At 37.3% G+C, this 60,963-nt stretch overlaps 1 protein-coding gene across 2 annotated transcripts; it reads left to right on the top strand.

Moving 5' to 3' along the window:
* The first annotated feature begins 22,066 nt into the window (after window positions 1–22,066).
* LOC111877759 (MADS-box protein SVP) lies at window positions 22,067–42,892 on the top strand. Of its 2 annotated transcripts, none has more exons than XM_023874268.3 (8): window positions 22,067–22,220; window positions 22,340–22,541; window positions 36,906–36,987; window positions 41,284–41,345; window positions 41,455–41,554; window positions 41,628–41,669; window positions 42,475–42,522; window positions 42,609–42,892. In XM_023874268.3, the coding sequence occupies exons 2-8, from the start codon at window positions 22,354–22,356 to the stop codon at window positions 42,753–42,755; spliced, it is 669 nt and encodes a 222-aa protein (XP_023730036.1). In that variant the 5' UTR covers window positions 22,067–22,220; window positions 22,340–22,353; the 3' UTR covers window positions 42,756–42,892. The 2 variants fall into 2 exon arrangements, with proteins under 2 accessions (XP_023730036.1, XP_023730035.1); XM_023874267.3 differs by having other exon boundaries at window positions 22,098–22,220; window positions 22,302–22,541.
* The last annotated feature ends 18,071 nt before the right edge of the window (window positions 42,893–60,963 follow it).

Here is a 60,963-nt window from a genome sequence, read left to right as displayed (position 1 = left end):
ATCCTAAACCAAAACAAAATACTTCTTTTGTCTAATTAGTGATCATTTGTTCTCTGTTTTGGTGTAAATGAAAGTCCTATGTTGTCAATATAATAATGAAGTTCAATAATCTATAATAAGCAAGGTATGCATTTTGTGTTTTTAATTAAAACAATTGGTTTTTTTGTTGGTTAGTTCGCATATTGTGTTTTTAATCGTGAATAAAAGTAGCTCTTAGGTTTAAGAACTTTCTAACATCTATTTTAAAAATTGACACATGCAATATTTTATTGAGCATATAGGTATGAGCAATTATTTTTTGAAAGGCAAGGCTCTACACCATCCATTTCTTATAAGTTTATATTATTAGGGGTAAAATTGAATTGGTGAATGGAGCAATCAAGGGTGAGGATTTAACTTCGAGTTTTATGATTCTAACTCTGCTTGAAATGTGATATGCATAATTTGTTGAACTTATTTATAAACACTCTGAGATTTAATGAATATTTAAGTTAAAGATTATCTCACATTTTGAACAATATGCAAGTTTTTGTGTTGAAGTTCATATTGAGATGTAGAAATTCACTTTAATGAGCAGATGAGTTTATCGCTTTATGAGGAAATTTGTAGTTTTTAATGAGATGATGCATTGATGTTTTTAAAGATGATGCCAGAAACTTTACCTTTTACCGTTGTTAATTGTTGTAGGTTTGTTGTACAAGTTGTATCTCTTGGTTTTTAATTCTTTTGTTGTTATCCATTCACATGTTTCATATTCTTGAAAATGATCAATGCAATGATTTTCTTAAATCAACATTAACAGAGTAAGGAGTCAAACACATTAATTGCAATAAAATAATAATTGGACTTTTATGAAGAAACACATAGCTCGAACAAGCTACCTTCACAACTTAAATCTACAAAAAAATCTTAATATTTAATAATAGAAATGATAATAAATGTTGGAACTATAAAACAAACACCTAATAAGATATATTAATGTCAGGATTGTTAAAATGCGTATTTTTTTAGTTATTTACAAATCTTGGCTTTTATATTATAATAAATGTCATATTAATGCAAAATATTCATTTGAAAGTTACACAAACTCTTGATCTTTCAAGTAATTAACCAAAAATACTCGGTTTTTTTAACTTAATTAAATGTTTCACTTTAACCTCCTTAATTTGATTTATTTAATACATTAAAATCAATTGTTAGTCTAAGTTCAAACCAACTGTTTATTTTTCAACCAAATATATACATATAACTTATTGGTTAAAATAAAAATGGTTTTAAATCACAACCATAAATCAAAATATCATAAGATTATTTTTCTAATAGTTAAAAATTATGTATATCTTTAAATATAAAACCTAAACTAAAATGTATATTTAATTAAACGTCAATGTGAGACTAGCCCACTTAGTAGAAGTTTTTCTTTTAGATTGAAGGTCTTGCGTTTTAATCCGGACGTTGATGAATTTTATTAACTTGGTCATAGTAACTTCTAACAACTAAGCACTCGTGTCATAATATTAATAAGTAGTTGTATTAGAGTGACACTTGGCAAAAGAAGATTAAAACTATTTATTTATTATAATATATATATATATATATATATATATATATATATATATATATATATATATATATATATATATATATATATATATATAGAAGTAAGTTTAAATAAAAATAGTAAATAGTGTGAGAATGTAAAAACACTATATTTATGTTATTATTCTATAATGAATGGTGTATATGTGTATTGTTGAAGTATTTTTAATATGAATATTAACGTTTGATTATTCATATATTCATTAGAATGTAGTTATTCTATTATAAATTTATGTATGTGAATTTTTGTAGTAAATTCTAATTGTAGTATTAACATGTGATTATTCATTTATTTATTGTTGAATAAGAAAGCTGTGGATATAAAATTCATTATAGAATAATAACATAAAAATACTGTTTTTACGTTCTCACATTATTTACTGTTTTTATTTCAACTATATATATATATATATATATATATATATATATATATATATATATATATACATTAATTGCTTTCTTAAAATAACTAAAATGATTGGTCCATAATGAATCTTACATGTACACAATAGGTAGTAAAATCATTTGAACCTAACTCTCTCTCTCTCTCTCTCTATCTATATATATATATATATATATATATATATATATATATATATATATATAGAGAGAGAGAGAGAGAGAGAGAGAAAGAGAGACGGAGAGACTAGATCAAATGAGAATTTAAAAACTTAAGAAACCACATTTAAAATGAAACTGTTTTCTTCATAATATTTTTCAAAAAAATAAAACACACCAATATATTCCTCTTCTATTGATTAAGAGATTTTGGCCAAAACATTTTTTTTTTCATATGCGTATACTTTATATGCACATGTTATTACAGAAAAACCACACTTAAAATGAAACTTTTTTCTTCATAATATTTTTCAAAAAAATAAAACACACCAATATACTCCTCTTCTATTGATTAAGAGATTTTGGCGAAAACATTTTTTTTTCATATGCGTATACTTTATATGCACATGTTATTTTTTTAAATGAATTTCTTAGACGTAACTTATATGTATATTTGATTATGTATTTTTGGTGATATTATCTATTTGTGTGCGTATGTGTATTTGCTTTTGTGTATGCATATATAGGCATATGTAGTGGCGGACCTTAGTGGGGCATTTGGGGTCTCAGGCCACTGATTAATTTCCGGCATGCAGTCTAATTTTTTTTTTTTTTTGGTTTTTCTGTTAGGTGCAACCGTTTGAAGTACGAGGGACACCCCTACTAAAATAGTCTGCCTCCGCCACCGGGCATATGACCATATTTTTTTTTGCAAAACTCTTTCATCGCTTCTCTTAGACGTTGGAACAGTGTCTTGATGGCATATTCTTATTAAAAATTGTGTGTAGAAAATAAGTTCTCAATTTCTCACGGTATTTTGCTTCTAATTATAACTCAAGTCGCCGACAAAGGTTAGCAAAGTCGTCGTTAAAGGCAATAGTGATGACAAGTCGCCGATATTGCTCTGTCGCTATTGCTTAAAATGTCGCCGGTAATACCCTGCGTCACCGCTAATGCTCTTGTCGCTAGTAATAGCCTATGTCGCCACAAATATTCTTGTCACCGATAATTCCTTCTGTCGCACGTAATAACATTTTCCATTTTTTTAACCAACAATTTTGGGTGATAAAAAACCAATACATAACGAAATTAATGCAAAAAAAATACATAATAATATCTGATTAGGTACCAAATAGTGTGATAATTAATTTCATACAAAAATAAACAACCAAAGTTTTATAATTCCAACAAGTATCAAAGTGTAACGAGAAGTCTAACATACAAAACACAAACTAATTATCCGACGAACCATCGTCTTTGTTCCCGTCATTTCCTCCTTAATTGAAAAAACGCATAAAGTTCTTCCCTACACGTCGGGTCATTGAGCATTGCCTGAAGATTTTCTAACTACATATAAATAACAGCATATATAAACTTATAAGTTAAATTACCAAACATAACAAAAACTACCAAAGTACTTTTCAATTTCTTCTCACTTAAATTCATGAAATACCAAAAGTACATTGTTATTTCTTGGACTTGGGACAAAAACAAAATTGCCAAATCAACATGCATTTATTAATGCCAAAGTACAATGCTATTTTTAAAGTATGGACATAAAATCATTGAACATTGCTATTTCTTACATATAAAACATAAACACAATTACCAAATCAACATGCATTTATTGATCAGTATATAGATACATGAGACTTTGAAATTAAATAATCTATTTTTTGTGATGATGAACCTTAATTACAAGAAATACCAAAGTACATTGCTATTTCATGCACTTAGGAAAAAAACTCAATTACCAAATCAACATGCATTTATTGATGCCAAAGTACATTGCTATTTTTAAACTAAGACAAAAAAACCAAAGTACATTGCTATTTCTTGTACTTGGGACAAAAAACCAATTACCAAAGCTTTTAGCAAACAATTACTACAAACAAAATTTACCAAATCTACATGCATTTATTGAAATTAAATAATCTTGTTTTACCTGTGATGGTTGTGATGATTATAGTAGTGGCTGCGATGGTTGTGCAATCGTCGGTGGGATATCAGAAGCTTTTCGACTGATACCTCCGATATGGCCACGTCGTTCACCTAATATTCTCTTGAAAGTAGCTCTTTTTTCAGCATGTTTTAACTCTCTTTCACCTTCTGGCCCTTGCATTTGTTCTAGGAGCTCTTCTACTAACCAATTCGGTGTTTTTCAAATTTAATTAACAATTAAGTATATATAAACGCTTAATTATATGATAAATTATAATTAAATATTTACGTATTTCTGTTCCACCTCGACATTAACAAATACACCATTCTTATTGCTATGAGCCTTGCGAAATGTTTCCACTCTCTGTAGGTTCTATTTAACACTAAAAATTAGATTATATTTTAAATAAATAATTACACATATCGTACGTTACATTTTTATAGCAAGTACTATTATACAGGCTCGACCCCTATAGTTCACGGTCGCTTGCATTCCACAAACTTTTTTGTTCCTTTCCAATGCAGTTATGTATTCATCTGCTGGAAATACTCAACTACTTTCCTCCAATTATCAACATGCATATCATGTGTGTGTATGCGCGTGCGGGGGGGGGGGGGGGGGGGTGGGGGGGGTAATGCTCTCGGTATATCCTCATTCCCTCTGGCTTTCAAAAAATATTCTTTTGCATCAGCTTTATGCTCTTGATAACCTTTTAGCAAAGCCGCTTCAAAACTCTCTAACAACATAACAACGTCTTGACCCCGGGACAAACGATCCAAATCAAACTTTATATATAAAAAAAGTTAGCCAAGTAAAAACCAGGCACAACTAACCATATAAAATATTCTTATATAAATAATTTACCCCAAAATGTTGTTTTAATGTATCCTTTATAGCGAGAAAAACTTTTTTCCAAGTCCATTTATCAAAATGGACCATTCGACACATTATTTTCCCAACTTTACGTACAAACATGTCATTCAGCTCTCCTACGAGATCATATGTCATATCTCTATCATAGTCCATGTCAATTGGTTTGCCCTTGTTGTGTAAGAGCGCTCTTTCGAGCTTAATGTTTTTCGCTTTCCTTCTAACTCTCCTATGTGGCACACCTACAAATATAATTAACAATTATTAGAAACAATATTTTATAACAACTAAATAAATATAGTAAATAAAAATCCATAATAAGACTTACAATCCTGCTCATGATGACTATCACCTCTAGCTCCTGGAAAAGGTGGGTCCTCGACTCCATTACCCCCATTTCCAGGGACCATAAAAGCAGCCATGGTGTACAAAAACAAAAGTCATATCGATGCCATTTCCTAAAAAAATATAAGATATATAGATATACTTTCTATTATTTAAAACATTTTATTTATTTAATTTTTTTTCCAATTATAGCATTGTATTTTAAACAATTATATTATATTGTTTTCTATTGTAGTGGTCTACTTTATGTTTTTATTGCTAATAATAACATCCTATTTTATTTGTTTTTATTTTAAATCCACATTGTTCTTTTTTACAAAAAATAGCATCCTACTTTATTTGTTTATTTGATTGTTTTTTCAATAATAACATCCTACAGTAATAGCATCCTACTTTATTTGTTTTTTTTACAACACACATTGGTTTTTTATATACATACAATCCACATACGTATAAATTGCGTATAAATACAAATATACATACATAATGCCATGTTTTCATTCATACAAAATACACATTATACATACATACAATCCACATTTCATACATAGAAATACATATTATCCATAATTATACATACAAATACACATATACATACACTATACACACATACAATATTCCACATTCATGTTTTCATACATACAAATACACATTATACATACAATCACATACATATACCATAAAAATACATATAGATATATACCAAATATATACACATATGACAAATTTTACATTATATACACAAATAAACAAATTTTGCAAATAATCTCGAAATTAAAGGAGAAAGGAAACTTTGGTGGTCGGAAATGAACAATGTGGTGCAGTGGTGGTGGTGGTGGTAGTCGATCAAACAACTAAAAAAGTTGAACTTAATGATTTTTTTTTATTTAGTTTTGCAATTAGCTCAAAAATTATTTGAAAATCGACATTAAAAGAGAAAGAAAACGAGAAATGAGAAAACATTGCACCTTAATCGCTAGTATTGTGCCTTAGTCGCCGGATAAGACAACCTCGACGTACTAGCCATCGCCGGAAATACAATGGCCTTTGCCGGTTTTGTTAGTCGAAAATCGGAGGAAAACGAGAGAAAACCAAGAGAAATTGAAGTGTAAAGAGAAGGAAGTCAAGTTGTTGTGGTGTATCTGCGACATTTAATACTGGCGACGACAGATCAATAGCGCCGACAATTAGGAAATAGCGCCGACAATGAAAGAGGAAAAAAATTGCATTTTATTTTTCATCTATTAGTGGCGACACTTTAGTCGGTATTGGTGTCGCTGTTATTGATTAAACGAGACGGACGAACCAAACCCTTGAATCGTAGACAGATCGAACGGTCAGGGTTTGAAAGAACATCTTGACGTGGAAACTGGTTTTTCAGGTCATTACCGGTGATACTTTTACCGACGACAATGACTTTTAGGGTTTAGCTTAAGTCGCCGCTAAAAGTCATTGTCGCTGGTAAATGTGTCGCAGACAATGACTTGATTTCGTGTAGTGTGTGTGTGTGTGTGTGTGTGCGTATATATATATATATATATATATATATATATATATATATATGTATATATATATATATATATATATATATATATATATATATATATAATCAAGAACAAATAAGAATGAAATATCTTGTACGAAATGTAAGAAATACATCATTTGCGTATTTTCTAACAAAACAACAAAATAAAATCTTTGGATGATACAAAAATAACAATAGTTACAAAAAATAAATTCTGAAAAGACCAAAAATAAATTCTGAAAAAACGTCGATGATTCACTTTTTTACTGAATCAAGTGTGTGTGTGTATATATATATATATATATATATATATATATATATATATATATATATATATATATATATATATAGACTTAAGTTCAAATGTTTTCATTATCTATTGTGTGTATGTATGATTAATTCTGGACTAATCATTTTAATTATTTTAAGAAAGTAATTAATGCATATTAAGTGCTAAAGATGTAATTAATATCCATTATATCTTCAATATGTAATATTCATTAATAACTTTCTTAAAATAATTAAAATGATTGGTTAAGAATCAATCATAAATGCACACAATAGATAGTGAAAACAAAATAACCTAACCCTATATATATATATATATATATATATATATATATATATATATATATATATATATATATAAACTGTAAATAATTATGTTCACGTTATTTTATTAGAGGTGGGGGCATGTTATTTTATTATTGGTGAGTATGAGAAGAAATACATTGTCTTGAATGTGCATCATAACATAGAGGCGTACACCATGCTTTTGGTGCTATTAGTGGTGGGTGCATGGTGGTCCTGATAGCATCGATCTTCATGATAACAAAACACATACACCAATATCCGTTAAAAGGTAATCTTAAAAGAAAAATTAGCCAATGGTCTAAGTTTCTCAACCCTTCAATTTTGTTTAATATTAATAATTATCAAGTCACCTTTGTTCTTTCTTATTCATATCCCATGTACTTTTTATATATAAACACCACTTTTTCTATTTATAGTCATATTTTGGTGTAGTTCCTGATGCACGAGAAAGATTCGATGTATCTATGTTAATATTATATATAATAAACAAAGCAATACATAACAAAATAGGTTTATAATTTTATTAATTTAGTAACTTAATTATTTTAATAGTAATTAAGTTTACCAGAAGATTTCTAACACAATGGTTTCGTGTTGTCCTCTTTAATTATGATCGAGGCATTGGCGGAGCCAGAGTCAAAGTAAAGGGGTATCCCGAATCAATGGGTTCGGTTTCTTGGTTTTTCAGTTTTCCAAACTCGGTTTCGGGCTTAAACTCAAACTCATTAAAAGGTTTAACTTGTTGAGAATTGAGAAGTTTGTGTTGCTTATATAGCAGATGTATAGGGGCTATGTTTCATGTTATAGCCGATGTAAGACAATTTTAGAATTATAAGAAATAAGAAATAAGTTGAAAGGATATAGGATAGAAACTAATAAACAAAAAAATACACCTATTGTCAAGGCCATGATTCAAACTTCCGACCTCCAGAAAAACGGCATATCATCATAACCAACTAAACGAACTAGAACTTTTGTTATTTTTTCGCAAAAGACATTTATATTGAGGAACGCAACATAAATGAAATTTTTCGAAAAAAATTATACTACTGAAATATTTTTGAGGGGCATCCCGGGATATCCCGGGATCCAATGTAGATCTGCCAATGGATCGAGGGTTCAAATCTTTTTTTTAGAGCATAAATAAAACTAGAAATAATTTAAAAGTATATTGAATTCAGCATTCTAAAAAAATAATATTATATTTTATTATTTATTAGCCGACTTAGATAGCATAATAAAATCATTTATTATTTTATCTATTTGATTGTTTTATATACTTCAATGACTAATCAAATTAAAAATACATTGCACCTTTTTTGTAACTGGGAAATCTGAAGAAAAAAAAATAAAAAAATAAAAAAAAATACTTATATTTTGGTTCTATCGACAAAAATATCACTGTAATTTTATTATTATCATTTTTTTATTTTTTCTAACAACTAGAACCAATTATTAATTGCAATTTGACTTAATTTGTAGGTTACCGCAAACAATAATAGGTTTTGATGGATAAATTGTAAACAAAATATCAATGGTGGCTATTTTGTCAATAAGGTAAAATATAATTTATTTTTTTCGCATAATAGTTTTTAACATCAAGTCATATTTTAAGATTAGGAAGGTATTTGGGATTTCAAACTGAACATCAAAAAGATTTTAGGCAAATGAATTACTGACTTATGGTGGTGAAAAAAATGAGGTTTTAAAAAAGTGTTTAGATTAGATTTTGTGATGAGGAAAGTCACTAAGTTACTAAATTGTTTTTAAAAAAAAACGTTTTTCTTAAGTTATACATGTTTTAAGAAGTATTCGATTTTTACAACCAAAATAGTTATAAGGAGTTTTGAAAAGTAAGAAAATATAACTTATTGAAATCTTATTTATTTATTTATTATTATTATTTTGTTGAAACACCCTCTAAATTATAATATATTAATGTTGAAACAACTATTACAATTTATTTTACTTTTTAATATATGATAAATTGATAATAAATAAATTACACTTCTGTTTAAAAAAAATACAAAAACCAATTAAAATGTAAAAATATATTGTTATGAAATGTATCTGTCACCTTTTGATGATGAAACTAAATCAAAAATTGATACAAAATATATATCTACATACCAAGTACTCAGTTGAAAACAGTATATAAATTCATCCATAGATCGATTAAAAAGATGCAAAACAATAAGGTCTGCATGGCATAGAAGCTATATGTGATAACTAAAAATAAGTATTCTTAATTTCTATAGATTATAGATTACAATATAACACATTGATACAAATATGTCTATAATTTTAAAATTTTAAACAATAAACATCATATGGTCTTCTTTCTCTCTTGGATTTTTATAATGATTACAAATGTAAACAGTGGTTTCATAATTGTCAACAAACCTATTTATGCAACTGATAAAAAAAAATGTTCTACAGTTCATCTTCATTTTAATCGTGTTTTTTCATACACACAGTAACATCCGGGTTCCCAGGTATTATTTCTTATTCATTTATTTTTGGATTTTGAGAGGGGACTCGGCGATTTGGCGTATAAACTCACCAAGTATGGTCGCGGATGTCCACGCGGATTCGCGTCTGGACTCGGCGAGTCCAAGTGGTGGACTCGGCGAATCCACATTTTTTAATGAAACCCTAATTTCATGGGTTTGGGACCTATTTAAAGGCCCTTAGGGCCGTCATTTGCATCTATCAGTCCCTTGAGAGAAACCCTAGAGCACTTGAGCATTTTGAGAGAGAGAGGAGGCCATTGTTAACATTTGAAGCTTTGTTTAGCAAGGAAAAGGAGGTTTTAGCCAAGAGGAAGCAAGGGAGGTGGACATCCTGCGATTTTGGAGCTCAGAGCATCACTTTAGAGGTAATATCTCAGCTCCCCTTCTGTTGTTATGATGATGATGTGGATTTAGGGTTTCTTGGACCCTTTATTGACTAGTTTTGAGGCCAATCTGTCCCTATGTGCGATGAGGTATTAGATCTGGATCCATTGAGGTCTAGAGGGCTTTACTCTTCAAGCTTTATGAAGATCATTGGGGGTTTTGACCATGGGTTGTGATAAATGGGGCTAAAACATCATATAAGAGCAAATAAAGGTTGTTTGTGTGTCAAGATCCGAACTTTACGTGATTATCATGCTTGGAGAGGCTAGATCTATGATTTGATGGAGCAGATCTAACCTCAGAAGTCGTCTTTAATTTGTGCATGGCATGAACTCGCCGAGTTGTTCTTGGGACTCGGCGAGTAGTTTGAAGGTTTCCCGTTAATCAGTTAGTGAGTGGACTTGTCGAGTTGAGGGAATGACTCGGTGAGTCAGGGTGAGTCAGGTGTCTGAGTTCGAGTTGGAACTCGCCGAGTTGTTCTTGGGACTCGGCGAGTTGAGTCAGGGTGGCCCCGTGATTCTTGCCAGGTGGAACTCGTCGAGTCGGGGAAACACTCGACGTGCCAAGAGAAGGTTCAAGAGAGAGTCGGTGGACACGTATAGACTCGCCGAGTCGGGTCAAAGTTGACCGTTGACCTTGTGGACTTTTAGGGTTGAGTGTAGTTGTATTTATGGGAATATTTGCTTTATGTGATTAGGCGGAGGCTAGGTCACATTTCTACCGAGGCAGATACTTACCGAGATATCAAAGGTGAGTCTTCTCACTATACTGTACCTAGAAGGGTACCTATGTGTGACCGTAAGGTCTTGTATGCTATGAGTTGCATGTTTTGTATGCGCTATGTATACGATATGTATGCTATGTATGATATGGGCCAGAAGGCATTATGACATGGACCGGAAGGTCAGGGAGTCATGGACCGGAAGGTCAACACGAGTAGGACCGGAAGGTCTACTGGGACTGGAACGGAAGTCCCCTGAAACACATGGACCGGAAGGTCGTGTGGAGTATGGCCTGGAAAGGCGTATGTGTGTAAGGGTATTTTGGGGAACTCACTAAGCTTTTATGCTTACAGTTGTTGTGTTTTGTGTTTCAGGTACTAGCGATGACCGTGGGAAGGCGCGGACGTGATGCGTACACACTAGAGAGAGGATTTGATTTTTCTGATCTTGGGATACGATATGTTTTGATAACTATTACCGGATATTTTGTAAAACTTTTTATATGAAAATGGTTGTGTCAAAAAAGAAAATTTTGTTTTGAAATTTACGTTGTTACAAGTTGGTAGCAAAGCGTTGGTTTGAGGGATTCGGATGCATCTTCGGGCGCATCTGAACTCAAACTGAGGATTTGAGGAAAATTTTGATAATAAAATAAAATTTTTGAAAAAAAAAGTAAAGAGTTTTGAGAAAAACAGAGAAGAGTCGTGTGTACGATCAGCCAGCGCCCGAACGGTGACTCCCCAAAAGTACCCTTACATTATGTGTTATGAGATATGTTATGTTACATTATGCATGCTAGAGTAGGCTAGGTATACATATTAGGACTAGAGTGGCCTGATTTGTGATGCCTTAGCCTAGGAGATTTCTGCTGCTGAGATGCTTTGAGAACGAGTAGATAGCAGTTAGGAGATCATGAGAATAGAGTACTCGTAATCCAAGATCCAAGGAGGAGGACTTGGAGTGAATGCTGATGCGGTGTGGTCAGTAGTATTGGGCCCGTAATACTTAAGACACCGGATTAGTAGGCATTCCAAGTATGAATCTTTTGGACAACGGAGGCCGAGTAGGGTGGCGTCATCGAGTATGATTATGCTCGATCGAGCCTCTGATAAATTTTTTGTTGTATTTCAGAGAGGCATCATGTTTGGGACACGCCACAGACCTGAGACGAGCGGTGTGAGTGAAGAGAAGCTTCGTCAGATGATCCACGATGAGGTGGCTGCGGCGATTAGGGCCGAGATTCCGGAGATGTTTGGGTCTATCAAGACCACACTGTTGGAGACTTTTGATGAGCAGTACGCCGCGGTGACTGAGGCCGCAGCCGCTGCAGCTACAGCAGTTGTGGCTGCTGCCAGGCCTCAGGGAAGTGACTCGTTGTTGTTCCGGGAGTTTAGCAACACGAAGCCACCTAAGTTTGATGGGACGCAGGATCCGATTGATGCGATGAGATGGATTGCTGACATTGAGGGATGCTTCTATACGTGTTCATGTCCGGAGCATCTGAGGGTGCGGTTCGCTTTGAACCAGCTTCGCTTAGGAGTGAAGGATTGGTGGAAGTTTGTGACAGCGAACTTCACTCTTGCGGAGATTTCAGCGGTGACCTGGGAGAGGTTCACCATCATGTTCAGAGACGAGTACGTTCCCCCGGTGGAGAGGGAACGACTGGTTCAGGAGTTCTTGACCCTCAAGCAGGGTAATGATTCGGTTGTTGTGGTCACTCAGAAGTTTCATGAGAGGGCGATGTTCTGCCCTGAGCAGGTGTCTTCTGAGCAGGCTCGGATGAGCCGGTATTTGGGTATTCTGAGGAGGGACATTCGGGAGTTCGTGTCGAACTCAACGTACCGGAAATTTGCTGAGCTCCAGGCAAATGCCCGGAAGAGGGAGATTGAGTTGGAGACTCAGGCCAGGGAGGAGGCCGAGTCTCAGAGGATGGATCGGCGGCCGGCTCAGTCTCAGCCGGCAGCCAAGCGGACCAAGTCCGCCGATTCGAGGACTGGAGGCCAGAAGGGCCACACTTGCGGAAAGTGCGGCAAGGGTCATGAGGGGGCCTGTCGATCGGGTGCTTGCTACAAATGTGGCAAGGAGGGGCATATCGCCAGGGATTTCCCCAAGGGATTTACGGTTTGCTTCCATTGCAACCGGACCGGCCATCGGAAGGCCGAGTGCCCTCAGCTACACCAGGGATCAACGCAGGGATCTGGGCCTGCTTCTAGGGTTACCGAGGTTCGACCGGTGAAGGCCGAGGCTCCTAAGGCTCGTGGGAGAGCTTTTCAGTTGACCGCGGAGGAAGCTCGCGCGACGCCTGATGTTGTGGCTGGTATGTATTTTGTATTTTATCTTTTGCTTATGATGTTGTGCTTATATGATGATATGCGTAGGTACTTTTCTTGTGAGTTCTGTACCTGCTTTGGTGTTATTTGACTCGGGTGCGGGTCGGTCATTTGTTTCCTTGGCATTTAGTCAGCATATTAGTATCCGTCGAGAGATGTTGAGTCGACCTCTGCAAGTTTCCATAGCTGATGAGCGAGTAGTGTATGCATCGTAGGTGATTCGAGGGTGTATCCTTGAGATCTTCGGTGTGGAGTTCCCGATAGATCTGGTCCCGATTGCGATGAGGGATGTGTGTGTTATAGTGGGCATGGATTGGTTGAGCCGATTTGGAGCCGTTATAGATTGCGAGCGTCGGTTGGTGACGATACGAGACCCTAGTGGGGGAGTTCTTACGGTGTACGGCGAGGCTACACGTACGGGGTCAACATTTTGTTCGGCCGCCATAGCGAGACAGAGTCTACAACAGGGCTGTAGAGTATTTGTGGCATATGTGATGGATGCGAGGGTTGTTTCAGAGGGTTCGAAGTCGGTTGATGAGGTTCCGATAGTGCGTGAGTTCCCGGATGTGTTTCTAGAGGAATTGCCAGGTGTGCCTCTGGAGAGGCAGGTAGAGTTCAGTATTGAGTTGGTTCCGAGAGCTGCGCCTATCGCTAAGGCGCCTTATCGCCTTGCGCCTCTGGAGATGCAGGAGTTATCCTCGCAGCTTCAGGAGCTGCTGGGAAAGGGGTTTATCAGGCTGAGTAGCTCACCTTGGGGAGCGCCGGTCCTTTTTGTCAAGAAGAAGGATGGTTCACAGCGGATGTGTATTGATTACCGGGAGTTGAACAAGTTGACGGTCAAGAACCGTTACCCATTGCCGAGGATCGATAATTTGTTCGATCAGCTGCAGGGAGCATCTTGGTTCTCCAAGATTGATTTGAGGTCTGGGTATCATCAGGTGAGGGTGCAGGAGGAGGACGTCCCAAAGACATCATTCCGGACTCGTTATGGGCATTATATACGAGTTCATGGTGATGCCTTTTGGACTCACCAACGCACCGATGGTGTTCATGGATCTCATGAACAGGGTGTGCAGACCGATGTTGGATCGCTCGGTGATCGTGTTCATCGACGACATATTGGTGTATTCGTGATCCAGAGAGCAGCATGAGGAGCATTTGAGAGAGATCATTGGAGTCCTGAGATCGGAGAGGCTGTATGCCAAATTCTCCAAGTGTGAGTTCTGGTTGCGGGAGGTTCAGTTCTTGGGACACCTCGTCAACCAGAATGGGATATTGGTCGATCCGGCCAATATTGAGGCAGTCATGAGGTGGGAGGTGCCAAGGTCACCCACCGAGATCAGGAGCTTTCTAGGATTGGCCGGCTATTATCGGACATTTATTAAGGATTTCTCCAAGATCGCTGTGCCACTAACCAAGATGACCCGGAAGGGTGTTGCATTTTCATAGGGTCCGGAGCAGCAAACTTCATTTGAGATACTTCGCCAGAAGTTATGCGAGGCCCCAGTGTTAGCTCTTCCGGAAGGGATGGAGGATTTTGTGGTATATTGTGATGCATCGATATCCGGATTGGTAACGGTGCTTATGAAGATGGGGCATGTGATAGCGTATGCATCTAGGCAGCTTAAGCCTCATGAGTCGAGATATCCCACTCATGACATGGAGCTGGGAGTGGTAGTGTTCACTCTCAAGATCTAGCGACATTATTTGTACGACGTTCGGTGTATGATATACACGGATCACAAGAGCTTGAAGTATTTGATGGATCAGCCCAACCTGAATATGTGCCAGAGAAGGTGGTTGGACGTGGTCAAGGATTATGATTGTGAGATCCTGTACCACCCAGGCAAGGCTAATGTGGTAGCCGATGCATTGAGCCGTAGGGCGGAGGGTGCCCCAATTCGAGATGCTTGCTTGAGATTGACAGTGATAACCCCGGTGTTGGATGCTATCCGTGGGGCCCAGGCTGAGGCTGTGAGGTCAGAAAACCAAAAGAGAGAGTAAGTTGTCGGGCTGGTTCGGAATTCGTTGCCGATAGCCGGGGGCTTATGACCTTTCAGGGTCGGATATGGGTACCATCCGTGGGCGGAATGCATACCATCTTATTGGAAGAGGCTCATCGATCGAAATTCTCAATCCATCTCGGGGCCACTAAGATGTATTTGGACCTGAAGAAGGATTATTGGTGGCCCGGTATTAAGAGGGAGGTCGCATGGTTTGTAGAGAGATGCTTGACTTGCGGCAGGGTTAACGCCGAGCACCAGCGTCCACATGGTAAACTGCAACCATTAGAGATTCCCGAGTGGAAATGGGAACAGATTACCATGGATTTCATCACCAAATTGCCAAGGACCGCGAGGGGTGTCGATGCAATTTGGGTGATTGTGGACAGGTTGACGAAGAGCGCTCACTTTCTTGCTATCAGTGAGAGCTCTTCTGCTGAGAGGCTGGCAGAGTTGTATGTGAGGGAGGTGGTATCGCGGCATGGAGTTCCGATCTCGATTTTTTTCAGACCGAGATGTGTGATTTACTTCCAGATTTTAGAAGAAGTTTCGCGAGGAGTTAGGTACGAGGCTGCATTTCAGTACCGCATACCACCCACAGACGGACGGGCAGAGTGAGCGGACGATTCAGACGCTCGAGGATATGCTTTGGGCATGTGTATTGGATTCCAGAGGGAGTTGGGACACGTATTTGCCCTTGGCGGAGTTTTCTTATAACAACAACCATCATTCGAGCATTGGCATGCCGCTTTTTGAGTTGTTGTATGGGAGGAGGTGTCGAACCCCCATTTGTTGGGGAGAAGTAGGGCAGCATATGATGGGAAACACCGAGATTGTGCTTCAGACGACAAAGCAGATCCAGCAGGTCAGACAGAGGTTGTTGACCGCTCAGAGTCGGTAGAAGAGTTATGCGGACAAACGCCGGTCCGAGCTCGAGTTTCAGGTCGGCGACTTTTTGCTCCTGAAGGTCTCTCCTTGGAAAGGAGTGATCTGATTCAGGAAGAGGGGCAAGTTGGGGCCCCGATATATTGGTCCTTTCAGGGTGATCGCGAGGATAGGCAGGGTAGCCTATAGTTTGGAGTTGCCAGCAGAGTTGGGTCAGATTCATGACACTTTTCACGTGTCGCAGCTGCGGAAGTGTATAGTCGACGAGTCGACAGTAGTGCCATTAGAGGATATTCAGGTGGATGCGAGCTTGAATTATGCTGAGAGACCAGTGGCTATCAGGGATCGGAAGATCAAGGTTTTGAGGAACAAGGAAGTGCCTCTGGTGCAGGTCCAGTGGCAGCATCGGAAAGGGTCAGAGTTGACTTGGCAACCGGAGCGTGAGATGCGGCAGCAACATCCAGAGTTGTTTTCAGAGTGAGACTTCGAGGGCGAAGTCTGATTCTAGTGGGGGAGAATTGTAACATCCGGGTTCCCAGGTATTATTTCTTATTCAATTATTTTTTGATTTTGAGAGGGGACTCGGCGAGTTGGCGTATAAACTCGCCGAGTATGGTCGCGGATGTCCACGCGGATTCGCGTATGGACTCGGCGAGTCCAAGGGGTGGACTCGGCGAGTCCACACTATTTAATGAAACCCTAATTTCATGGGTTTTGGACCTATTTAAAGGCCCTTAGGGCCGTCATTTGCATTTATCAATCCCTTGAGAGAAACCCTAGAGCACTTGAGCGTTTTGGTAGAGAGAGGAGGCCATTGTTAACATTTGAAGCTTTGTTTAGCAAGGAAAAGGAGGTTTTAGCCAAGAGGAAGCAAGGGAGGTGGACAACCTGCGATTATGGAGCTCAGAGCATCACTTTAGATGTAATATCTCGGCTCCCCTTCTGTTGTTATGATGATGATGTGGATTTAGGGTTTCTTGGACCTTTTATTGACTAGTTTTGAGGCCAATCCATCCCTATGTGCGATGAGGCATTAGATCTGGATCCATTGAGGTCCAGAGGGCTTTACTCTTCAAGCTTTATGAAGATCATTGGGGGTTTTGACCATGGGTTGTGATAAATGGGGCTAAAACATCATATAAGAGCAAATAGAGGTTGTTTGTGTGTCAAGATCCAAACTTTACGTGATTATCATGCTTGGAGAGGCTAGATCTATGATTCGATGGAGCAGATCTAACCTCAGAAGTCGTCTTTAGTTTTTGCATGGCATGAACTCGCCGAGTTGTTCTTGGGACTCGGAGAGTACTTTGAAGGTTGTCCGTTAATCACTTAGTGAGTGGACTTGTCGAGTTGGGGGAATGACTCGGTGAGTCAGGGTGAGTCAGGTGTCTGAGTTCGAGTTGGAACTCGCCGAGTTGTTCTTGGGACTCGGCGAGTTGAGTCGGGGTGGCCCCGTGATTCTTGCCAGGTGGAACTTGTCGAGTCGGGGAAACACTCGACGTGCCAAGAGAGAGTCAGTGGACACATATAGACTCGCCGAGTCGCCCTAGTGCACTCGTCGAGTCGGATCAAAGTTGACCGTTGACCTTGTGGACTTTTAGGGTTGAGTGTAGTTGTATTTATGGGAATATTTTCTTTATGTGATTAGGCAGAGGCTAGGTCACATTTCTACCGAGGCAGAGACTTACCGAGATATCAGAGGTGAGTCTTCTCACTATACTGTACCTAGAAGGGTACCTATGTGTGACCGTAAGGTCTTGTATGCTATGAGTTGCATGTTTTGTATGCGTTATGTATATGATATGTATGCTATGTATGATATGGGCCGGAAGGCATTATGACATGGACCGGAAGGTCAACACGAGTAGGACCGGAAGGTCTACGGGGACTGGGACGGAAGTCCCCTGAAACACATGGACCGGAAGGTCGTGTGGAGTATGGCCTAGAAAGGCATATGTGTGTAAGGGTATTTTGGGGAACTCACTAAGCTTTTATGCTTACAGTTGTTGTGTTATGTGTTTCAGGTACTAGCGAGGACCGTGGGAAGGCGTCGGCGTGATGCGTACACACTAGAGAGAGGATTTGATTTTTGTGATCTTGGGATACGATATGTTTTGATAACTATTACCGGATATTTTGTAAAACTTTTTATATGAAAATGGTTGTGTCAAAAAAGAAAATTTTGTTTTGAAATTTACGTTGTTACACACACCAACCACATTAAGATTTTTCAACCAAGTACTTGATATGTGGATGTATTTCGTATCAAATTTTGATTTGGTTCCATCATACAAAACTGACGATATATTTCATAATTATGTATCTTTACATTTTAATCAGCTTTTATATTTTATTAAATAGAAGTATAATTGAAAATTGTATTTTATTTATTATCATATATTAAAAATCAAACAAATAGTAATGTTTGTTTCAACAAAAATAGATGATAATTTAATCTTTAAATAGATAAGACTTAGGTTAAAAATTATTTTGCATTGAAAAAAATTACTTATTATTTGGCCTATTGACAAAAAAAGCCACCATTGATATTTTATTTTATAATTTAACCATCGAAACCTGCTATTGTTTGCGGTAACCTACAACTTGAGCGAAATTGCAAGTGATATTCAGTTCTAATGGTTAAATTGCAAAAAAAAAAAAAAAAAAAAAAACGATGTTACTTTTTTATGAGTGGAATGAAAATGCAATGACATTATTTTTAATTTTTAACATTTTTTTTTGTAGATTTCCCTTTGTAATTTACCCACCTATAAACTAATTGTAGCATGACAAGTGGCATGGCCATGTGAATTTATTAGGAAAAGTCATAAAGTTATGGGTTATGTCTTTGAGACTACTACCAAAATCCTAAAATTTATGCCAACCAAAAAGGTTTCCAAAATACCTACGACATATGGAGTAAGAAGTTTCCTTCACAAGCATATTTAAAAGTTTAGGTTGTGAGGCTTATATTTGTATTGCAACTTAAGAAAAATTGAAACCCAAATCATAGAAGTATTATTTTGTTAGATATTTTATCGGATAATTTGGATATTACTTATATAAACTATTTTAGAACAAGTTTTAAGGGAGTTGATATCTAAAAAGGCTAGCGCGAGCTAGAGTGATCTTGAGGAAACTTAAAAGTCAGTCAACAATAAACATGACGTTGTAAATAACTCTGAAAAGAGATTGAAAATCCATTGAACATCGACAAAGAGTTACTAAGGAACCTAACCTAGAATCACCTCATATATGTAAGTTTAATACAATATGCCATGCACCAAAAAAATATGGATTACTCATTTCTAATGTTTATATGTACTCTATGGTAGATTATGATGAACCTACCACTTATCTGGAAGAAATATCCGACCATGAGTCTACTAACTGGAAGGAGGTTATGGAAAGCAAGATAAATTTCATGTATGATAATCAAGTATGAAACTTGGTTGATCATTCACCTAATTAAAAACTAGTTTGTTGCAAATAGATCTGTAAGAATAAAACTAACATGGATGACAAGTTACACACGTACAAAGCCAAACTATGGAAAAGGTTTACATGTAAACTCATGGTGTAGACTATGTTTAACTTTTTTTCACTAGTGGTTGTGTTAAAGCTATCATCATACCAATTTTCATCAAAACATTTCATGACCATGAAATATGACAAATTCTTAACTGGTAATCTTTCTATGTGTGTGCTTATGATACAACTTAATGGTGTTGTACATCATAAGCATTCAAATAGTGTATTTAATATTCAAAAGTCCATTTACGAACTAAAAAATCATCCCATAGTTGGAATTTTTGTTTCAATAAAAATATCAAAGAGTTTGTTTTGCTAGGAGTAAAGATGAACCATTTGTACATGTCAGGCTTACTGTGAATATTGTAGTCTACATTGCATTGTATGTTGATCACATACCTCTCATATGAAATGATGTCCCCATTTTTCGAAGTGCAAAATATTAGCTAGAAATTTTTTTCTCTAAAAGATGTAGAAGAGGTAGCATACATACTGGCATCAAAATCTATAAAGATAGATATAGATGCGTCATTGCGTTAGGCTATAATACATACATATATACGGTGTTCAAGAAATTCAATACATAGGATTCCAAGAAGAGGTCCATACATATGAAACATGGTTTGGGATTGACTAGAGCTTGATGTCCCAGTTCCACCGAAGAGGTTGATATAATAAGAGGATTCATATGTGCTTTAGTCGTGGGATCGATCATTTATACAATGATATGACGTGTGCTTTAAGCATGCCAAGTCAATATTAGGCTAATCTTGGCGAGGCCCATTATATATAGGACAATCAAGAGCTTTCTCAAATATTTGAGAAGAACAAACAACTTGTTTTTGATCTATGGTATTGAGGAATAACTCATAATAAAGGGTTATGTAGTAGACAAGCTTCCAAATTGATAGAGATGGATTCCATTCACAATAAAAATTCATGGTTTTACTAAACAAAGAATAATACTAGTAGAGTTGCATCAAACATGACTTGGTTTTAATATTGCATTTCATTTAGTTGTTCTGATGTGTTGGGAACTTATATATAAACGACTATATCTGATATAATGATTATCATGGTGAGAACTTAATATACGTCAAGAGCAGTTATATTAATGTTGGAAGGACACTAGAAATTGGCAAAATTGATCTCAATATACCTTTGATGATACGACTTGACATCGTTTTAAAAAAGTATCATTTAGGACTCACCATCAAATGTGAGGCGAAACAACAACCAAGCCAACAATAGAGTTGTTCCAAGCCATGTGCCAAGCAACTACTGTAAACGAAAAATGAGATTGCGACGAAAAAAACATTAGGGTTTTCTTCATTGTGTATGAACTTGTTATGACAAAAATTAGTGTTTATATATATATATATATATATATATATATATATATATATATATATATATATATTCTATGTTATTATGTTAAATTTACGTTATAAGAATTTGTTTTTGTGAATTTTCGTTTATTACCACGAGCATCTACAAATAATTTATTTTTTAAGATAATTATTTAAGAAAAGAAAAATTAAATATCATTTCCTATTTTGTTCTTACTCTTATAGAATACTGACATGTGGACACCACAAATTTTTTTTCTTAATCAGTTTTGCACGAAGCGTTTGAAAACGTCTAATTATTAACTTTTGACAAAACATTCTAGTTTGACAAGCGTTTAGCCTTTAGTTTAAATAAAATGTTTCAAATCTATAAACTACTTCATGTAGTGTTTAACAAAACACTATTTAGTTTTTTAAATCAATTTCCAAAACTGTCCTTATATATATATATATATATATATATATATATATATATATATATATATATATATATAAACACATATTAAAACAATTGTTTTTTTTTATGTAATTTTACGTATTTCAAAAACTTTCAGCTATTTTTACTAAACATGTATTTAACAAATAAAAGTTATAACTTCTATCTACCAACTATTTGCTACCCGCTACGAACTATTTTTGTTTAACACGTCCTTAATTATATCTTTTAATTTTGACATTTGTCTTAATCAAATAGGTAGAAAGAAAAACTAAGAAAATATTTGATTTCTCCAAAAGGATAACTTAGTCAAGCACACTATGACACATTTTTTCACGGGATTAATAACATTCAAAAGGAATATGGTTTTGTCGAAATATATAAGCATACTTTGTAGTCATGTTTAAGTGAATAACTCAAATAAATAATTTGAATGTCCACTAATACAAAAATGATAAGAGTACACTAGAGACCATTAGTACTCCACTTGTCAGGCAATGAATATATACCCTTTCTTTTCTTCTTTTAGTATTTTTTTTCTTCTTTTATCAAGGTGCATGCTTTCTGCTTTAGATAGTACTGTGTGCTTGCTAGGTTAATTTGCCACAATACCATTTTTTCAGTTCACTAGAGGGTTTCTTCTATACTCCGGCTTTCACTTTATTCTTGCTTTTTAATTTTATTTAAGAAGCTAATGATATTGTTTTCATTGTAGCTTATTTATATTTCTTGGTTAATTTTCTGATTCTGAAGGGTGTGATAACAAGATGAGGATGGTGAGACAGAAAACTCAGATCAAAAAGATAGAAAACTTAGCGGCAAGACAGGTGACCTTCTCAAAGAGAAGACGTGGGCTTTTTAAGAAGGCTCAAGAGTTGTGTACTCTTTGTGATGTCGATATCGCTCTCATCGTCTTTTCAGCCACTGGAAAGCTCTTTCACTACTCACCCTCAAGGTGTCTCTCTCTCTCTCTCTCTCTCCCTCTCTCTATATAACTATCCATCTCTTATATATAAACCATATGGATACCCCATTATTAGATGTTTTGGCAAATATGAAACCAGATCTATCAACTAATCTTATTAGGTTTGTAACATGTTTATCGTCCCTTTACAAGATTGTTAAATGGGGTATAATATTGATGTACTTCTACCCCATATGGTACCTCTAAGAAACTACGGGCACGAACTATGTAAACGAATACCATAAGCTCTTTCCCAAAGAGCAGATACAAATTTGAATCTAATTAATTAAAGTATGTAGATAAAAGGACAGATTGTGATATATATGTAACTTGTAAGTCATGGCATTATTATCAGTGATAACGCTAAAAAGCCTGATAGCTGGCAAAGTGTATTGGTTGTCACAGGTACACAGTTGCTACATAAAAGAGATCTCAATCTTTAGGTACATTTGTGTGTGTGCATATAAGTGACGTTTGAGAGGTTCAAGTGTACTATAAATCTATAATACATGAAGTCTCTTGGACAATGCTTCAATTCTCATGTTAAGCAGAAACGAGTCATCATTTTTTAATCTTTATCAGTTATCACTCGGATAGTGTATTTAATAGGGTTGCAGCTACTAATGGAGAAAGGTCTAGTTCTCTCTAAGCTAATTAGTTGTTTGAATGTATTATAGAGAAAGTGGTTCTAAATCGACACAACCTTCATAAAAAAATATTTGGCACCGAAATACACATTTAATTTTTATTTATTTATTTATTTTATCTTAGTATGGTCTGAGCATAAGTTAATCAAAATATATATAACTACATTTAATCACTAGGGTTGTATTTATTCAACAAAATAAATTAAGCACTTCAAACAAATGATAAACGAGCTTCGATAAAACTCATGGAATAAAATTTCTGAAAATAGAAATAATAAAACTAAACACGATATTTAAATGTGGTTCAACCAAAGTAACCTACGTCCACGCGGAGAGAGAGAGAGAGAGAGAGAGAGAGAGAGAGAGAGAGAGAGAGAGAGAGAGAGAGAGAGAGAGAGAGAGAGAGAGAGAGAGAGAGAGAGAGAGAGAGAGAGAGAGAGAGAGAGAGAGAGAGATTATTTTATTAACTTTCAAGAAAATTTAAATCACTCATAACATTACACCTCATTTGAGATCTAAAAAAAGAATACCCATTTATTGAAAAACATGAGAAACTGTAATTATGATGGGTGAAGCCCATCAATAAGTTGTGCATGAAAGTATGTGCTAACTATTAACTAACCACCAGATACCATGTAGCTGCTTTTAGAACCTTCAACCTTCAGGGATGTGCAATGTCACATGCCATGTACTCAAGGGCACACCAAACAAGCCTTGGCGCACCCATAAGGGCACACTTGGTTATAAGGTGGCACATTATGCTACAAGGGGTGCACCTTTCTTCCAAGGATGTGTATGTTACTCCAAGGGGGGCATTATGATGCATGGAACACATCTTGGTGCCTCCTATACATCCTCGTAACGCCCAGACACTTTAATCGGTTAGAGCATAATTTGATCACCTCGCTCACAAATAGCACATTTTCTCTCTTGGAGGACCTTAGCTTAAGTCTTCACATGCCAACAAACTCCCACTTGAAGGTTTGAACAACTTAGTCTATTGCTCTCTCTCTCTCTCTATATATATATATATATATATATATATATATATATATATATATATATATATATAGAGAGAGAGAGAGAGAGAGAGAGAGAGAGAAAGATGGTGATGATGATGATTCAAATGAGAACAGTAAAATAGATTGAGAACGTGAGCACACTACTTTTATATTATTATTTTGCTATTAATTTTATAAATACAACTTTATATCATTATTCATCAATGAATATATAAACAACAAATTAAAATTTACTAAATTACTAAACATATACATTTTATAGTAGAATAATAATAAAGAAAGTAAATATATGAATACTTATATGTTATTATTCATGTTGTAATTACTACAATACTTACACATGCTAAATCATAGCAGAATAATATTCTGATCACTTTATTTACTTTTATCATATATATATATATATATATATATATATATATATATATATATATATATATATATATATATATATATATATATATATATATATATATATATATATATATATATATATATATATATTAGGGAACACCCATTCCTCAAAATCTTGGAAGGGAAGTTGAACTCATGTCTAACTTCAATTTTTCAGCGGTAATTAAACACTTTAGTACATTCATCTGTTAATTTCACCTTATTAAGGAATTTCTTCACCTTATCGTCTACTGGGTTCATAATCTTGATCTTTTTGGCTAACCGCATCTTAAGCTCATTGATATTATGTATGTCAGAACCATCAATCAATGATCAACATTCAACATGATTCTGGTAAAAGAGTAACTAAACTTGTAACGAACCAAAAATCACGACTAAAAATTTCTTTTAAAAACATTACTAAAACCATAATTTAATAAACCATAACATATTTCATAACATAAATTCGAAGTATTAATTCAAAACACATTCTTATTATCAGAGTAAACATCCCAGGCTGACTAACTATGGTGTGTGCCATGCGATTATCCCGAGCTCTGCCCTCCGCTACCGGAAGTACCTGAAACCAAAACTGAAAACCATAAGCACGAAGCTTAATGAGCTCCCCAACCTACCACATACCATACATAATCACATACAGCAAGCATTGGGCCACGTCTGCTACTTTGGGCCTTGCCCGCTACAATAAGCCCCGCCTGGCTTCTAGCCCTGCTCAGTGTACAAATTTGTTTCTCTTTAGGCCCCACCTGTGTCTGGGCCCCGCCTGCTAACATCTACAAACATACAATCATATCATAACACATAAACTGAACATATACTACTGGATTCCTATTCTAAGGCCTCGCCTATCTTGGGCCCCGCCCCTGTCCTGCTACTGATGAGTCATGGAACCCCTTCCACGCTCCTACTGATACTGAGATACGGGCCCAACCCACACTCACTCCCTTCCTAGCTTGGGCCCGCCCTTGCTGTGCTGCTAATGAGATATGGAACACCGTCCACACTCTTCTATTGGTGAGATACGGGACCTCGCTCACACTCACCTCCCTACCAGGCACATACATCCATCTCACAGACAACAAGTATAAGCTATCATGTAAACCGTTCCGTGGGCACCCACCCACTAACATTGGACCTTGGTCCTGATTATCATACTAGCATACAGTGCCTAGAGCTAACCCCCGGGTCTTCCTACTCATAACTACATGTGCCGGCATTGTAGCCATAGACCCATCCATACAAAGGGAAAACTCACCTTGCACTGCTGTTGTCCTGCTAAAATCCCTCGGCTGCAGTCTCCCTCGGCTGCTGTCTGAAAAATACCCGACCTGCTGATCCTTCGGATCTCCGAGCTATCCATACCACAATACACTTAGTCAAATCCAATAATCCATCATAAGGTAGAATGACCATTCTACCCTTGGGACAACCTGGTCCATAGTTAAGGCCCAACACTAAACAAACTCCCCAAGTCCATTAGTGGCCCAATTTGCTACTTTGGGCCCAATCCCTTTATTGGGCCTTTTCCTAAGCCCAAACATATCCTTGGCCCAAAATAATCTGACTTCTGCTGACCAACTAAGGCCTAAAGTCACAAGCACAGCCCACACCGAGGCCCAAAATCACCATAAGCCCACTCTGATGAGTACACTGGGTGTACTCCCCATGTACGCTAAGCGTACAGGCCAAGTGACAAGTACGTTGGGCGTACCTTCACGTACGCTCGACGTAATTCCCTCTGTTAAGACACTTTTCCATTAAGTGCTTATTACATCGATTCAGAAGCTACAAACTCAGATCCAAATCTTATTCCATGTTTTAAGCCATAAAGTCACTGACTTGGTGACTTTATATGGCCCAAACCAACTCAAACTCCCAAAATAATCTTCTACTTGCATAAAGGGGACTAGATCTCATGCATGGACTTAATAGGACCATAAAGGTTAGAGCTTTACTGCTTATGGGACTCATATGACTCTAAGGGAGGCAACCTTGGTCTTAGAAACATGCTTAAGTCTCAAAGACCCAATCTTGGGACCAAAAAGTCCATAAACTTGAACTAAAGGAGATCTAAGATATTAATCATCAATCTTAAAGCTTTTTACCATGAAGAGGTCTGAAATGAAGCACTTAGCCCAGATCTACAAGCCCTAGCTTCCAAGGTTCTTCCTTGCCAACCTTCTTCTTTTCTCTTCCAAGCTTTAAACCACCAAAATGGGTTCTCCAAGGTCAAGATATCACAAATTGAGGGTAGGGACGTTCGAGGGTTTCTTCTGAGGTTGGGGAGGCTGAAATGGGGCTAGGGTTGAAGCTAACATGTCCTTTATTTAGTTCTCAACCCAAAATTAGGCTTTCTTGACTTTTAGCGTACGTTGGGCGTACCTCTACGTATGCTAGGCGTACGCCTTGAACATCCGCGACCAAATTGCCCCGTTACGCTGGGTGTACCCACACGTGTTCCAAACATGCATGCATTGTCTTCCATGCAAACGTTTCTCCATAAGGGCCATTATTGCTAAATCTTCAAAGTGTCATAACTCCTTCATTCTAAATCCATTTCTGATGAACTTTATATCCACGAAAAGGTGGCAAGAAGCCCTACGCTTCTAACAACACGCCCTAGCCCGAAACCTCCTTGAATAATACCTCAAAATTTCATTAAGGACTAAAATGCCCTTAGCCTTGACTTCTAGATCCATAAGTGAATGTTTTTCCGAACAGGGTGTTACAACTCTCCCCCTCTTAAACTAGACTTCGTCTTCGAAGTCTGCTATGGCCAACTGTTCTGCACTCTGCCCACCATATGCCTTCCTGATACATACACTTCCTACTGAATACGATCCTCGGAGGACTGCCTCCAATGGCCTCCTGTCCGGTCATTCCGGCTAAAACTAGCCCTTGAAGATAATAACATTGAGGGCACTTAATCACCAACAATCCTGAGAACACGGCTCTTACTTAACCGACAATGGCCTCCTGTCGTCGGGAACCCATGCTAGACATCCTAGGGGTTCACCCCCTTCTCCTTGCGCGATCACTGGCCTTCCCAAGGCATCTTTCTATAACCAACCACCTCCTCTATTGCCATGAAGGATATACCCCTCACGATATCCATTACTCCAGCCACTCCCAGTCCTAGTCACTACTGCCGGTACTCACTGAATACTTCATACCACTATACATAGTGCCGAACACCCATCCCGACGAATGGATCAAATAATCCTTCGAGTAAAAGATTCATACCTGCAACGGTTAGACTCATACGAGAGTTTCGCAACACGGTCAAATCCTTCCCTCTGAGATTATTCAACCCTGTTTTGAGAGGCATAGCACTCCTCGGTCAACTAGCTGCCTCATACTATACTCCTCTTATCATTACCACCACAAACTGAAAATTCTGTTGTCGCTTATCCGCCTTCCGGATGAACTGAGACCACCCTGGTCCCAACTAATCTATCCATATCTGGGTTACCGGACTCCCACCGGTTACTACACCCAACATAATCTCTTAGTCACTCCCAGCGACTTCCGAAGAAACTTAGGCTATCTAAGCTGCTCTATCTACTCTTCCACTCAGGCGCTACAATTCCTGGGATCCTCGATCCCCTATCTTGACCCTAAGGTCCTTACTAGATCCCACCTGCGCTGCTATAATCTCACGGGCCTTGCCCACGGGTCTCACCCGACTATATCCTAGAGCGGTCCTTCCCTCTAATCTCACCTGTATACCAACTATCGCACAGGCCTCGCCCACGGGTCTCACCCAAACCATACTACTGAGCAATCCTGCTCCCAGGTCTCACCTATACTGCTACTAACATACGGGCCTCGCCCATGGGTCTCACCCAACTACATCCGGGAGCGGCCTCACCTATCAAGGATATGCAGGCCAACTCCATATTAAACCTCAACAACTTAACCTTTCCTGGTCCCTATCTTGCTAACTAAGAGATACGGGCCTCCGCCCACACTCCGTGAACTAGGAGATACAGGCCTCCGCCCACACTCCGGTAACTACACTGCTAATGAATGCTACAGCTTACCCGCAGTCTTACATCACTTCCCTCACTAACTCGCTGTTGGGGAATGTTGCGGCTATCCTTCGGTCCTACTACACCCTCCATGTTGTCTCTACCACTGACTACTATTCCGTGGGCATCCTGACTCACTCGAGTCCTGCTAACGATCCTCTAAGCAGATTTCCAAAACCTGCCCTCAGTCATCAAATGCTACAACCACCTTGTAGTTTTTACATCCGGGCTTTACTCGCGCCCCGACGAGAAAATCTTCAACTTGGTTTCTCAAACCAATTGTCTACTGATCCCCAATACCTGCTCCCGATATTGGGAAGTTTCCCCAGATTCCCGACTCCTGTACTCTTGAACCCACTCAACTCCTCGGACTGCTTTTACTTCCTCCTCGGAGGTCACTAATCCTTCTAAGTTTAGCATGCTACTGACTCTGAATACTTGAAGGCTTCTCCCCCACTTTGATCCAGCTAATCCCTTACCACTCCCTGCTTGAAACAGATTTCTAATCCTTCCTATCATCTGATACGTCAACCAGCTGTTAGCCACGTGTACTCCTGCTAGTGTTCCATCTAACTTTTACCAAATCCAAACAAATCTTGCCAACTAATAGAGCACCTTCCCAATTCCAATAACACTTGTTACAATGACTGCATCCTAAAAACTTGACCTAATGGAAACATCTTCGGATTGCTACTCTATCATCCATGGCATGCAGATGGCATATAACTCACTCTTAGACAAGCAATATAATACTCTAAAATATCTACTCACTAACATCAATGCAATACCATAACAATATAAGCAAGAATAAAATTTATCAGGAGAGAAAAAGATACGCACCTACAACATCTGGTGCTACTCGCGGCTCCACTGTAGATAACTGAAAAGCCCTGCTTCCCAACGTAGGCTCCTCCGTGCGGCCCTGACGGCCGTCAATGATCCTCAAAGTCGCAGGGGCATGTGCCATCACTTGTCCTGCTGGAACCAAACTCGGACACTGAGCCTTCTTGTGGCCCCTCTGACTGCAATGGAAACATATCAGGGTTGATCCCTAGGTGGTGGTAGCAGTACAATCCTTGCTGAAATGACCAGTTCGGCCGCACTTGAAGCAGCCAGAATCACCACCACAACCACTCCTGGACGCACTCTCATGCGTCCTGCCACACCTGTCACAATGACTGTGGCCTTGAACATCCCCCGATCTCCCATCTAGCCCCTTGGGCCTCTTGTCGGAACGTGTGGCTACCTAAACCTCATCTGGCTTCCTCTTCCTCTCCATATCCAAATCGATCTCTCTCTCTTTCTCTCTCTCTCTCTCCCTGGCACGAGCAATCATATCCTCCAGTGTCTTGCAGTTGGATATGCTCAGAAACTGCCTAATGTCACTCCTCAGCATCTCATGATGTCGGGCCTTATTCATTTCCTCATCTGCCACATACTGCGGGACAAGAAGGTCCTTCTCCCTGAACATGGCGGTGATCTCCGCCACAGTCTCTGTCGTCTGCTAGAGGTCCTGGAACTCCCGTGCCAACTGCTGCACCTCAATGACCGGTGCAAACTCAGTCCTGAATCTGGCTGAGAAATCACTCCATGTCATCGCGTTCAACGCGACATCATCACCAATGGCATGTCCAACCTCCTCCCACCAATCCCGTGCTCAGTCCTTCAAAATACAGGAGGCAAGTCTGACCTTGTCCCCCTCGGGACACCGGCTCATACGAAAAGCGTTGGCAACATCGGCCAACCACTTGCTTCTAGCAATGGGTCCCCTAGCCCCATGATAATCTGGTGCTCCACAAGCTCTAAACTCTCGAAATGTCAAAGTACGTGCTCCCATCAGAGCCATCATCTCAGTGCGAAAGGCTCCCAACCTCTCATCCAAAATCTCTAGTATACCCTCCTTGACCGAACCAAAGATCACAGGAGTCTGGTCTAGGATATTGTGCGTAACCTCAGCTGATATCAACTCCCTCATCCGCTCCTCGAGCTGTTCGGCTCCTGAACCCGAGCCTGATCCCTCTCCAACGCCTAATCCGCCCACTGGTCTCTCACGCAATGTCACTATGTTGAAAACATAACACAATAACTATCAGAATACTCATCACTGTTGAGGGATCACATACACACACTACAAGTTTCCCGGTCTCATCTCGGACTTTCTCGAATCGAGTACGGATCCTCTGCTTTCAGTAGTACGGGCCCATACTACCTTCCACATCTATCCGTACTTTCCTCAAGAATTGCCTCAACTCCACCAAGTCCCTTGTACTACTACTATCACTGCTCCAAGCACTATCCTTATCCTAGGCTTGCCCTAGGGTATCCTTTTACTCACTCCGTCCTCAGCTGCTGATGACTTCCCAGTAATGTCAACTAGCTACCTCATGAATATAGACACATGTAACAGAGGTCAGATAATCTTTCGAGTAAAGGACTCATCCCTAAAACGGTTGGAATCAAACAAGAGCTGCGCAATAGGGTCAAATCTACCACTCTGAGTTTATCCAGTTTGTGCTACATCTGACTTAGCATATTCACTTAATAGTTAGCTCTCATCAGCAAGAGTCCCATAAAGCACAAAGCAAGCAGCATTCAGATAGTGGGAAAACTAACCACATAATCTAATCAAACTGTTCTTATCCTCTACCCAGGAATCTATACTAGCATGCAATTCATAAAGCTCATACACATATAACAGACACATAAGGCATCCTTCCTAGATCCTTAGTCCTAATCTAGCATGCTGTTCTACTAACTGATAATCATAAGATAAACTTGTATGAGTATTTTGGGGTACTTACTTGAGCTCGGATGATTGCATGCACCACACCCCTTTTTCTTTTCAAAGTTCCTTTCTTTCAAAAAAATTCTTTTCGCTCTTCTAAAACTCTTTTCTTTTGCAAAACTCCCTTTTTACAAAAACTAATTTTCCTTTTGAAAATTTCTATACCAATTCCTTAGTTTGAGTTCAAACACACCTGAAAGTTTATCGGAATCCCTCAAACCAAGGCTCTGATACCAACTAATAACGACCCAAAAATCACGAACACAAATTTCTTTTTAAAAACATTACTAAAACCATAATTTAATAAACCATAACATCTGTCATAACATAAATTCAAAGTATTAATTCAAAACACGTTCTTATTATCAGAGTAAACATCCCAGGCTGACTAACTATGATGTGTGCCATGCGATCATCCCTAGCTCTGCCCTCCGCTACCGGAAGTACCTGAAACCAAAACTGAAAATCGTAAGCACGAAGCTTAGTGAGCTCTTCAACCTACCACATACCATATATAATCACGTACTACAAGCATTGGGCCACGCCCGCTACTTCGGGCCTCGCCCGCTACAACAGGCCCCGCCTAGCTTCGAGCCCTGCTCAGTGTACATATATGTTTCTCTTTAGGCGTCGCCTGTCTTTGGGCCCCACCCACTAACATCTACTAACATACAATCATATCATAAAACATAAAGTGAACATATACAACTGGATTCTTGTTCTAAGGCCTCGCTTATCTTGGGCCCCGCCCCTGTCCTGCTACCGATGAGTCATGGAACCCCGTCCACGCTCCTACTGATACTGAGATACGGGCCCAGCCCACACTCACTCCCTTCCTAGCTTGGGCCTCGCCTTGCTCTGCTTCTAATGAGATATGAAACACCGTCCACACTCTTCTATTGGTGAGATACGTGACCTCGCCCACACTCACCTCCCTACCAGGCACATACATGCATCACACAGACAACAAGTATAAGCTATCATGTAAACCATTCCTTGGGCAACTGCCCACTAACATTGGACCTTGGTCCTGATTATCATACTAGCATACAATGCCTACGACTAACCTCCGGGTCTTCCTACTCATAACTACATGGGCCGGCATTATGGCCGTAGACCCATCCACACAAAGGGAAAACTCACCTTGCACTGTTGTTGTCCTGCTAAAAACCCTCGAATGATGTCTGACAAATCCCCGGCCTGCTGTTCCTTCGGCTCTCCGAGCTATCCATACCACAATACAGTTAGTCAAATCCAATAATTCATCATAGGATAGAATGACCATTCTACTCTTGGGCCAACCTGGTCCATAACTAAGGCCCAACACTAAACAAACTCCCCAAGTCCATTAGTGGTCCAATTTGCTACATTGGGCCCAATCCATTTACTGGGCCTTATCCTAAGCCCAAACATATCCTTAGCCCAAAATAATCTGAGTTCTGCTGAACCACTAAGGCCCAAAGGCCCAAAGTCCCAAGAACAGCCCACACCGAGGCCCAAAATCACCATAAGCCCACGTTGATGAGTATGTTGGGCGTACTCCCCATGTACGCTAAGTGTACAGGCCAAGTGACGACTACGCTGGGCGTACCTTCACGTATGCTCGGCGTAATTCCCTCTGTTAAGACACATTTCCATTAAGTGCTTATTACCTCGATTCAGAAGCTACAAACTCAGATCCAAACCTTATTCCATGTCTTAAGCCATAAAGTCACTGATTTTGGTGACTTTATATGGCCCAAACCAACTCAAACTCCCAAAATAATCTTCTACTTCCATAAATGAGACTAGATCTCATGCATGGACTTAATAGGACCATAAAGGTTGGAACTTTACTGCTTATGGGACTCATATGACTCTAACGTGCTTAAGTCTCAAAGACCCAATATTGGGACCAAAAAGTCCATAAACTTGAACTAAAGGAGATCTAAGAGATTAACCATCAAGCTCAAATCCTTTTACCTTGAAGAGGTCCAAAATGAAGTACTTAGCCTTGATCTACAAGCCCTAGCTTCCAAGGTTCCTCCTCGCTAACCTTCTTCTTTTCTCTTCCAAGCTTTAAACCACCAAAAATGGGTTTTACAAGGTCATGATCTCACAAACTGAGGGTAGGGACGTTCTAGGGTTTCTTCTGAGGTTGGAGAGGCTGAAATGGGGTTAGGGTTGAATCCAACATGTCCTTTATATAGTGGTCAACCCAATATTAGGGTTTCCTGACTTTTAGCGTACGTTGGGCGTACGCCTTGAACATCCGCGACCAAATTTACCCATTACGCTGGGCGTAACCCAGCCTACGCTGGGCATACCCACGCGTGTTCCAAACATGCATGCATGGCCTTCCATGCAAACTTTTCTCCATAAGGGCCATTATTGCCAAATCTTCAAAGTGTCATAACTCCTTCATTCTAAATCCGTTTCTGATGAACTTTATATCAACGGAAGGGTGGCGAGAAGCCCTAGGCTTCTAATAACACGACCCGGCCCGAAACCTCCTCGAATAATACCTCAAAATTTCATAAAGGACTAAAATGCCCCTAGCCTTGACTTCTGGATCCATAAATGAATGCTTTTCCGAACAGGGTGTTACAAAACTTCTTCAGGTAATAGTTGTGATCATCCTCACGTCTCTTGAGCACTCTCCTTTTCATGATGTTATCAAACTTTAAGTACGATTCCTTAAATTTTTGCTTCATTACATATATATTTTTCTTACTTTCTAACACCAACTTTTTTTTTATCAATTGTAAGAGCACCCTCTGGTTGTTCTTTCGAAATGTCTCCATCCAGAGTATCATCAAGGAGATATGTTCTATTCACATATAGTTACTCTACATGGAGATTATTAGAGGCTAGTACATTCAAGACTAAATTGATTATATTTGTCTTTGAAACTAGAGAATCGACCTCGCCTTTTTGTCGGATTTCATTATCTGTCAATCTTCCTTACAACTCTTTCAGCCATCTATCTCATCCTTAACCATAAACATATGACAATTCTGCAGTTTCTTCAACTCTTCATCTATAGCCGTTTACTACTATATGGAGTTCATCCTCAAGACCTATGGTTTTAACCCATTTTCACACATTAACAAGTCATTGGTTGCTAGAGAATACCTCACTGGTTTTGAAACGGCTGCAAATCCACCCATAGAACTATTATCACAAGTGCTCTCATTCTTTCTAGATTTATCAGATCTCCGACTACTTCTTGAATATCTGCATATCATTTGACTAGTAATATATCTTGTGTCATTCCAGGTTCCTCCCACTAATGAAACTGAAGTAGGACTGTAAACACAAAATAAACTAAAACTAACTTCCTAGACTTTGGCAGATTACCTATCTTCACAAAACTTACTTTCTTCTATCTGCCAATGACACATGTCTTAGGCGTAACTTTCACAATCTTTAGATATGTCCTTCTCCCTTTGGATATAAGCTTCTTCACTCATTCCTCACTCATATGCCTAAAGCTTTGGTGGTTTAGAGAATATGTATAAAATCCTTCAACAATGCATGCTTCATCTTTAGAAACCTCCACTATATATATTGTACCCCATTTAAGCCCTTAGCAATGACCAAGTTTACTTTCTTCACTTTTCTCTTCTAATCACCAAACATAATAATATCAATGCCATGAATTCATCATCGAAGCCAATATCAACCAAATCAACCTTGAGATGATTGAATTGAATTCATTAACATGATTAGTCATCAAGGCACTCTCCTTCATCTTCAAGTTCTCCAATTTCCGAATCAATAAAACCTTATTTGTTGCTGAAGTTTGTTTTGCACATATTAGACATTGCATTGATCAAACCATGAGTAGTATTCATATTGACAATGTTTTAAGCTACATTCTTTATCAATGATTATCTCAAAAAACCAACTGTCTGCTGATCTTACAAGTGTCACTCATCTTGCTTCATCATTTTAGGTTTCTTTTTGAACAATGATTCATGTAGTTTCTTCTGGTAGATATAGTCTTAAATTTGTATCTTCCAGAAATCGAAACAGTGATCATTGAATTTGTCGATCTTAACTCTCCCATATTTAGTCGTATCTCTGATATATGTTTGAATATTCAACAAAAAAAAGTTAAGAACTTTAGAAAAATGATAAATAAACTTCGGTTAAACTTGCAACATAGAACTTTTTAAAACTAAAATAAAAACATTGGAGAGAGAGAGAGAGAGGGAGGGAGATGATTGTATTAACGTTTAAGAACAATTACAATCACTCATAATGTTTCACCTCACTTGAGCCTTCATAACAAAATAATCATTATTGTTTACAAACTGCTCTAAAGGATGTTCTAATTATCGACTAATCATGAGACGCCATGCATCTGGTTTTGAAACCTTCAACTTTGAGGGATATGCATGGCCACTTGTCATGCTCTTAGGAGCACACCAAGTAGGTCATAGTGCATCCATAAGGACATACTTGGTTGCAAGCTGGCACATCATGCTCTAAGGAATGTACCTTGCTTACAAGGATGCACATCATGCTCTAAGGGGTGCATCTTGTTTCCAAAAGGGCACATCATCATGCTTGGAGTGCATCTTGATGCATTGAACGCTTTATCTACATGCCCGAACACTTTGCTAACCAAGAGCACATTTTAATCATCTAGAGCACACTTTGACCACCTAGAGCACACATTTCTCACCAAGAGTACATTTAGAAACCAATAGCATCTTTTCATCACTAAGAGTGTCGTTGCTTATCAAGAGCACATTTTCTCACTAAGAGCATATCGGAACTCGCCCCAAGAGCAGCTTTTGATCACCAAGAGCATATTTTCTCAACTCGAGCATATTTGCTCTCCATGAGCACCTTTGGACCCCTAGAACACATTTTGATCATCAAGAGCATATTTGCTCACTAGAAGTACCTTTGCTCATGTCTTCACGTCCCAACAATTAGTAAAGTAAATTCTACAAATTTCCTTTTGGTTAGATGATGGTTTGAATTTTCCATATTGTTATTCCATTTATTGATTAAGTAAACAAAAATGATTAGATAAATCAAGTAGATTTAATTTGCACTATGTAATCGGTGATAGATTTGATAAACCCAACAAGTTTGGGTGTTTTTTTTTCCTTTTTTTTGTTTTTTCTTTTTTTTGTTTTTTTTGTATTTTTGTTTTTGTTTTTTTTTTTGTTTTTTTTTGTTATTATTATTATTATTATTATTATTATTTGTTAATTATACAATCATGGACTTAGAGTACAGACAGTTGCACTGTTGAAAACATGCTTTATCTTCAACCTGCTTTTATATAATCTTAGCTAAAATTTATATATGGATCATCCTCTATAGAATATTATTTTTGTTTCACCAAATTAAAATTTACCATGCGTAAAGTCAAATTACTGTCAGATTTTGCAAATATATAGTCTAATTAGTTACATATCTTCATATATATAACTCTTTTTTTCTTTGGTTAAAAGCATGAATCAAGTGTTAGAAAAGCATAGACTACTGCAAACCCGGAATGTTGGAGAACTAAGACAACCATCTCATGAGATGCAGGTATGTATTTCTACAGTAGTCATTTTAAAAGTTATTTTCAAGTCATGATACATGCAGAAAAATAGAATACAACTAAAAGATCAATAGTTAAGTTTTATTTTTCTCTCATCAAATGGATCCGCGATTTGTTTACTGTCACTTGTGATTAGTTTCCTAATCACATTATATGTTTATTCCTCCCATAAATGCTCTTAAAACTATCACAATTATAAGGAGTGGATGGATGTATAGTGAGTCAATAATTGAAAACCTACATTGGTTCATTTTCTTTTTTAGATCCATGAATCTTACAGTATATTAAAACTTAATGGCTTTAAGACATATATATATATATATATATATATATATATATATATATATATATATATATATATATATATATATATATATATATATATATATATATATATATATATATATATATATATATATATATATATATATATATATATATAGAGACAATATGAAACATCCAATCACAACTTCTTATCACTAATAACTTAACAGATTACCCCGCAATTAATTAAGAACTATTATCCAACTCAGACCCATAAAATTGAACACAGACCGGAAATAGATACATAACTAAAAGACTCCCCTAACTAGATCAAATATAATTGGATTAATTAAGGCTGTAAAACGTTGGAAGTTCTTAGCTAGCTACTTCTCCCGCCTTGTCTAACATCTTGCTAATTTTTTATATAATTACAAATTGAAAGAGAAGAAGATAAAAAATGATAAACAAATATTGAATTAATCCTGATAAAACTATTAACCAACCTAAGTGACATATTTGAATTTGTAATTGAATCTTTATCTCTTCATTAATGTCCTTCGCCGACACTGCGGCCTCTTCATCTCTGCCACCGTAGCAGTACCCTTGTTTCCGGCATCCCACTTCTTATCCTTCTTACAATCATTATTCCTTGATCACCATGGCCACCACAAAATCAAACACCGATGCAAACAAGATTCCATTCCACGTGGCATTCATGGTGACCAATATCTATCTCCTTCTACTCAACAAAAATGATGGCCATTATGCATCGCGGTTTCATCTTTTTTCAAATACAGGCATGCGAGTCTAATGTGCCATTTTCAAACAATCGATATGTAACACAATATCTGGTGAAAATGGTTATGAAGTAGGTGAGTACTCCGCTCAAGAACTCTGGAACTATCTTGTTGAGATATTTGATCAAGACAACCAAGTCACTAGAGCCGTATTACTGAATATTGTCTTCGTTTCAAAACCGTTGTTGATCAACTTTCCAATGTCAGTAACCCCATCTTTGGAAAAAATATGGCATTAGAATTGCTTTTCTGCCTTCCCAAAGAAGATTACGACACCACTACTACGTTTATCCAACAAATCGACCTCTACCCAACTTCAACAAATCTAGGTGTCAAGCAAGTCTTGATACCGACTACACACCATGGTGTGAATATTCCAACTCCGACATCCATGGACGTTGCCTAAAAGAAAACGGCGAATGGGGTGAAAACCTTCAAACGTTCTTGGCATCTTAGAATAAAACTTGAGAAAATTTTCTCACAATCTGATGTTACTAGAAATACTATGTAATTAACTATGATATCCTGATTAATGATATGATGCTTTTCGTTCAATATGATAGGCTTATGGAGGAATTAGAGAGATGAGGATTCTAACTACTCATATCCAACCTTCAAGTCCGTAGAGATCTTTCATTCGCATTTTTTGCTTTGCTGGTATTAAAAATGAGATTTAACTTACTATCCTACTAGGGATTTAGTTCCCACGTTTATAGAAAGAAGAGTACCCTAAAAAAGATAGTAATAGTGCCCTTTGAGCAATAAAACCCCTAAAGTTTAGCATAAATTATTATCAACACTTTACCTACATATCCGTCAATCTCATCCAACTATGCACAATAGAAGTCATCGTGATTATGAAAGATAAACTATATATATCGAACATATTTTTGGTTTACTTTTTGATAGTCTTCTATAAATTTTATGTAATTCCAAAAAACGCAAAAACTATATACACCAAACGTATTCTTGTGACTTGAATTCTTGCATATATGCCATTCCCTAACCTTGATACAGGGCTAAGTGACTATACCAATTCAGGTTTTGTATGAGTGAGATATATCAATTTCTCACTCATATTTATACACGTCCTCATTTTTTGGCCTTTTCTCATATTATGTTCCAAAATATATGACAATTATATTTGTTGAGATAGAAATGTACCTTTTTTTTTTTAAAATTCAAGACCAAGAAAGATTTTCAATTCCCTTAAGAGTGATCCTTGGAATTTGTTTATCATCAAATCCCTAAACTTAGACAGAAGATCCATTCATAAACCCATGCGCTATATCAAGTCATTTAGAAGAAAACTTCTAACATAATACTGTCAACTACTTAAATATTCACGTATAGTGTTAGCTCCCTGGGGTTTCTTTCAAACATATTCATATCGACAATATTTCATCAAATATTATGTGTGGTTGCATAAACCAGTTTTTAGATCGTTATTTAAGAACACAAACCTAGCTACTGTCTAATTTAAGACCACTTAACTTGACTGTATGTGGCAAAAGGGTCATAAGTTTTTCGACAAAACTCCAAATGACTTGCTGTTCATTTATTGGAATCTACACATACAAAGCTTTTCCGAGACATATGTAATACATGATTTTTTTGACATGGATTGTTCCAAACCTCTCGTTGAAGTTGGTCAATTTATTTTCAGACCATCCAAACATATTTTATTTTTTGTATATTGGATAGCCTGTGGCAAAAATGTCATACACCATAAAACTTCAATATACTTGTTGACTTTTCATTGGAATCGACATATGCAAATCTTTTGAGAAATATATAATACTTAATTTTTTTTATATCATTTTACACATTCTATTGAGGTTAGCCCCAAAATATTTTTCAGACTACCAAACATATTTTTGTGCACCGTAAAGCCTATGAAAAAAACGTAACAACTCCCTTTACAAAAGTCCTAAAAAGTTTTTGTTTATTTTTCATTAAAAACTACACATTTAGAGCTTTTCAATCATATAATATATTTGATTTTGTGACTTCTACATCATTCCATACTTCTCGTTGAAGTTTGTACAAAAAAACACATACAAAAATTGGAAAGAAAAAATAAATTTTCTTAAAATCGACTATTCTAAACAAAAACTAAACCATTTATGGGACCTAAAACACTAAAATACTATATAAGTATCTTAAAAATATCAAATATTTTGATAGATGCATTGGGAAATCCAAACGATTAGTCAAATTTAGTTGTTTTCTATCGACTGAATAACATGTGGTAAAAACATCATAACATCCCCTATATAATTCCAAAAGTATTTTGCGTTTTTTGCATTGAAAAGTTACATAACCATAGATTTCCAAGCATATAATATACATGATTTTGTGACTTATAGATCGTTCCTGACTTCCTGTTGAAGTTTGTAAAAACAAAACATATAATTTGGAAAGAAAAATGAAATTTATTAAAATTATTGATTTAAAAAATAAAACCGCAGCTATTTATAAGACTTAAAATATTAAAATATTTCATAAATAAATTAAAAACATCAAATACTTCAATACATACATAGAATATCTCAAAAGGCTTTGAAATATCAAAAAACTTCATAAATTTTTATTGTTTTCTATCCACCGTAAAATCTTTGTCAAAAACATCACAACTTCCTCACATCCATAGCTTTTTAAGAATCATAGATCATAATTATGTAAAATAAAAAATTAAAATTGAATCATGGATCATTTTTAATGATGCAATTTTTTTTTTCCAATTTTTTTCTCCTGGACATTAATCTATGTTTGATTTTATTATTTGTATTTATTATATATATATATATATATATATATATATATATATATATATATATATATATATATATATATATATATATATTCAATTCTTTTAATGTGTCCTCACGAGTACTTATTTTAAAATGAGTCCTCACAGGAACCGGACTTTTATATATATATATATATATATATATATATATATATATATATATATATATATATATATATATATATATATATATATATATATATATATATTGAAATCAATACACACACATATTAACATACCATATTAAGAAGAAATATGCATATATTTAGATTTGAGCTTGGAGGAGGACAAATGTAAAAATATATAAAAGGAATTGCACTTAAACTAGAAACATACTTGGATGAGAGAACTCTTTTGCATTTTTGTTCTTATTTCGTTTTATACTTTGACAATGAATGTTCCTCCAATAGATTGCTAGTAGAAATTTTGGCATCTTGAGCAACGAACTTGCAGAAAAATCCACCGCGTTGAGGTACCAATTGTTGTTTCCTTCCTATCTTTTTCTTCCATTAATATTGTGTGTACATGCTTAAATTGTTTTTTGTTAAAACTCAAGCGAATTAGCATGTTGAATCATGCAGGCAAATGAAAGGGGAAGATCTAAAGGGACTTGACCTCAAGGAGCTAGACAAACTAGAAGCTATGATTGAGTCTGGGTTGGTTAAAGTAGTAAAAACAAAGGTACATTATTCAACTGGATAGTTCTATTACTACATTTTGTTTACTTCCTAGTTTCAATTTTCTTGACTTTCAGGAACAAAAAATGTTGAAAGAGATCAGCACACTGAAGGAGAAGGTCATAGAGCTAAACCTATATGTTTTTCTCTTCCTAGGTTTTTTTATAGAAATATCTAAATATATATATTTGAGGTGATTGAAGCTTACATTAGGGAATCTAATGCAACTTTTTTTTTTCTTCAGTTTTTAAAAAATAAACACTTTTTCTAAATGCCTTATTCTGGACTACTATTCATATTACAGGCTAATTTTTTTTTTATCTTTTTTCAAAGAATGCTCCATTCTAAAATACTCTATTCTGAGTTTGATTTTCAAAATTTCAATTTCTTGAATTAGTTTGGTTTTTTCCCAACTTTTTTTTTTGAAAAACTATCCCCACTTATGTCCGAAATGCCAATTTTTAAGAGTATAATATCACTGTTTTTAAATAAAATGTCTGATTTTATGCACTAATATAATATATAGTTCATATTTACAACATTTGTTTAACTTTTTGTTAAATACAAGTAAAAAAATGAATTTTTTTCTTGAAATTATTTAATTTTTCTTTAGATTTCGGACTTTTTTCTAAAATTCCGAAGGTTTTTTTTCGAAATCCGAAATTTTAGTATCGAATGTTGATCCAGAATACCCATTTTGGACCAAGTGGTTGTTTTTGCTAAAAAGAAAATTTGGTTACTTTGTACAAATAAACATTAAAAGGTGGTAAGATTACTCAATTTCCCCTTAACTTATACTTAAACCTTGAGTAAATAATGGAAAAGGATGCAACCTTATACACTTAAACGAAATATCATTAAATTTGTAAATATGTCAACAAAAGTTATTCTAGCTGAATTACTTCAACAAAATACATTATTCAGGAAGCTCAACTGAGGGAAGAGAACATACATTTGAAACAACAGTTCGCTGTAAGTGCCTTTAAAATTTCCTAACTATAGTTGTCTTTTTTTAAGCTCGCATGCCGAATTACTAAATGTTGATTTTTGTGTTTTAGATGATGCACTTATGTATTGAGAAAATGGGTATTCATGAGCAATGTGGCCATCATCCTTCTTGGGAGTTAACGATTGGCAACCTCAAGTCTAGAGATCAACCTCAAAACTACAACAACAACTCGGATACCTGCCTCAAACTTGGGTAATCCAACTAAGTGAGATAATAAATTAACCGTTAGAATTGTGACAATTCATTTCCCAATGGTTGTTTTAAGTGATCACCTTTAACTTATGATTTGTTAAATGTTAAATAAGTATATAAACATAATCAAAATTTAAAACATGTGCATTTTTACCACAATAAGACGATTAGCTACATGAATGTACACATTACTACCTATTTACATTCAAATCAACAAAAAAACCCAAAAAAAGTATTGTGTTTACATTTATGGTTACCATAAATTGTTATGTGCTCCTAATACTACCTACAAACAGGAAAAAACTTCAATACATGATCATCCTTGGTAAATCATCAGTGACCTCTAGGATAGTCTGGTCTTTACATTTTAAAGTCATGACTTGATCTTATGAAGCTTTCTGTTGACCAAATGCATTTTGCAAGAATTACGTAACTTTTGTTGAATAATCAACAAAACCAGGATCATATACCGTCAATTCATCAAAATAATTACGCAGCACGTCTAAACCTACAATTACACATGAGAAATAAATAACACTTTTAGTTATATATATATATATATATATATATATATATATATATATATATATATATATATATATATATATATAACAAGTTCTTTTTGTCCACCAGAACATACACATATATAACAACAAATAGCCAAAAAGGAAAGTTTTAATTGTAACACTCGGAATCCGGAAGACCAAGAAAGGAAAGGAAAACCTTAAGTCAAAGGGTCGACTCGTCGAGTCTATGAAAAACTCGACGAGTCGGAGAGAGCTCCGTGTCGCGGATTAAGTGACCGACTCGACGAGTCGGGGAGACTGACTCGGCGAGTCTGGTCTGGGTTTGGAAACCCTAATTTTAGGACTTGGTGTCCTATTTAAACATCATTTCAGGCCTCCACCCCAGCCTCCATCACTCCCCTCACCTGCTCTCGAAAACCTAATCAACCTTGTGAAGTATTGAGCTAGTTTCTAAGCCTTTGAGAGTGATTGAAGCTTGGAAAATGAAGGATACTCTTGGTGGTGCAAGAAGAAGCTATAGATCCATAGTTGGTGTGGTATTTTAGATCATCTGAAGGTATAAAGCTTATACCTTGACTGTTAATCATCTAGATCCCCTTTCTAGCTTGTATGTTATCACATTTGAGCTATTTTTGAGATTAATCCGAGTACTAAGCCCTTGTGGATGTATTGGACTTCAGATCTGGGCACTCTTGAGCTCCAGAAGCTCAGAGATGCTAGCTTTATCCAGCTATGGATCCATTTCATGACCTAGATCTTCATTTTAGCTTGGATTCGGTGTTCTAGCTCCATAGCACCTTGCATACATGTAAAGTTAGCAACTTTATGTGTAATGCTAGCCTTAAGAGTCCAAATCTATGAGTTAGAAGCAATGGAATGGACTCTAATCGATAGAATGGAGATGTCACAAAGCGGACTCGACGAGTCGGGTCGCAAACTTAAATCCCTTCTGGTTATGAGTTAGATCAGTGAGTTGAGTTGGTGAAGGACTCAGACAGTCCAGGTCCATAATGGACATGAAGTTCATCGTACTCGACGAGCTCAAAGAGGAACTCGGCGAGTCTAAGGCAATCTCCCAATCTATGAAGATGGACTTGACGAGTTGTTCATACAACTCGGCGAGTCATAGCCTGGATACATTCATATGTATGATGAACTCGACAAGTTTAAGGTTGAACTCGGCAAGTCGGATGAAGATGGTCCCGATTGTATGGTTGAAGGAGAACCCGTCGAGTTCTTGCCAGACTCGATGAGTGGAGTCGGGGTTGTTTTGGGAATGTAGGAGTATGGACTCGACGAGTTGATACAACAACTCGTCGAGTCAAGTCAAATGGAAGTTGACTTTGACCGTTGACTTTGACCATGTTTGACCAGGGTTGACTTTTGGGTTGTTGTGGTCTAAATGGTGTTTGGGTATTGATAGTTCGGGAAGCCAAAGGGTCAGTGGTTCAGAAGCACAGACTTTTAGTCTGAAGTGTTCAGCAAGTCTTCAGCAGTGCGAGGTGAGTCTCCTCACCGTGTGCATGGGTCTACGGCCACAATGCCGACCCATTATGTTATGTTTATGTTTATGCTTATGCTTGTGCATAGAAGGAAGACCCAGGGGTTAGCCCTAGACACTTATTGATATATGTTCCGAGTTACGAACCGATGTCGGGCGAGGCCTAAGGAAGGTTAGGATGCTAGAGGTCTTTGTGATTCTTGCATGTGCCAGTATGATAGGTTCTGTACCGAGGGTCCGATGTCGGCATAAGCCCGAAGTATGTTAGATAATAGTATGTTTTTGGACGGGGGGTCCGATGTCGGGGTAAACCCAAGGAAGATTCTTATGTAGTATGTAGATTATACTTGTTGTCTTCGTGATACTTGTATGTACCTGGTAGGGAGGTGAGTGTGGGCGAGGTCTCGTATCTCATCACTAGCTGAGTATGGATAGGGTTCCATATATTGATATTAGCAGAGCAGGGACGAGGCCCGTGATAGGAAGGATGTGAGTGTGGGCGGGGACCCATATCTCACTACTAGTAGAAGTATGGACAAGGTTCCATTACTTCAGTAGCAGACCAGGGGTGGGGCCCAAGTTAGGCAAGGCCTTAGATCAGGGTATGTTCATGTATGTCTCAATATGTTATTTGACTGTATGTATGTGTATGTCGGGAGAAGCCTAGAGACACGCGGGGCATAAGGGAAACATATTTGTATACCGAACGGGACTCGATGCCAGGTGGGACCTGATGCCAGGCGGGGCCTGATGATAGATGGGGTCCGATGGCAGGCGAGGCCCCATGTAGCGGGCGGGGGCCCAGTATGTGGTTATGTGCTCGGGATTATGTATGGCATGTTTAGATCAGTAGGTATGTATGTTATGTGTCAGACTAGGAATTCTATACCATGTAACAACAACAATGATAACAATGTGAACCAAAAATGTGAAAGCATGTATGATGCTTATTCAATAACAACAAATTTTCCATCAAATACCCTATACAAACTTTCAAATAGTCAACAAAAGTTGGAAACCCTAAAAATCCCGGTTTAAGTCCATTTTGGACTAGGATTTTCTTGTTGGGCCTAATGGGCCAATAAGCTTCCAACTTGACTATTTTGGGCTTAGAACTCTTAAATGGGCTCTAATTGGACACACTTTCATTTATTTTAACATTTTGGACCATAATGGGCCTAGAATGAGATAAATACGCTTATTGGGCCCTAACTAACTCAATTAGCCCTAATGATCCATAAATCAATATTTTTAGTTACATTGGGCCGTGAATCATGCCTAAAGGCCCAATGGGCCAAAAAATCTTCTTAATGAACTCATGGTTTCGAACAAGATAAAACAATGGCCCAACATAAACTATTTCGTTCCTCCTAAGCCCAATAAATTCGGTACAAGATAAAAAAAAAAAGAGATTAACAGGTGTTTAAGGGTAGGATGACACCTCATAATTATACTTGGGATATCCATGCACCCATCTCATACTTCAAAGCATCTATCACCTCAAGACTCTCTTCTCTCTTCCCTCCTCTTATTTCGGCCGAGAGCATCCAGCACCCACACCAAATTCATTATTCAAACACTCACTACTCTCTCAAGAACAACTTTCATTTCTCCATGAAGAATTTCAAGATTAAGAGCTTTTCAAGGAGGTTCTTCCACAAAAATCATCATTCTAGGTAAGTTAATGCTTAGATCCATGGTTTAGCTTCTTGAAATTTGTTATAAATCTCCTTGTAACTCATGAAAGTTCATAATCATGCTTCTTAGAACCAATCTAAGCCAAAGACTTCTCAAGAAGCTCGTTAGGCCAAAATCTTCTCTCAAACCTTCATCAAAACCAAATCCAAACCTCAAGGTGAGTTCATACCCCTCTCTTTTCGGTTTTCATATGTTTTATAGGGGAGAATACAAGTAAAATGTGTAGATCTATGTGTATGTGTATGTTATGTGTGATTTCATGTGTTTATGTGGTAAATTTGTAACAAAAAGAATAGAAATTTCGAGATTTATAGATCTAAGAGGAAGATAAACATGATCTATGATATATTACACTAAACAAGTCAAGAAAAATTACCCTCTAAGGTTATAATAAACATAATACAACATAAAACACATTTTTGGGTTCTATTTGTTAAACAAACAAAAGATGAGTTGGAAAAATTGCTAATCACGGTTTTCTCAAGGATTAAAAGAGTCAAAACAGAAAAAATTACTGTTTTTATGAATATCATACTCTTTTAAAGGCTAGAAATAAAACTTATAGCTTAATGGGCCAAATTTTGGGCTTTTCGGCCCAATAACTCAAATTTTCAAAAAATGTGATTTTCAAGGGGTTAAAATGATATATTTCTCAAAACATGGGGTAAAAAGGGTAAAAAAAACTGATTCAGGGGTTAAAATGATGTATTTTCCAAACAAGGATCAAAAATGTAAACTTTTAGGATTTTGGGCCAAAATTGTAAAAGTTGCAAAAAGTTTGAGACTTAACCGAAAAATACTTTTCTGGAAGGGCTGAAACTGCCAAAGAATAATTTTTGAGCAAAAAATATTACTTGAACAATTCTTTGGGTCAAAAGTGTAATGAAAATGGTTTAAGGGCTTAAAATGTTTTTTTTAATATAAAGGACTAAAATTGTCAATTTTACCAAAGAAGGGCTGAAAGGGGTTCAAACCAAGATTTTTGAGTCAATTATTTTGTTTTTAAGATATTTGAGTTAGAATAAAAATACCAAACTGCAAATCATAAAAAAGGAAAGATGAAAATACGTATAATTTTAAACATCGTTAAAAACAACCGACAGGCCTCGAGCCGGTACGAAATTAACAATCACTCAATCAAACTTTCCAAAAATTATACTATACATAAAACAAGTAAACATTCAAACCTTTGGGCTTGTAAGTCTCAGGTCATGCTATTGGGCCTTCGTGACCCATTAACATGACTTTTGGGCCCAAAGGATAATAATAAATGTTATTGAGCCTTCTATGACCCAATTTCATATTTAGGGGATCCTCAATGGCTTTAAGTGCTATTGGGCCTTAGTGGCCCATTAGCATTGCTAGTAAGGTCCAAGTAAATCAAATGTGAAATGGGCTAACATGTCCTTCGTATACCCCATAGCCATAAATAATATGTGGGATTAGTAAGACCTTGTAATCCTCTTCTCCTCGTTTATTAGGCCTATCGTCAATCCAGGTAAACAAATACAGGTCGATAATCAATAGTAATCAAATTCAGTTGGAGATTTAGTGAGTAATAACGGGTGGCACCAACGTGTGTCGGTCGTAGCCTGTAGTTATAATCAAAGTCTCCTGGAGGGAGAGTGAGAGTTTGTGTATAGATCTATACGGGGGTGACTACCCCACACCTCAGTTGTTCGCTACAGTTAGACTCGGCAAGTCTAGGGTGACAAAATCTTAAGATCAATTCCGGCGTTCACCATAGTGCCAAGACAGACGAATTAGTGATTATCATGCACGGTTATAACGACTCACATAAATAAATCCAATATTAATCGAGTACTCAAGGCAAATCAAAGTCATTCACGTGATGGAATAACAATTCTAATAGTTATATGTTATTTTTGTTATCGGAAAACATCGGGTTTTCCGGGGAAGTTCAACATTTTTCACTGGTACTTTTAATACAAAGCTTTTCAACTATACACGTTTGGAAATCATCATGCATATATTTATGAATCTTCACACTTTTACATAAACAATGGTCTTTTCAGAAAATATCGGATTTTCTGGGTTGTTTTTTTCAAACTACACAAAACATTTTCATATCAAACCTACTTATGAACTCACCAACATTCCACATGTTGACCGTTTTTAAAATAACTTGTATTCTCAGGTAACATGTAAGCTGAGGAGTAGTACCAAGTATGTTAGAGTGTTGTGCTTTTGAAAACTATCAAACATTTATGGATTTGTAATGTTAAAACAGTGTACATGATGTGAACAATGTCTGTTGGGTCAAAATATGGTTTATACTTTGCTTTTCTGGGCAATTATATTTTTATGTAATTTTGGTCATGTTTACGGTTGGGTTTACGGCCGAACGGCCGTAAACACCTTACGGCCGTAAACCCATTTACGGCCCATGTCATCCGGCCCATGTTCTCCAAGTATAAATATAGGTGTTAGGGTGAGGAGGAGAGATTGATGAACCCTAGAGATTGTACGGCCAAGAGAGGGAGGAAGAGAGAGCATATTGTGTGAAAGAATCTATTGTAAGGAATTTCATTCATATCATCAATACAATCAAGATTCTTAATATTCTTCTTCTCCATCTCTTCTTATTGTGATCTAGCATCATCCGTTTGATTGGGCACCATCAAACGGATCTGATTGATACACAAGCAAATTACGAACTTACAATTGGTATCAGAGCCAAGTTGTATCATTCAATTTTGTCTGATTTGGGGCATTATTTGATCTTATTTTCGAAATATTCTTGCGTTTTCGGATAGATCTCTAAAAAATAAGGGGGGTTTGTTCTTCGTGTTTTTCATAAAAAAGTGTTTTTGATCGACTTTTGGAGCTTCAAAGTTGAAAAATCAGTGTTTTTGGTAGTAATCAGCAAGGGGGTGGCGGCCAGCAGCTAGGGTTTCCGAAGTGTTTGCGGCCGGTGTTTGCGTTCCGAGGAGTTCGCGGTCAGAGGGTACGGTCCGAGGCCTCACACGTTTACGGCCCGAGCTTGCGGCTCGGAGTTTACAGCTTAGCATCGTTTCCGGTTCGCACCTCGCACTCAGCAGCTTCGCACTCAGTAGCCTTGCAGTCAGTAGCCTCGCATATAAAAAAAAATTAGGAAGCAAATTTGGAGCTGCAAGGGTTCAAACTCGAGACCTCCGTTTCAACAAGCTCGAGCCTTACCAAGTCGGCTAGCAAGCCTTTTGTGTCATCCCTTCGAATCTTTAAACTTAACATCTCATTCCCGCTTTCAAGTTTCGCAAAATTGTCATTTTTAGCCCAAAAATTAAATTTCTTTTATTTTTAAATTCCTTTTTCATCTATAAAATAATAATAATAATAATAATAATAATAATAATAATAATAATAAAATAATAAATAATAAAATAATAAATAATAAAATAATAACAAAAAAATAATAATAAAAAAATTGTTTTTATTTTTGACTTTTTATTTCAAATTTTGACTTTGACTTTCAAGTTTGATCTTTGACTTTAAACTTTGACTTTTTCGTTTAATTTTTAAATTTTCAAATTTAACTTTTCGGTTTGACTTTTTTATGTTTGACTTTTGAGTTTGATTTTTTTTTTAAATTTGACTTTTAAGTTTTATTTTAGCTTCTAGTTGTGTTTTTTTAATTGATTTTAAGGTCTACGAGAGAGTTGAAAACATGAAAGAGAGTCGTCTGGATATGTTAAGACAAAATTTCAACATTTTTGATTATGTCCCTGGAGAAACCCTCGAAACTCAGTTGCAGCGATTTACCACACTCACTACTGAAATGAATATAGATGGGATCTTCTTGACCAAATCTGAGATAAACAAAAAGCTACTAAATTCACTTCCGAAATCGTGGGATATGAACGTGGCTATCATCAAGAAGACAAAAGATCTCAATCGTCTTAGTATTGCTGATGTAATTGAAGAGCTTGACGCTTTGAAGTGTGGAAATACAATGAGTTCTATAAACCTTCCGGTCAATGAAGTTTCATGTTCTCAATCATGTGAAGTTTCATGTACACTATCTAGTGAAGATACGATTAAATTTCTTCAGGAACAAATTGATTTATTAAAAAGAGAAGTTGAGGACCTGAGATATGAAGGGTATCAACTCACGAAAGGACAAAAACCCCTGAAGGCTGAATTAGAAGCAAAAACCAAGGACTTTAGGAAGCTTTAGGAAGAGTATAGCAACAAGTGTGAAAATTATGACTATATTAAGAGACAACTTGTTGTTGTAACTAAAGAACTTGACACTTTGAAAATTAAGTGTGGAAAAACAGACGTTAGTTTCAAAAATTATATTGCGTCAAGTCAGACAGTCGAGTCCTTATTTGAAACCCAATTAAAATTCAAAGATAATCAAAACAAGGGTCTGGGGTATGATAGTGTTCCTCTACCTTTCAATCATAACTACACATCCATCCTTATGACACATGAAGAAATTTCCAGGGAGGCACATCTACAATATGGCAAACGAGCTGGATTTATGTCAGGAGGAGTTATTAATGTTGAAAATACTAATGTTTCTACTTCATGTGCAGGTAAAGTAGCAGAAGATGAGAACAAGGAGAGCACTACTGAACAAACCAATGACTCCTTGAACTCGGAATCTGTTGCTTCGAATTTTGTTACTCCTAACAAACCTGCCGTTGAGAAATATAGGCCACCATTTCAAGCTAAACAGAGTGTCTGTTGCAACTGTGCGTGTGGGAAAAGCAAGAGACAAGGCAAGGATACGCCACCAGGGGCAAGAAGAAACAATTTCCCAGTGAAGAAAAAGACTTGTTTTCATTGTGGAACACGTGGACATATTGCCATAAATTGTCCAAATCGCGTATATGTTCCTTACTATGCACAAGGATGGTAGAACGCGCCAAGAGGGAGATTTTTCAAAAGAAACCCCTCAAAGTCACGTTTAGACAATGCCGACTGGAATGCCAAGAAGGCCAAGAATTCAACTCCAAAGGCCAAGCATCCAACTCCCAAGAACAAGAAGGGAATGCTGGCCCAGAAGTCTAGTCCAAGAGATGCTCCAGTGAAGCCAAGACTGGTTAGGTCAAAGTCATCTCGGCAGCCGGCTTCAAGTTCCAAAGCAAGTGTCGAGGCACTTATCGGATCGAACAAGAAATGGGTTAAACCCGAATATAGATGGGTACCAAAGGTGAAAACTCCCAAATCTTCTAATGACTCTAATATTTCATCATCTTCTATTTGTGATAAGCAGGATATGTCATGGGAGAGAGTACCCTGCATTGATGACAAAGGTCGACCCAGTTTCAAAATGGACTGGGTTCCAAAGACCAACTGATCCCGCTCTGTGTCGGAGCAGCTATGGAGGAATATCATCAGACTTCGGTTTGTTGGTAATGGCTGTTCCAGGCACATGATAGGAGGCATCTCTCAACTGTACAACATTCAGAACTTTGTTCGAGAGTATGTGTCCTTTGTAGAAAAGAAAAAAAAAAAAGAAGAAAGGAAGGGATCACATGGGGTTAGTACTTAATGATATGAAGAATTTTTGGATCAGTTCTGAGATTACGCGTGTTGTTCTCAGACCTTCTGGATGTAAATTCAATCGGTGACTTACGGTTTGAATTTTCTTCTCTATATTCCTGAGTTTTTCTTAAGCTGATTCGCTTTAAAGACTAATTTTTGTTTTAGGATAGTTTAAATTTGCGCATTTACTTTAGTTTCTCTCCTATGCACAAATTTAGGGGGAGAAATAAAAACAAAAAAAATTTCAAAAAAAAAATTCAAAAACATTAGAAAATCAGAAAATAAAAAATGTGGTGTTAATGGAATGTGCTTGTAGGAGACTTTTTGGGAAATGAAATTAGCAAGTGATAACGGGCAATCTGAATCGGCATAACGTACCTAAGTTGAATCGTCTACACTCTGTGTTTGATGCGCTGGTAGGCACGAAAAATTTTAAATGGACTTGACTAGGGAAAGTTGAACCTAATGAATTTAAGGACTTGACAAACTTTGACCTAGTTAGATCCGTTTAACCTGATTTCACAACGCTCAGATAGGTTGAGCAGGGAGATATACATGGGAATCTACCGATCACATTAAATAACCCGTATCTAGAACTGTGGATTCACTTTTCCTTGATGTGCGGATTCTGTCCTTAATTCCGGTTTGATGGGGCGACTGGTAAATTCCGATAAATTAGGTCTATAGAATATCATTTTCTTTCTTTCCGTCTGTTAGTCATATGTTGTCACATTTGCGTGACTTCCAATCCGACCTGGTACACAACATATGCAACTCTATTTCTCTACATGTTATATATATGAAATTCCTCTTACCTGTTAGCCATATGTTGTCTTCTTTGCGTGACCTCTAATCCGACCTGGTACACAACATATGCAACCTTCTACTTCTCAACCCCTTTTAAACAATAAGTAATAGAATTCTGAATCTATCCTCTCTCTGAATGGTTGTCTGCTCACCCGGTGTAAGGAGTACTCTGGAAGTTCTTGATGGCTGGGGCATATCAGGAAGCAGGAAACACATTCTAGTACACTTAAAATTGAACACATACAGATTGTCTGTAGATCTCGCTACTCGATTTAGGTGGACAACAATATCCCTGGTTGTAGTCAGTTAAATGGTCATAAGAAAAATTTATTTAAGAATTAGGGCCAATCATGATAATAAAGTTACAATTAGATATATGCATGTATCATGTCATTGGTAAATTGTCAAAAATTGTCGCAAATTTTTCGTGTTTAAGTGGACCACAATACTGGCGATCGATCAGACGAAGATGTGAAGATAAGGGTACCGACAAGTGGAATAACGCTGTCCAACAACTTTGATCCCAAATCACTCTTAAAGTTAGATATCATTTGTTTTTTGTTAAGTTTATTCATAGTGTTCTTCTAATTTAAATATTAGGGAAGAAATAAATTAAAAAAAATCAGAAAATTAAAAATTAAAAATAGTGTTATTTCTGTTTTATTTATTTTTCAGAAAATATGAAAAATCCAAAAATATTTGTTTTTGTTTTAATTTGTGTGATAAGTTTTCTTTTAGTTTTGTTTTGTCTTTAAAAGTGATTTCAGGTGAAGAGGAAACTCATGGAATTTGTGTCGAAAATTTCTAAGCCAAAGGTTTTGTCCGTGAGCATCGAAGAATTCTCATTCGAAGGAGCAAGAAATGAAGATCATTCTTTCAACATTCAATCCTTCAACCCCAGAAGCAAGGTGAAGCAAAATTGAAGATTATGTGACGGATTGCATTGAAGCCTCCTCAATCAGTCTGTTACTATCTTTGTACCTGCTAAAATGATCCAAAAGATTTGTTCTCTCTGAAGATTCTCAAGCTGAAAGCGCCATCTTTCAAGAATCAGTACAAGAAGCCTCCTCACCCAATGTGCGTTCTATGTCAAATTCTGAAGAAAACTTCAAGTGCTCAAGATGAAGTCATTCATTGAAGATTCATATGTTCATCCTAATGTTGTGAAGAAATCGAAGGTTAAAGCTGAAGCCAAGCTCCCATTGAAGACTGACAAGAAGAGCCAGCTACTTTTTAGGAGGAGCTTGTTGGGTCGATTAAGAAAAGAAAGCTATAAACCAAGGGGAGATTGTTGGGTCAAAATATGGTTTATACTTTGCTTTTCGGGGCAATTATATTTTTATGTAATTTTGGTCATGTTTACGGTTGAGTTTACGGCCATGAACACCTTACGACCGTAAACCCATTTACGGCCGATGTCATCCGGCCCATGTTCTCCAAGTATAAATATAGGTGTTAGGGTGAGGAGTAGAGATTGATGAACCCTAGAGATTGTACGGCCAAGAGAGGGAGGAAGAGAGAGCATATTGTGTGAAAGAATCTATTGTAAGGAATTTCATTCATATCATCAATACAATCAAGATTCTAAATAATCTTCTTCTCCTTCTCTTCTTATTGTGATCTGGCATCATCCGTTTGATTGGGATTGCGCACCATCAAACGGATCTGATTGATACATAGGAAAATTAGGGACTTACAATGTCAGTTGTAATATAATGATGCATGGTGATGTTTATGTTATGATTCATGTATATTCATTGTGATGATATGTAATTTAAGTCACGCGAGCCCTCAGACGTTTCCGCCGTCTGGTTCGGGGGTGTGACAGGTTGGTATCAGAGCACTATTTATAGTGAACTAGCATATCTAACCAGACATGATATGCAACTATAAACCAAAGAGGGGAAAAACAACTCTGAACAAAACAAACAAATAATAATAAAACGTTCTTACTTGTACGATATAGGGAAAATAACATAATACCAAATCAAATAAGATAATGCTAGCATCTCGGTTAAGCCGGGACTATTCATAGTCGTATTAAAGGGTGAATGTAGCCTGATCAACTACATTTCCTCCAAGGTACAACTATCACATGCCCCGAGGAAACGCGATGGTTGGTAAACCTAAAAACATACCCTTTTATTACCAAGAAGAGAACATCAACTCAATTCATATAGCAATTAAAACGTCATAGGAGTAATGATAGTTTATTCATATACCTTCTCTCAGTCACCATGGAAGGAGAGCACCAGGGCATTCAGTTTTATCAGGTCTTAGTGGCCGACGGGATGATCGAGGGCGAGCCCGAGGGAGATTAGGGAGAAGCACATGGCGTTGGGCCTGACGAGTACATGGACACAGACTACGAGTTTGATAGGACCGATGACGACATGGAGGAAGAACAAGACACAAACGAGGATTCTGCCACATTCCCTGCCAGCGAGGCGCAGCAGGACCACCTCGCCCCACCAGGAAATCCCACGAGGGAGAATCACTCTCCAGAAGCTCAGATTGCTGCTTTGCGGCAACAACTATTCGCCATGGAAGCACGAGCGGTTCAGGCTGAATAAGAAAGAGATGAAGTCATTGGAGAAATGAATGAGATGGCCCAGTTGTTGGCACAACACTTTGGTGTATGACCTCACTGCCGTCGTCGGGCGCTCCTTAGAGTGTTAGGACCAGCCTTACCTTACTAGTACTATGATCTATGCTATGTACCACCGACTCTATGTTTAAGTGATTACACTACTCGTAGAGTCGTTATGCTGCCGAACTTATATCTTATATGTATGCTCTCTCGAGCAAATTTTCATGTATCAAAGTACGGATATTATTAACTGAAAATATATGTGTTCTATTGTGATGTTGTTATGTGCTATGCTTCTATGATTATATGTTGATATGCGAAACTACTTAAATACATGATATAAACCTAGTTGTAAGTCCACGAACCCAAAAAGTTTAGGCACTCAACATTTTTCCGTTTTGTGACAGAAATATGCCTCAACGACCAACCCATGGAAACCCTGGGCCAACCCCACCCGAAGTTAACTCAGCTGCATTCCAAGCAGCTGTATCTGCTACGGTCACCGTAGCCATGGCATAAATTCACCAAGGGAACAATGGAGGAGGCAATGGACAAGGGGCTGGAAGTTCGAACAACGGAATAAATCAAGGACCTACGAAGACATGCTCCTACAAGGATTTCACCAATGCCAAGCCATGAACCTTTAATGGCACCGGGGGAATGATAACTCTAAAAAGATGGATTGAGAAGGTGGAATCAGTGTTCGGGATATGCGAGTGCCCTGAGGAGATGAAGGTGAAGTTTGCCACATGCACGTTCGTTGATCAAGCTCTCACCTGGTGGAATAGACACGTGGAATCCATGACTCTCCCCATGGAAAACGCCATGCCATGGGCGGATATGAAAGAAATGTTGATGGACGAGTACTGCCCGCGAGACGAAATTCAGAAGATGGAACAAGAGTTGTGGAATCTCACCTCCCGAAATTCCAACATTGACGGATACATATCAAGGTTTAGCGAACTGTATCTGTTGTGCCCTGGCATGATTACTTCGGATGGAAAGAAAATCGAATGATTCAATTAGGGATTAACCTCCCCAATCCAAGGAAATGTGATAGCTGTAAATCCTGAAACCTTCGACAGTGCCAAGAGATTGGCCAAGAAGTTGTATGACCATAACAACAAGAAGGGCGAGAAGCCCGGAGAAACTGAAAACAAGAAGGAGAGTGACAACAAGAAGGAAAAGAATAACAAGAGGAAGGGACGAAAAGGCTCGGAGTCGTCAAAGAAGCAACAGACAGTGACAGTAAATGCAGCAACCACCCAAGTTCGCTCCACACCACATGCTCCAGTCTCAACTACTCCAAGTGCTCCTAGGCAGTATTCCGGAAATCTCCCAAAGTGCAACAAGTGCAGTCTCCATCATAATGGCGAGTTCAGGGAGATGCGTTGTACCGGTTGCAATCGAAATGGTCACACGGAAAAATATTGCAGGACCTATCCTCCCCAGAACCAGCAGCAAGGAAACAACAACAGCAACAACCACAACAACAACAACAACAACAACGACAACAATGCAGGACCAAGCCCCACCTGCTATGGATGTGGAAAGACTGGGCATTTTCATCGAAATTGCCCCAACAACAACAACCCTGGGAATGGAGGAACAGGAAGAGGGCTAACCACAGGTCAGGGAGAAGCGGTTCAGGATCCCGCTGTTGTCACCGGTACATTTCTCCTAAACCACACTTATGCATGCATCCTATTTGATACCGGAGCAGAACGAAGCTTTGTGAGAAATAGATTTAAACACTTGTTAAAACATTAACCCCACAAGCTTAATGAAACCTTTACGGTGGAAATGGCCAATGGGAAAACAGAATCCACTGGGGAAATCTATATCGGATGTACGCTAACCTTGAACCAACATGTCTTTCAAATAAACTTAATGCATGTTTCCATTAGGAGTTTGATGTGATTATTGGCATGGATTGGTTAATCCCCCACCATGCTGAAATTATGTGTCACGAGAAGGCCGTTTGCCTTCACCTTCTAAATCGTGAAACCCTAATTATATACGGAGAAAAACCTAGCATGAACCTTCGTCTTATCTCGTGCATTAAGGTACAGAAGTATCTACGAAAGAAATACTTGACGTTTCTGGCTCATGTAGTGGATAAGTCCAAGGAAGAGGTCAATATTCGAGACATTCCGGTAGCTTGCGAGTTCCCAGATGTCTTTCCTGAAGATCTTCCGGGGATACCCCTAGAAAGACAAGTCGAGTTTTGAATTTACCTAGTGCTTGGAGCTACACCCGTCGCCAAATCACCCTACAGATTGGCTCCGGCGGAGATGCAAGAATTGTCCAACCAACTCAGTCAGCTTTTGGATAAAGGATTCATCCGACCCGATTTCTCACCTTGGGGAGCTCCAGTTCCCTTTGTTGAGAAGAAAGATGGATCCTTTAGGATGTGAATTGACTATAGGGAACTAAATAAGCTCACTGTCAAGAATCGTTATCCACGGCCGTGAATTGACGATCTATTTGACCAACTTCAAGGCGCAAGCTATTTTTCCAAGATAGATCTGTGATCTGGATACCATCAACTCAAGGTCCGGGAAGAGGATATCCCTAAAACCACTTTTCGAACTCGTTATGGACATTATGAATTTGTCGTAATGTCGTTCGGTCTAACAAATGCCCCTACCGCATTCATGGACCTAATGAATCGAATCTGCCGACCATTGCTCAACAACTTTGTCATTGTTTTCATTGACGACATTCTAGTTTACTCTCGAAGTGAAGAGGAGCATGGCCAACATCTCCGGCAAATTATGGGAGCCCTGCGAACCGAAAAGCTATATGCAAAACTCTCTAAGTGTGATTTTTGGCTCCGTAGTGTGAACTTTTTAGGTCATGTTGTTAGTCAAGAAGGGATACACGTGGATCCTTCTAAGGTCAAAGCCATCGAAGGATGGGCGATCCCAACGACACCCACAGAAATTCACCAATTTTTAGGTCTCGCAGGCTATTACAGGAGGTTCATCCAGAACTTCTCTAAGACAGCCAAGCCACTTACCATGCTTACACAAAAGGGTGTACTGTCACATCCCAAAACCATGAACGGCGGAAACGTTCTGGGGCGGAGGACGTCATGTTCAGTATCAGAACAATGAAAAGTAGTAAACAAGGAACAACATCATCCATTGCATTAATAATATAATTTTAATACAAGTGTGTTCTGTCAAATTATGATAAACACTAAAGTATAATTCAAAAAGAAAGACGAGTCTTGAATGAGCTCCATCTTCTCTAAACCTTGCATCGATACCTGTCCACTGTTTACCTGACGATACAAGTTATTTTGAAAGAGAGTATCAACTTTAAAGCTGGTGAGATCATAAGTATTTTAGTGTCTTAATTTGTATGTAAGCATTTGTATGTATTTGAAATGTAAGTATTTGTATGTATTTGAAATGTAAGTATTTGTATGTATATGAACTATAAGTATAAAATTGTTTTGAACATCCTAGAAAACCATATGTTTCCTACTAAAAGTATCCTTCTACCAAGGCATCTAGTATCTATCTGTGTCTGTTGTAAGAGTGTGTATTTTCCCAAATCTAACTATCATTAACCAAAAATATAGTATTTACATTACCGTGCATCGTGTGAATGTTCACGAAGTGAATGTAATGGGGAAATAATAAAGTATTGTAGTTTTATAATAAGTGACTACTGTTGTACTAACTACCTTAAACCAAATGAAATTTAAAGTAACATGTGATCGGCCTGTATCCTGCTACTGACTCAATAGTAAAACGATGATGTAAGACGTCGTAAGAAATGACATTTGGAACCGGTAGACTTGCAAGTCCCACTATAGCGAGCAACAAGGTGTAGGATAGTCAATCCAGTATAGATCTATACGCAAACTCATACGCTCCCCAATTAAGGAGATTCTAGATACAAAAACGGTCATGGCAGGTAGTGCCATGACCCGTTTAATAGCTCACATAACTGAATGTAATATATATGTAATGTATATGTAATGTATATGTAATGTATGTGCTAGTTGTATTGTGTGTTCTTCCTCTGTCTAGCATGTATGTTTGTTTCTCTTCACTATTTATTATGTTTGTTTCTCATCACTATGTATTATGTTTGTTTCTCATTACTATGTATAATGTTTGTTTCTCATTACTATGTACTATGTTTATTTCTCATCACTATGTATTATGTTTGTTTCTCATCACTTTGTATTATGTTTCATGTATGAACCGACTCTTTTGTGTGATTTATTGTTCTAGTATTAGCATTACTAAAACCCTATACTACGCCTATTGTAGTTTACTAGTAATATAACTGGTACGTATGAACATGGAAGTATACCCTTGCTACCCAAGGGTATTGAATGAACTGGGAGAACTTTTATGACTATATATGTACACATGATATATAACTAATATTTAAACGACCTTCGGATGGGTACCCGATATCCCACCAGACCACATCTCAAGCGCGAAAAGGAAATAGGGTGGGCGGCCTTCCTAAGCGTTTTAAACATTTCTTGTATAACTATACACATATGGACATGCAATTGATAATAATTATAACAGAGTTTAAGTAAAAGTATTTGATAAGTAAAAGAGTTTGTAAACAGTTTGAAGCAAAACATTTTGATAAACAGTTTGAACAGTAAGAAAATCATTGGTTTTGTAGTTATTAATCACATGTGATTGATGTAATAACTATGAGTATTCAACTTGTATCCCCCCCCCATAAAAGCATTTAAAACATTTAAAAGTATTTCAAAGGTTAGTTAAAGGGGTATGAACCCACTTGTAGTGAGTGGATTGGATTGAAGTGTCGGATACTGTGCTAGGTGACAAATGGAGACTTGTACACACGCACGAGCCTAGTTATCATATAATGAACATATATATAACTAATTAGCCAATTTATAACTAATAAATTAAGTTGGGACACTCTAGAACATGAAAACACTTTGTTTCAAGTGTTAAAGATCACAAGGGTTGCATCCAAGTGTTTGTAGGGCAAAGCTAGAGTGTTTGGAGTTCAAGGATAAACTCCTTTGGAGTTTATGGTTCTAATGACCATTACCCAAGGAGTTTACGGCAGTAAACTCAAGGGTTTACGGTCGTAAACTCTACACTTTATGGACATATATTGTTTTGATGTATTACAAGTCCTTTGAAGCATTTCTACTTGGTGGTTAGGCCTTTGGAAAGATCTAGGGCGTCATGTCACTCCTAAATGGAGTTAACGGTCCCTTTACCATTTTCCTTTGAGTTTACTACCTTAAACCCAAGTTTATGGTATTTGGGGGTTTCGAAGTCCTTAGCTCAATCATGGCAATAGTCTAGGTTTGATTTAGACATAAGGAATATCCATGGGACTTTTATGGGACTTTTATACACCTTTTGGGGTGTTTACGGTTTTGGGAGATCCCCAAACCATAAACACGTAAAAATGTAAGGTTTTGGTGCTTTTTTTGTGATAAAATCATCAAGGATAAATCTAGACAAGTCCCTAAGGCATGGTGAAGCATCTAGGCACCTTAAGGCACCACTTTGCACTTAATTGTGACATCCCCAAAATCTCGGCCAGAAAAGACCGATTTTCATTT

Source organism: Lactuca sativa, chromosome 4 (genome assembly GCF_002870075.4).
Source record: "Lactuca sativa cultivar Salinas chromosome 4, Lsat_Salinas_v11, whole genome shotgun sequence".
Classification (NCBI taxonomy): domain Eukaryota; kingdom Viridiplantae; phylum Streptophyta; class Magnoliopsida; order Asterales; family Asteraceae; genus Lactuca; species Lactuca sativa.
The sequence above is the reverse complement of the archived record's forward strand: the minus strand, read 5'-3'. Positions and strand labels throughout refer to the sequence as shown.

Bases quoted from the DNA above. Each gene is read 5' to 3' on its own strand.
- LOC111877759 (XM_023874268.3), top strand. From the start codon at position 22,354: ATGAGGATGGTGAGACAGAAAACTCAGATCAAAAAGATAGAAAACTTA. The intron at 36,988-41,283 runs GTATGTATTTCT...TTCCTCCAATAG, and splicing joins AACCATCTCATGAGATGCAG to ATTGCTAGTAGAAATTTTGG. The intron at 41,346-41,454 runs GTACCAATTGTT...TGAATCATGCAG, and splicing joins GAAAAATCCACCGCGTTGAG to GCAAATGAAAGGGGAAGATC.